General features: G+C 44.0%; 1 protein-coding gene across 2 annotated transcripts; it reads left to right on the top strand.

Moving 5' to 3' along the window:
• Positions 1–794: 794 nt before the first annotated feature.
• SCML4 (Scm polycomb group protein like 4) lies at positions 795–42,209 on the top strand. 2 transcript variants are annotated; one of them, XM_088053486.1, is made up of 7 exons: positions 795–995; positions 8,513–8,642; positions 11,160–11,360; positions 14,506–14,700; positions 29,324–29,593; positions 37,627–37,772; positions 42,084–42,209. In XM_088053486.1, exons 1-7 carry the CDS (start codon positions 795–797, stop codon positions 42,207–42,209), a joined length of 1,269 nt encoding a protein of 422 aa, XP_087909612.1. The 2 variants fall into 2 exon arrangements, with proteins under 2 accessions (XP_087909612.1, XP_005518309.2); XM_005518252.2 differs by having other exon boundaries at positions 29,327–29,593.
• The last annotated feature ends 28,631 nt before the right edge of the window (positions 42,210–70,840 follow it).

Raw genomic sequence — 70,840 nt, forward strand, 5'->3', positions numbered from 1 at the left:
CTGTATATTCCCTTGGCATTGTGTGTATGGTTGTATATTTGTTTTCTTTATTAAAATCTGGGCAGAGGAAAATGGACCAGATTCCACTCCATTCCCCCTGCTCAATTTCAGCAGCTGCATGGAGTTGTGGTGAAGTAACTGCATTAATGGAGTACATCCAGAAGTCCACTGCTAACATGCCTAGTAACAGATGTTATAAAACTGCAGAGAGGAAATGTTTGGCAATTACTCTATGGCTACCTTGTGCTGGCAGCCTCCCCACTCAGGAGTGCTGCAGATGAAGAGGGGGGAAGTCCATTTCAGTACTGGTAGTACTTCTGAGGTGAGGCAGGATTTGCAGAACCATGGAATTCGTGAAAAAAAAATCAAGTTGGTAGGGATTTTAGGAGATCTCCTCCAAAGCCCATCTGAAAGCAGGCACTGACTGATGGCTGCAAGCTCGAGCTTTCATCACACTTACCTGCAGGACACAGAGTCGAGGTAGTTGTGGGATTCACCTATTGGATATCTGCAATAGAAGCCTCCCCAGCCAAGCAAGTCCCTCTCCAGCACTCATGATCAGGAGAGGGAAATGGGAAAGGTAAGGGTTATGTCCAGCTTTGGAGACCAGCTGTGGTCAGGTGAATCCCAGCCAGGGTGAAAGACACCCACTCAGGTGTGTTTCTTGCGGCTTTGTGATCAGTGGTAACGGGGAAAACGACAGCACTGAGCAATCTGCCTTTGGACTAAAAAGATCTAAAATGAAAATTTAATAAAGAGTTGGTTTGCTTTGTTATTTTCTCTCCCTCGGGCAGATGAGCCACCCACCGTGCCTGGACCCCAGCCTGGCTGCTGGGGAGATGCAGTCCCCCAGGATGGCAGGGAAGAAGCGAGGGCGGCCCCCGCTCCAGCCAGCGCCCATCAAAATGGCTGTTCACAACCTCTTCTCGGCCCCAGCCGGTGCTCTGCCAGCCATGAAGATCCCAAAGAAGAGAGGCAGAAAACCTGGGCACAAGGTAGATGCATGACTTTCACATTCCTTGTCCGCCTCCTGTTGGTCTTCATACATTTTCTTCTAGAAATTCAGCTAACATGCAGGAATAGAGGAAAAGTTTTGCGGGTCTGGGGCAGAGCAAAGCAAAGAAAAAAAAAAAAAAGAGAGAAGATGGTTTCTCTTCTACCTGAGCTGGTGAAAAAAATCACAGAATCATAGAGTATTCTAAGTTGAAGGGGACCCATCAGGATCATTGACTCCATCTCCTAGTCCTGTGCAGGGAACCCCAAGAACCACACCATATATATTTTCTCAAAGGTTAAAGTTATTTTAATTTGGTCTGTTTGAAGATGTTTTCCACTGTGTTGTGTGGGATGGCTTCACACCTCTGGGGAAGTGTTTCTCATTTGTCATTTTTTTCCCTCTCACAAACAGTGATTAGAAATTGAACAAAAACAGAGAAGGAAAGGAATACAAGAGAGCGGAAATAAAGAGAGGGGGGAAAAAAGCTACTGTCCAAAGGAAAAAAGAAAAAAGGGACATCTGAGAAAAATAACTGGATTTCACTTTATTTGTCTGCTCACTGCCCAGCTCTCTGTTCAACCCTGGGGCAAAGGCAGAACTAAAGAAAGACAGGAACCCTTAGTGCCTTAAGCCCTTCCGATGCTGCTGCTGGGCTGGGTCTCTCCCACCACACCGCTTTGCAGTGGGCTCAGCACCAGCGGGAGCAGTGCCACTGTGATGCCTCACACCAGGCAAAAATGGGACTGTGATGCTGGGGGAAGGAGAATCTGTTCTGGGGAGTGAAACTGGGCCACAGTAAGGGATCTTGTGTTCAGTGGATTCTCTGTTCATCTCTCAGCCTCTGTCTCTGGCCAGCTTGGGGCACTGTACGTGTTTGCCACGCCTGTTCCTTGTTTTGGACGAGCTCTGGTGCAGACAATGCAGACTGTTACACAAGGAGGGCAAGTTGTTGACTGATAGAAAATCAGAGCTGCTTGAGTTTGTGGTGTCAAGACAGAAAAGTGAATAAAAAAATTCACTGAAGCTGACACAGCCTTCCCTGGAGAAGGGCTTGTCTAGGGTGTTGCCTATCCTGGGGGATATGTTCTGTTCTATCCTAAATGCACCCATCCACTTGGAAAAAAATCTTTCACCAACCACCACATATATATATAAATGGGAGAAGTGGTAGACTTAAATTCCTGGAAATGCTGCAGTAACACTGTGCTTTGGACCTACGTGGCCGAGCATTTGATTGCTGTGTCCCCCTCTTCTTCCAAAGGGACACTTTATCCCTGGCTGGGTACCACAAACTCCTCCGCTTTGTCCCCAGGCACTTAGTGAGGAGGCAACAGCGTCCCTCCTTTGGCAATGGATCTGAGATGAGGTTCTTTCTTGGCGAGTGTGGCACATAGAAAGGCATCATCCTTTTATAACCAGTGGCTTAGGTGGATGGAGCTGACACTTGTGAGCTGCAGCACCTGTGGCATGTGGCCTGGGGCTGCTGGTTTGTGCTGTAGGATTCATACACCAAAGCAATGTTTCCGCGAGGTGCCTTCGTACGCTGCGTGGTCAGCTGAAGTGAACCCCTCTCCATCCATCCAAAGCACTTCCCCAGCGTGAGTCAAAGATTACATTTTTTGATGGGGAACTCTAGCTTGATTTAATTAGCTCGATAATTGTATGACTTTCAGTTACCACAAGACTTTAAATGCATTTAAAAAAATTACTCCCTGCCCGAATGGCAGACGACCAAATTCTTTATAGCAACCAGAGAGCTGAATTATTACAGAACAGATGGAAAAATACTTCTGAATTTTTAAGAAACTAGGAATTTACAGCCTAGATTTAAATTTATTTTGACTGAGATGTGAATAACAGACATTTTCAATCACATGCTCTTTATAGACAGGTGACCCATTGCCTGTTTTCATTGATATTGAAGCAAATATCTGTGTCTTCCTGAAATGACATTTCATCACACTTCATCACCAAGAAAAGTCTTTTCCTTGCTACCCTGTTTATTTTTTCACAGCTTTGGCTATAAAATTTCATCAGCTGTTTTTCCAAAAACTGTTTTGTACCTTATGTGGAGCTATTTGCCATAAAATGTTACATTTCCCCAAAATACAATATTCTTTCTGATTCTCTAAATCTCTGGGAAAAAGACTATTCTGGCAGCTGGGGGGGAGGTTAGTAGATGGGTGGGTTTTATTTCTCTGGCTGTGAGTGAGAGCAGCCCTGAAGAGCTGCCTAGAAAGCCTGTGCAAGGGAAGGTTTGTTAGCATCCTGCAGGGATTCGCCGTGTTAGAGGACAGCAGAGGGACAAGCGCATGGGGCAGCACTGCAGCACAGACCATCCTCCCAGAGGGCAACAAGGCCATGGCCCCCTTTGAGCAGCTCAAGGGACAGTTTGTCCCTCTGTGCAAGCAAAACAGCTCCCACATGGGGAGGTGGCCCCAGCCCAGATCAGCCAGAACCTTGCAAGCTCCTGCCAGGTGGGGTGGGCAGCGAGTCACACGTGTGGAGTGACAGTTTCCATTACGGGGCATCGGTTCCCCTGCTGCCCTAGAAGTCAATACTAATGATGACAAATAAGCAGTCAGGATTTGGACACATTGGGAATGAGATTGCACAGACAGCCTTAAAAGTGTCCTGTTTATTCACCTGTCCTATGATACAGGCTTGGATTTCAAGGTTGTATACACTCCTGTCAAGGTTACCTGCCTCATTCGCTGTGAAACACTGATGGGATGTAGGAGGCTGTGTGCAGACTTGCTTGCATCATTTGCTGTGCAGAAGAAAGTTATTGCATGACACAAGAAGAAAAGGTGGAAAAGACCTTGGACTGTATTTCCCTTTGCCAGCTGACCTCCCCTCTCACCCTCAGTGACTGGGCTTGTGTGATGCTGAGTCTCCTCACACAAGGAGTGCAGAGCCACGGACCCCAAAATGTGCCCAGAAGCTCTGTGCTTCCCTGGTGTAGGTTTAATGGCAACCTTCTGTCCAGCTATCAGAAGTCCACATGGCAGGACCAGGCTGGCTTGGACCCTCATCTTAATGCACATTTTTGGGGGGCTGGAGATGGTTCTATCTCCAGCAGCAAAAGCTCTCATTGCCAGGAGGTGCCTCTGCCCTCCTGTCTGGAAGGACAAAGGCCCATGGGGATGGGGTGAATCCCAGCCTTTTCTAGGAATTGTATTTCAGGACAAGGGAAAACTGGTACAGGGGAACAGGGAGCCATAAAAATGAGAACCTGCATCTAAGTGGCTTAAGAAAACTGCAGGAAGAGATTGTATTGTGGTTCATCATGTTTCTTTCCCTTGTATTTTATTATACAAGCTGGCAGAGATCTTCTTCAAAAATTAAAAAAAAAAAAAGTTACCTGGAAAATATTCTTCACCTTCTTTCATTTTTTTTTGTGGGTGATGACATAAATACCAGTAAGATGAATCCTGGTTTCTCTGAAGGGGTGTGCAGACTGCAGGAGTCAGCAGAGTCCTCCCCATCCCCAGGCACTGCATACTCAAACTTGTAGCCAGCATCAATGGCACAAAGGCCCACTCTCTCTGCATCTAATGCATGGTGACTTTGATAAAGTAGACACATTTGTTTCCTACCTGAAATCCCTGATCTGTTTTCTCTGATCTCATTTCCATGGTAGAAAGTCCATAAGAGTTGGGGGGGTTGGTTGTAGATCTTGTTTTAAAGCAATCACTTTTATATCTCATGCTGTGCATATTAAAACTTACCACATTTGATAGTCAAAAGCTGATTCAAATGCCTTACCACAAAGATTTCCCAATGAGCTCTGACAGATTTCCTCTGTCTCCTTTCCTCTTTCTCTCCACTGCTTTTTTTGACACTCATGCATATGTGCTTTCTACTGGCAAGCTCTCAGTCAGTCAGCTGGTTAGTTGGTTGGCTTTTCAATAGAGAAGACTCAATCCAAGAAAAGACATCTTTAAGTGGAATACTTTGAGGTTTATGCTTCATTATATTCAGGGACTACTCAGGGTTTCAGTGGCCAGGAAGTAGCTAAGCTATTGTTTGCTTAGTGTACTATTTCTTGCACTAATCAGGCATTGCTTTACCTTAATCTAAAAAAGGCCAATTCTCTACTACCCCTAATAAAATGACATTTATTTGTACCTAGAGGCTGTACAGCACATTTTGTTGCAATTAATTTTGCAGTAAATTGTTCACTAGAAGAGGAAACTGCCAAGAAGGGGCTTCCACACAACACATTTTACACAAGCCTTGCCTTCTGTTTATTTCCTCTTGAATATGAGTCTGCCAGGGCCTCCAAGATCTAGGAGGTGAAAAAGGTCTGATGGTGCTCGTGAGGCAGTGCACCGTGTTGGTGGGGCAGCACACACTCAGGAAGGCTCGGGGGCTGGAGAGGGGACTTCTGTGCCTCTGTTTGGGCCCACAGGACTGTGAACCAGGCAGGATATTAAGGAGCCAACACGCAAGTGAAGCAGAATTTGTTAGGTGTACTGTCTCAAAAATAGTATCTATATAGAGAAATGTAAGTGTGAGAGCATACATGAGTTGCTAGAACTTGTCCAGAGAAGGACAACAGAACCAGTGAAGGGTCTGGAGTATCAATCTTATGAGGAGCAGCTGAGGCAGCTGGGGGTGTTTAGCCTGGAGAAAAGGAGGCTCGGAAAGACCTTATTGCTCTCTACAAACACCAGACGGGAAGGTGTAGCCTGGCAGGGTCAGTCTCTTCTGCCAGACAACCAGCAACAGGGAAAAGGGAAATGGCCTCAAGTTGTGCTAGGGGAGGTTTAGATAGAAGGTTTGGAAAATCTTCTTTGCAGAAGGGTGTTCGAGCATTGGAACAAGGGAAGTGGTGGAATCCCCATCCCTGGAAGCGTTCAAAAGTGTAGGTGTTTAGGGACATGGTGTAGTAGTGGTCCTGGCAATGTTAGGGAATGACTGGACTCAATGATCTTAGAGGTCTTTTCCAACCTGAATGATTTTGTGATTCTATACATACAAGTATATATGCACATCTCTTTATAAATACATATATTTCATATAAATATAGAGTGTGTACAAATGCACACAATGTATTCTTTGTATATGTATATATATATGTGTGTGATCAAAAACAAGCCCAGAAGCCTAACATAGGGACTACCCAAAGTTTCACTTTGCCAGTCCACTTTGCCCTAGAAAAGTGAATAATTGACAGATTGCTATAGAATGTAGTAAATCATGCTGCTTCTCATCTTGCATGGAATAAATCCCAAACTGGATGGAGACCTTGATTTTTGAAACCCTGTTCTCTTCCCATTCAGTAAAGCTTTCAGTACTGTCTCTCACCATATCCTTTTGGACAAAAGGTCAGGCACACAGCTGGATAAACACATCATGCCATGGGTGAGCCACCACTCAGGCACAAAAGGTTATAGGGAATGGGTGACATTGGACTGGTGACCTGTCACCAGTGGAGTTCCACAGGGCTCCATCTTCAGCCCTGTGCTCTTCAACATCTTCATGAGTGACTTGGATGCAGGACTGGGATACTGAGCAAGGTCACAGATAATACAGAACTGGGAGGAGCTGTTGACTCCCTCAAAGGCAGGGAGGCCCAGCAGAGACCTTGACAAATCAGAGGACTGAGCAGTCACCAACCATATGAAGTTCAATGAGGGAAAGTGCTGGATTCTGCATCTGGGATGGGGCAACCCTGGATGCACGGACAGACTGAGGAATGAGAGGCTGGAAAGCAGCGCTGTGGAAAGAGAGCTGGGGGTTGATGGCAAGTGGAACATGAGCCAGCAGTGCCCTGGCAGCCGGGAGGGCCAACCCTGCCCTGGAGGACATCGGGCACAGCATGGCCAGCTGGGCAAGGGAGGGGATTGTTCCGCTCTGCTCTGAGCTGGGGTGGCCTCACCTCCAGTGCTGGGGGCAGTTTTGGGTGCCACAATATAATAAAGGCATTAAACTACTAGAGAGTATCCAAATGAGGGCAACAAAGATGGTGAAGTGTCCTGAGGGGAAGCTGTATGAGAAGCAGTTGAGGTCACTTGGTCTGTTTGGCCTAGAGGAGACAGAGAGGAGACCTCACTGCAGTCTTCAACATCCTTGTAAGGGGAAGAGGAGGGGCAGACACAGATCTCTTCTCTCTGGTGAGCAGCAATAGGACCTGAGGGAATGGTCTGAAGCTGTGTCAGGGAAGATTTAGGTTGGATATTAGAAAAAGGTTCTTCCCCCAGAGGGTGGTTGGGCACTGGCAAAGGTTTCCCAGGGAAGTTGTCACAGCACCAGTCTGACGGAGTTCAAAAGGACTTGGACAATGCTCTCAGGCACATGGTGTGACTTTGTGGATGGTCCTGGGCAGGGCCTTGGTGATCCTTGTGGGTCCCTTCCAACTCAGCATAGTCAGTGATTTAGCCTGTCCCAGGGGAGTTTGTGGTAAAAACTCACTCAGATGTGCCTAAGTCCTACACACTTCCCTCTCCTTTCCCCAGCTTTCTGGTTTTGCCATTATACTGAAACAGCAACCATTATTTTAGACATTTGTAATAGTCACAGGCAACAAAAATCTTCATCCAAAACTTTTATTGAAAGATTTGTCCAAAACTTTATCCAAAACTTCTACTCTCCACCAGGGATTGCTCAAGGTTTGGTTTGCAAGCAGTGCTCTGACTTAATTTCTACTTAAAATAGACTTTGTACATTGTCCATTGAAAAACAACAAAGGGAAAGAAATACCTGTCAGAAGAACACTTTGGTGTAGGACATGAAAATATATAAACCAGCAAGCTGTGTTCTTGGCTCTCTGCTTTCCCCCTACTTCCCTTCTTAGCAAGAGGAAAGGCAAGAGTGGTACCTTCAGGTCACATCCATCACATCAGTCCTTTTTAAATATGAGGACCTGATCATCGTTTGACTGGTGAGATGTTGCCAGGGACTGACAGCATAAAGACATAATGATATTGCACCGTAAATTCAAACCATGTTTCTCTTCTCCAAGCTGGACTGCAGGTCACAAAGATCACTGGGTGCAGCGGTGCAGCAGTTTGTATTTACCTGCTGGTAATAACACAATCTGTACCAGTGTGAGCTTATTTACATGGGTGTCAGCCCAGAGTAGCCTCTTGGTGCCACTGGATTTATACAAGATTTACACCCCTGCATCCAAGAGCAGAATTTGGCCCTAAATTATGGTGCAGTTAAAGACTTCATGTTTCTGAGCTTTGGAGCATTGTTTACACCCACATGAAACAGGTCGTAAAATGCCATTGCACTGATTTGTTGGAGTGTTAGGCTCAATTTGCTCAGGTGTAAATAACTACCCGGTGGGTGGCATAATATTTGCATCCTGTAGCTTAAGGCGTTGCTGTCTGCTGCAAATCAGTCAGGCTTCAGGCTCCAGTATCCTCCTGGGAGCAGGATGGATCTTCTGGCCTGGAGAAAGTGATGCAATAGCAGATTGCTAATGAGTGGGAGTTCATGGGGCGTGACAAACATAGAATAAAATTGGAATACCTTGTGTATACTTTCATTCTTTTTTTGCAGCTGAAATCTCGTGTCCTGATGACTCCTTTAGCAATCTCTCCACCGAGAAGCACGCCGGAGCCGGATATTAGTTCAATCCCCCAGGATGCAGCTACGGTACCCAACTCGGACACCCCACAGGCTCTCACAGGTACTCAGCCTCAAGTGCTCCTTGACCAAGGGGTGAGCAGGAGCCACGGGCTGACAGCCAGATGCTGGGGTTTCCAAAACAGGGGGAGCTCATGAAAATGGGGTATTTGCAGATTAGTCTAACTACCAGTGGCAAAGAGCAGAGTTATCCTGTAAGATTGTATTTTGACTGCTGTGTGTCGAGTTTAGTGGAGATGTCAGTTCTATTCCTCTTGAAATGTGAACATCAAAAATCCATGAATGCTCTATTTTATACCTAACATTTTCACTCCATCTAATATGTTGCGATGACCAACCTAAATCCCTGTGTGAGCATGAAGCATCTGTTACAGTTTGGGGAGAACGGAGGAGCCATGGTCTGACCATAGGCAGGGCTACCAGCACAAAAACCCCAATGCCTTATCACAGCAGCAGGCGTGGTCATTTCTGAATGTAGTCACAAAACACAGCCTTACTCTTTCTTTTTGTTTATATTACCACAAGCAACATAGGTCAAGGCTTTTAAACTGATGTAAATGAGAAGAAAATCAACAAGACAGCTGATTTACCCTGAGATTTCAGCAGAGAAATGGATTAGATAACACTAGAATCTAAGCACAACATATAAATCCCATTATTTCTTAGCTGGGATGCACAGAGGAGAAGTTTTCCATCTGCTCTGGTGGCAGAATGACACTAAACTGACAATGGCAATAATATATTTTATTCTCGTTTATCCCTTCACACACAAAGTCTGCAAAGCACTTGGCAAACACCAGGTGAGAGGATGGAAGTGCCCTGAGAGGTGTCCCCAGGGCTGCTTTTGGAGCAGGACAGGGAGGCACAGTCCACCAGCCCTGCCAGATCACAAGGGTGGCTGCAAAGGCAGGGGCTCCATGGTCATTTCAGGCTCAGTGGATGCAGCGCCCCGCACCTCTGTCTGCCCATCCTCATGCCACTGGCACCTTTCCTCCCAGCATCCTACCAACAGTGCCTGCAGGTTCCCACCAGAGCAGGGCTGGCAGGAGATGAAGGGAAGCTCAAGTCAGCTTTTACCTCCCTCTCAGTTTCAAAAGGACTGTAGGGACCCTGGCTCTGCAGTGGGGGGCTCAGCACATTGCCTGCAAGCTGCAGAGTGCCTCCCCCAGCTGAGCCCTGACAAAACCAGTGGATTGTCACGCAGAAGCCACATTCTGAAGATTTGTCAAGGTATGGCACTCTGGGAAGTCTGAACTCTGACATTCCCCTGCAAATCCTGCATGCTGCTGCTGTATTTTCAGTGCACTGTCCCTTTGTTTATTTGGCACTTGGAAGGTGTGAAGTGGTATTATGATAAATATGATTTCTCCCTCCTGTTTACCCAGGATGTAGTGCTTGAGCCCCTTCTGCTGGTCCCTGAGAGATGGGGGAGCAGAGTGCACTCTGACAGTTGCGCTAGATTTTCATTATGGTGATGCAAACAGTAAATTATTTCCATCTTTACACAGCTGTCATCATGTCCTCCACTCTGCTTGATGGGGGTTTTTTGTCACATATCTGATTTCTGTCAGAAGATAATGTTATATTGTTTGAGAGATGACAGCTCAAGCACACTCAGCCAGCTATTATAATATGTCTCACTTTAGCCTGGCTCTGGGCTGTGTCTTAGTCGCCCTTAGTTACGGCAGCGCTATCCCCGCTCCCCCCGAGATGCAGTTAGCCTCAGCCAAGCTTAAAATAAGTTCATGGTAGTGAGGAGAACACTCATTTTTTTGGCTATTGCTGGCAGGCCTGATGGCATGTAGAAAAACTGACTTTGCACCTTATGAGAGGAGGCATGCTGTGCCTGGCTTGGCTGTGGAGAGGCTGGGGCAGACTCCCTCACAGCCCCTCTGTGGCACAGTCATGTTGTTGCAGTCCCAAAATGTGCACTGCACACCATGTACAGTTTCCCTCAACTTGATGCAGTTTGTAGAATGTTAGTTTGGACACAGAGGGTTAGTAAGCTCCCAAAGACCAGATTCTCTGCCATGGCACTGTGCAGCATAACCCTCCAGAAATTACGGCTGCATTAGAGTCAGAAGATGCAAGGATCCAAAGCCTTTCCAAAAGTCACCCCAGAGCAGTGCTTCTCACAGTGGCTCTCAATGAACCAGTCTAAAAACAGAGGAAAAAAAAGCCAACAACCTGAAAACACAGCTCAGGCTGGCATTCCCTTCTTGCTCTGAAGTCACCACTGGTAGTCCCAGCACATGTTTCTGGTCACAAGTTGCATGGAGAAGATAGACTCAAGAAAGCAGACCCCAGGCACAAGGAGGAACTTTTTCAGATATGTGTAGCTTATCCTATTCCGAGACACTGAGCTAGACATAAAATCCACTTGTTTTGCTCTGGCAATGGGTCATTAGCACAGGGAAGTCTGGCTCTGCCATCACAAATGGCAACAGTTCACCAGTGAAGGAAGAACTTGGGGAATGAATAGAAATGTAGAATGTCAGCATTTCCTAGGATGTTCTCAGGACTGTTTTGTAATAACCTTGTTGGGATTTTATGTCTGCAGTCTGCATTTATGTCAACAAACAAGCAAACCTGGGGCCATACCTTGACAGAAAGAAGGTGCAGCAGCTGCCAGAGCACTTTGGCCCGGAGCGGCCGTCGGCGGCTCTGCAGCAAGCAGTGCAAGCCTGCATCGACTGTGCACTCCAGCAAAAGGTGGTCTTCTCCCTCATCAGGCAGGGCTATGGAGGCGAGACGGTGTCAGGTAAAGCATCTTTGTAAGGGGTTTGTGGCCATTAGGAGGCGCTTGAAGCGTTAAGTGTCCCCCAGTCCTCACTGCCCTGGACGTCCTGGATGTCCCATCAGTGGGATGGCAACCAGCTTCGAATATCCCTTATGCTTTTGTAAAATGAGCTGCTGCAGGAATCACCTTGGTGTCAGATGAAAGAATGTTGGTAAAGGGGTATTGCAGTGGTGATTCAGGTGAGGAACATGCACTCCAGAGTCTGCCTCTCACCACTCTTTGGAGCAGTGCTGAGGCCAGAGCTGAGAGATGTTTTCATGCAGCTGTTCAAGAATCGGCAGCAGTGCCAGCCCACTTCATGACACACATTGCCACCACAAGTACACATGCATGCCTCTTGTAATGAGGGTGGAAAAACTCTGGAACAGGTTGCCCAGAGAGGTGGTAGATGCCCCAAACTCAGATATACCCAAGGTCAGGCTGGATGGGCCTTGGAGCAATCTGAGCTAGCTGAAGACGTCCCTAGTCATTGCAGGAGGGTTGGACTAAGTAACCTGTAATGGTCCCTTCCAGCCAAAATCTCTCTATAACTCTATGATTCTGTGTTTCTCAAAAGGACAACTTTCATGGAGTTTAGCTGTTGGTGTGTCCCCTGCCTGCAGCTCATGAGCCAAACCTGCTCTCCACTGCAGGAATTGCAAAAGTCCCATGGCAATTCCTCATGCAGCAGGACTGCTCACAGTCTACACAAATATATCAGAGAGAATCAAAGACCAAGGGGAACTTCCCAGCAGCTCCTCACCTTCCCACAGTGGCACTTCTTGCTGTGTCCTGATGAACCTCCCATGTCCCACGATGAATCCCCTGGCCTGGTTCTCAGCGTGAATGTGAACTGTTCTTTTATCACAGCAAGAGTTTTGTGTCACAACATTCTTGTGGCATATGGGGATGTGGTGGGAATGAAACAATGGTGGGAATATGGGAACAGCACTCTCCAATGAGCTGCTGCAGATGAGTCAGGCATGAACACAAAGCTGAGGATTTCAAGTCAAATCAGTTTTGCAGGGACTGCAGATGCTCAGCTGTGCCACTGGGACCTTCTTGTGTGGGAGCCCAAACTCTGGCCCTCTCTGCAGCAATAAATCCTGCTTCTTCCCTCTCCTCATGCTCTCTGTAATCACAGGTGTGCCTTCCCTAAGGGACACCAGAAATACTCTGAGAATGATCCAGACTTGTTCACAGAAACACAAGACTGAAGCAATTCAGTGCAAAACCTCACTTTTGCCTAGTTCTGTGCTGCATATATGATTTTCATTACAATCAGGAGAGTCATATTATGCACCAAGCCTGCCAAACTCCTTGGTCTCAGTTCCTCTGAGCTGGCTCAGCTTCAGCTTCACCTGAACTAAAAGCACCTGGTCAACATTTCTCCCAATTTCATGCTTCTTCTAGTCATCAAAGAGGGGTGAATGGCCTCCTAGTTGTGGTGTGGCTCTGCAATTGCATCTCACCCCCAGCAGTGCAGAGGTTTGTCAGGGGCTTTCCTATCCTCCCGTGGCTCGGCTCAGATGTTCAACCAGCTGTGGAGCATGATCCCTCACAGCAACTTACGCCAACAGGAAATCTCTGAAGTTATCCCCAAAATTATAAGTCTAATGTTGCATTTTTTTCTTGTTAGTAGTGATGGGAGACTGTAGGATTGGGAAAGAACCTTCCAGGTGGAACACATCACATTGTCCTCCCTGCAAACCTGTTGAAATTGAATGTGTCCTGCTACAACTGATCCTGGTGGGTCTGTTTTGACACCTCTACCCCTTCCATGGCTGGGACCTTATGCCCTTTTTGTTTCCTGGCTAAATATGTCCCCTGGCAAGTTTACCAGGAATTTTATTTGCTCTGTTCTTACCCTTAAATGTATTTCGAAGAGAGCCACCCTCATCCTTCTAGGCTGAAATACACAGTTCCTTTCAGGTAAGGAAGATCACCGAATCAGTGAAAGGAGTGCAGGTCTTGCCACAGTCCCACACAGCAGGATGGTGGTGGCTGCAGTGCCACAGGGAAAATTTCTGTTCCCCAAACATCAATGCAGTCTGCCTGTGAACTTGTGCAAGTGTGAATTCACCCTTCTTCAGCCTGTATGACCAGAATGATGCCCGTCAATCCATCTCAGGTTTCTCCAGAACTTTGAATAATGGCTTTAACACTCCATTTTCTCTCCTGGAAATGTTTTGTTCCACACCTTCTGGAAATACATCTGAGTTTTTCATGACTGTGTCACCTTGCTGTTTTATGCAGGTTATTTTGAGCCTCATCAAAGAGTTATGGATTTCTGCTTATTTTCCAGGTTTTTTTTCCACTCATTTTTACTATTACAGAAAACAAAATCAGTTGATCCTTCCTGTGAAATCTCCCTGTGAAATCTCCCAGTCATCTTCTCCATTGATGATGTCTGCCAGCCTACAGCATTCACAAAAATCTTCTTGTGCCAGCACAGACTGCTGCTGGCTTCTCTCTGGGACTTGGGGTCTCCTGCCAGCAGACCCTGTTGTCATTTCTTGACCCACCTCTTGTATGCAATCATTTCCAATTTAATGAAAGATTTATCATACTTTACTGAATTCTGGATAGACCACAACTGCCAACATTCCCTTGCCTATAAATGCAGTTAACACAGTAAATAAAGATCAGTGATGAAGCTGTTACCTCTCTCTTCAGTACAGTCCTGGTACCTTTTATTCATTCACAACCATTCCTTTAATTCTTATCTCTCCATTATCTTTTAAAACCTTGGGTACTGCTGAAGTCAGCCTAACAGCCCGTCACTATTGGTGATCACTGCAGATCACTTTCTTTCCCCTTCCTTAGACCAGGGTATTATAATTGCCTCCTTCTAATCACACAATACAATTTTCAGATGGATGCATATATTAGAAAACCTTGCACTGCTGGCCATGCCAGTCAGCATCTTTCAGCTCTCCAGGGGGAAGGTGATCTGGGTCTCACAAACTCAGCTCCTTAAGCTTCTCCAGTTGTGTGCCTCAGGCAGCGTAATTTTGCAAAATATTCTAAGACATGCAAATACCCGAGTAAAATTTCTTCCCCTGCTCTCCTTCTCTCTTCTGCCATGCATCCACAGGTATTGAATTGCTCCTGTTTTGCTTTCCAGTTTCAGCTTCTTTTGAGGGCAAGCAGCATCTCCAGAACCTGCTGGTAGTGAACAGCATTGGGTATGTCCTGCGCTTCCTGAAGAAGCTGTGTCGCAGCCTCCTGTGCGACAATCTCTTCAGCAACCAGCCTTTCCAGCCGTACAGCGCCGTGACGGACAGCCCGGAGGGGTATGAGAACACACGGATGGAGGCAGGTAGGCTGCGTGATCACCTTGAGCTCAAGGTTTAATAGAGCTGGAGAAATGACTGTCTTTTTCTTGGTGCTGTGCTCTGTGTGATAGGGAGCCATACAGGCTCCTCTGTGGGGCCCTTCCAGAGGAAGGCAGTGAGCTTACTGGAGGTGTTTTCCCAGTGGCTCTAGAGGAGGTGTTTGGGTTAGAACCACTGTGTTGAAGTGCCCCAGCAAAGAACTTTTGGGCCAGCATATTATTATGCTGGTATATATTATTAGCTGTGGCATAGGCAGCCTGGATCCCGATCTGCCGCCTCCATCTGTGAGCATAAACCTAAATGAGCTGTGACTGCTAAGTGGTTTGCTTTGCCACTTGCAGAGATGTTTCTCCTTGATTAAAACCCTCTGGGACCAGCAAGGTCCTTGTCTTAGTGCTTGGCCATGTGGGGCAAAGCCTGGAGGAGCTCTGGCATGAGGCAGATACATCCAAGGATGGTGGTGGTCCTGAGGGGTGCCGGCCCTGAGCAGCACTGGGCTCCCAGATGGATGGGCACTCCTGAGCTTCCTTCCTGTTCATGTTCTGGGACTGGGTGCTGGCCACACACAGCCTCCAGGGAGCTGGGACTCCTGCAGCCTCATCTGCAACCAGAGGCTGGAAAGCCGCCATGGGGCCTCACTATGGCATTGCAAAAACTGGTTTAGAAATAAAGAAAGATGTAAATTATGGACATGAGCCTTCATTTCACCTGCAGGCTTCCTCCTGACTTAAATTATTTTTCCTTTTCTTTTATTAACAACACAGTGGGTGTTTGGGGAGGACACTGACTCTCATGCATTCAGTTTAATGGCAGATACATGCTGGCAGATGAGTGAAAGGTGTTTTAGTGTCCACAATCATGATTTTTGAATCAGTTGTTCACCAAGAATACCCTCAGTGTGCGCATTGCTCACCAAAGCTGGGAGAGGGCTGTGCACATGGTGCACAGAAATCATCTTTTTGTACAAAGAAATCCAGCTGCCACTCTTACACATAGGGAAAGAAAGGCAGGAGCCCAGACTGGAAAGCAGTATTTTTCTTTCCTCTCCACTAGGACATTTGCAGCAAGCTGAATTCTTCTGAGAGGTCAAGGGATTTCTGTAGCACTGAGTGAGTGCAGCCCAAGAGGCCTGGCATTTGTGTTTGCATTTGCATTTTAATTTGCATGTACATTTGCATTTACTTTCTCAAGGCAGGGCTGTGTGTGAGAGCAGGCAATTCCACAACCAGATATTTTACAGTTGCTGTTACACTCTGAGCATCCCTCCCCACAAAATTCCAGTGCAGCTGTCCCTGACACCATCCTCACTGTATCTCCCCAGACACTGAGGATGGGCAAAACATTATTCTTCCCTCAGACTAGACAAGAGATGTGGATGTAGGCAAGGCTTCTTTCCTGGGTCTCCCACTGTGGGATGGGGGGGGGTGTGTGTGTATGTGTGCAATCAATATCCCCCCAGAAGCAGCATGGACTGGGCAGCCTGGGCTAGTCAGGTAGGTTTCATTAGATATGAGGAAGGAATTCTTTACTGTGAGGGTGGTGAGGGACTGAAATAGGTTGCCCAGAGAAGCTGTGGGTGCTCCATCCCTGGAAGTGCTCAAGGCCAGGTTGGATTGAGGTGCTGAGTCGATGTTTAATGCTGCATTGCCTAAATCTCCTTCCATCTCCCCGGGAGCCAGCATTTCTCTGCAGCAAGGTCAGCACGGGGGTCCCTCTGCTATGCAGAGCAGAGACAGGGTTTCCCCACGGTGCAGTGACAAGGAGGACTGTAGGAGCTCTGCTGCAGGCAGGTTTGTGAGAGCACCTGTTGGGATAAAGCTAGCACAGAAGGAGCAGGGCCATAAAAAAGCACCACAGGAAGCCATGCAAAGCAACCACATTTTTCACTGTTTCTGTTCCCCATCTTGTAATCGAGGTGTCCTTTCTTTTAAAATCATTTGCTTTTCAGCCCCTTTGCACCAATGAATCTAATCCATGTATTGACTTTGGTGCAGTTGCTCTTGATTTACACCGTCAGAAGGGAGAGGAGAAGCCGGCATCGTGTCCAGTCATATTAATCCACTTACCCCATACAGGAATCACCTTTTAACCTTGCCCCAAAGCACATGCCCCTAAGCCATAATTCACCTGTGCTCACAGCAAGCTGCCAGATGCTAATGGCTGTGTACAGGCCAGGTGGGATTTGTTGACATATGCATATATCACTTACAACTGTGTTTTACATGCCTAGGAAGTGCACACTCATCAGCTTGTGCCTAGGGCTGGCCTCTGCATTGAGCCTTGCTGGCTGTGCATTACCTTCCCTGCACTTGAGCCCACGCTCTGCCTGCCTTGCCAAGGCCCCTCACCTGTCTCATGTCTCACATGGGACATTCCCCAGGGCTCTCTCTCTCAGCTGTGAAGGGTCTTTCTGGCTGTTATAGATACATATTATATTGTTGGCTTTTTGCAAATAATAAAATGAATGTTAGATGTATAAGGTTAGAAAACTTTGTTATATTAATATAGTTCCTCCTATTTCTGTTATTGATGAAACTTAGAAATAGTAGTATAATATACATATGTGTTGAGCTATGGCATATTATTAAAACTAAAGCTACTTTTGTTTGTATAACCCAAAGACTGAAAAAGATAGTTAGAGATGCCCCTCCATTCTTAGATTATCTTGTCCAGATGAGGACAGCAGTGACCAGAGCTCTGGGGGAGGAATTTATTGCATTTCTGTTATCAGAGAATGTAAAACTCAGTGGAGCCAAGAAGATTGATTTATTGAGAAGGGGGGGAGTCAAAAACTAAACAAAGAAACATCTAAAACTTAAGAAGAATGTTTGAATCATGTATCAGAATTTATGAATATGTGGTAGGACTCTGTTTTTAAGGAACAATCCTTTGTTAGTAAGGGGTGCTCTCTTGGCTGAACGCAGAGACACCCGGCCGTATCTGTATACTTTATTTTTATCTCCTAATTGTCTTTCTATTAAACTTTTAAATGCTATAAAATATATGTGAACTTTGTTCTTCACATGGCTCAGGAGAGTGATTTGTGGGCAGCAGTTGTCTCTGGTTGAGAGATAACTCTCGGGCCTTCCTCTTGGAAATGCCCAGCTTCTGGTCTGCATTACAGCAAATCCCGAGATGTCACCTGTCACCACAGCACCTGGGTTCAAAGCACCTCTGGACCTGCACCCCAAAATTTTCCAGGGGAGCAGTAGAGCAGTTTGAGGTAAAATGATGGCAAGAGCTGGGTGACCTGTGCAGAAAACTCTGTGAAGTGGGGCAGGGGCTGAGTGATGGGAAACCAACAGAGATGCTGTCAAGTGCCTCCACTCTGTGTTCAGATTTCATCATTTGTCACATGCTCAGCTAACAGGGGCTTGGATGGGAGCATGTGAAAGGTACATTTCTAGGACACCTACATACTGCTGACATGCACCTATGAGATACTAGATTATTCTTCAGAGGAAACCGTGTTTGCTAAAAAAACTTATGGCTAACCTGATGGTGGGCACAGAAATAGAAGAAGTTTCTCTTATGTGGGAAGCATGAAGTTTCCCTTTCAGTCAATCCTTTCCTTGCACTTTCTGTCCCAAACCTTGGGTTTTGGCTATTTTGTGCTGTTAGACAATTGATGTCTCCACATAGAGCATGGCTCCACTTGGCTGCATCAAAACTTCATGCAAGAGCTTTGGTGGCCACCCTGTATTATTCTTACTACGGAAGAAGATGGGAAGGTCTGAGAATAATGTCCCCAGCCTTACAGCTCTCCCCATGGCCAAGTCAAATTTGGAAACATAGATACCTTATGGAGTTCCCTACCACGGTCCATGGGAGAACAGCTTCTCTTTTTGTGGCACTGGCTGGAAGTAGGGATCTCTATGGAGCAGAAGCACAGCAGGACACTAGTGCCTCTGTCTGTAGGAAGGTGGGCTCTTCCTATCCACAAGCCCTTGAAAAGCTGGTATGACAAGCCAAACAGCAATGCACAATAGGAGTGTGACTAAGTAGGCAAGCCACTGGCCTGGGAACTGGATTTTTATAAGACTTTCCCATTGACTATGTGGGCAAGCCACTTTTCCCTGCTGTGCCTTTATTTGAGTATGTGTCAAAGGAGGGCAATAATTTATACCAACATGTACAAAGCCCTCCTAAAACAGCTAGGGAAAAAAGAACAATATGATAGAAAACCACATATTATTACAATCAATATTTTTTGTTGCAAGCACCAAATAAACGGCAGCACAGAAGTTTCAAGCCCTGAGAGGGTAAGAAAAATGTTGTCTTTCTCCTTTCTAGTACCCTGGCTTGTTTAATCTTGTCTTGTTGCATGCTATGAAAAGCAGTGCTCCTGGCTTCTCAGCACACTCAGAATAAATGGCTTTTATGGCTATCAATAGCTTCAGTGCTCCTCAGCATTTAATTACCTGCAAAGGCCATTTATTGCCTCATATATTCCTCTACCATGATCATTATCCTTTAAACAATAAATAAAACATTAAGGTCACTCTTAAAGAGGGAGCAGAGCCATCCAGCCACAACAAAGTATAATATTAAAAGTTTATATGGTCTTTGGGGCTTTTGGATTGATGGCAGAGCCTGCAGTACAGCTGAGAAGGGCTGGGATGGACTTCCTTCCTTCCTCCCTCCCTTCCTCCCTCCCCTCCCCCCCCCCCCCCCCGACTTGCCTGTCCTCCCAACCATCCTGGCTTCCTGAAGTGAAGTGTTCCAGGTGGTAACTCTGTGGAAGAGCTGAAGGAGAGGCAACTGGGACAGGAACAGTTTAGGACGGTCCAAAGGATAGGAAGTAAATGCAGAGGGTTGAAAGAAAAGAGTCAGTCAGTGCTCCTGTGGAGGGGTTTCATGAGGGTGCTAGCAGAGGCTTTAGCATTCAGACCCTTTAAGGCTAGATCAGAGGAAACTAATAAAATGTACACTATGAAGCAAATCCTGGTAGGAAGAAAAATAAGAGATGGATGGAAGAGAGAAAATTCAGCTGTGATGTATTTTGCCTGGACTTTATAGAATTGGCAGAATTGGATAAATTGAACTTTCTGACCTTTAAATTGTGAGATTACTGTTTGCTAACTCACAAATGAAGACTCTCCTTCTCTTCCTTTAAGTTTATGAAATTGTATGTCTTTGTGGATGCTAAGCAATGGAGCTGTAAGCAGAGACATCCCTTCAGCAGCCAGCCCAAGGGAAATTCTCCTTCCCATATTCTGCTGGGCTGTTTTACCTTCACTGACTTGAGGGGGTGCAAGAAAGTTCATCCCTTTTGAAAAGTTACCCCTGGGGAGGAGGGTAGGCTTTCTGCTCTCAGCAGTGAATAAGGAAAAGCCCAAAGGTGCTTTTTGCCTTCCGCCCAAGGTGTGCTCAGTGCCATGGCACAGACACTGACAGCGCTGGGCATTGCCTGGGCTGCAGCCATGGAGGGTAGAAAAGAGAGCCAAGCTATGAAATAGAATTTAAGGCTGCTTTATTTCTCCATATCAAAGGGTATGCATAAGGAAAGTGGATGAAATGATGGGCATAAATGCATGAAGCATGATGGATGAGATCATATCCACTACAGAAAAGCATACCCCTGGGTATATGCATTTAATTCAAGCTTTACAAGCAGAGTCATGTGGAGGAAGCACAGACGCTTTCAGAGCCCTAGTCAGGTAAATCATGTGATTGTTACTCTGTTTTAGCACCAGATTTAGCTTTAACTTTGTTTTAGCTGGTTAATACATTTCCCTAGAGCTATATGATTCCTTTAGGAGATATCTGAAGCGAATAGTCCAGGCATTTTTTAAAAATAGCTGAAACTAAAGCTGAAACAGGAATTTCCATTCCTAAACTTTTAAAATATTGATCCAAATACCTGTGATCCAATATACCAGTATTTCAAGCAGTCAGATGAGCAGGCCACAATCCAGAAAAATGATGATGGGAGACCTATCCAAGTGCTGCAAGCATAAGCCAATATGACTCACCTGGTTTTTCAAAGTTACAAGTGGGGAAAAAACGGTGAACCTCAAGATCCAGTACTTATTAAGTAAAAGATAAAACAAGAAAGGTTTTGGAAGAAAAGAGAACTTTTGCTTGTGAATCTGGATGAGAGGGCACTTGCTTCTTGGACTGCCTGGTATGTGGTTCCAGGGGCAAGGCCTGGACTTGCACCTCCATGGCAGGAAGCAGAGACAATTGAGAGTGGGGAAATGGATTATGGCATTTAGGCCGTTTCAATATGGCAGGTTTCAAACAAGATTCAGAATTTTTTTCACGGAACATTTCTGATTTTTGCTTGGATGTTCTTCAGTTTTTCAGCTCAGTTTCACCCTCCTCATGTTGCTCTCTTTTTTAGACTTTTATCGTCATCCCTCCCTCATCTGTCTTTATCTACCTTCTGTTTCTTTATATCCTTCCCCAGTTCACTACAAAACAAATGGAAACTCACACCCAGTGGCATTTCCATTTCCATGGAAATAAAACATCCACTGTTTTTACTTAAAAAAGTCTTGGCCACTGTTTAATCAACAGCACTCCCCAGTTCCTTAGGATTTATTTGTTTGCAGTAATTATACAGAATGCATCAAAATGCCTTTCGGAAAGTAGTAACACACAGCATCTGCCTGAAGAACATTAATCTGTTGGCAAAACGAGTGCAAAGCAGGGGATTAAAGCAATTAAGAGAAGCAAATTGTTGGTGGTGATGTGCAGCTTGGTGTTTCTGCTGTCCATGGGCAGTGAGCAAGGTAAGGGTGCAAGGCAAGGAGTTGCACCACCAGCAGCTGGACAAGAGAAGTACATCCTCTGGCTCAAAAAAAGCTGCGAATTGTGGCGTGGGGAATCAGGGAATTTATGGTGGGTTTGTTCATGGAAGACAAAAGGTTACAGAAGTGACATAAACAGAAAAGGTAGCAGTGGCTTGATGGTTTTAATCAGAGAAGCTGGATGGAAGGAAAATGAAGTGAGGCTGGGGATGAGTCCTAGGATGGGGTCCCAGGCAAGCCCAGCTCCCCTGCAGCATGGCACAGTGATGTGGAGGGATCTGTAGGGTCATGGAAAGAGGAGGGGATAAAAAGGCTCAGCAAAGGGGAATTGGTGAGTTCCTAGCTGCTGGGATTGAGGTCAGCCAGGGATGTCAGAAGCAGAACCAGAGAAGACAGAAAAAGAGGTTTTTTGAAGAGGAAATAAGACTTCAGGGCTCATATATGTTGCACTTATATGGCAGAAGAAAAATCAGAAAGTTCAGCAGAGCAGCAGCACTGGGAGAAATGAAACAACGACTTTATATAAGATCTTATATCTGCATACAAACACATGCACAGGCTCATGCTTTATAGGTACTATTCTACCTAATTTCTGGATGGTATTATTATATTTATTAATGAGTAAACACAGCTTATTTTGAAGTCACTGCATTTTCTGTAGACATCTCACTTCTTGTACCTCAAATTATTTGTTTTTCCAACAGTAAAAAAATACAGTTAAATATTTTAAGCCAGTACTAAGTGATATGGTTCAGGGACATTCGCCATGGTGGTAGCAAAACAGAAATGCACTGAGTACTTCATCTGCACAGAGTCCCAGTATAATACCTTGAAATTTTCAAATAGCGCCGTCATTTTCATCTAATCTGTTCTGTATACAGCTTTTTGTGACTTCTATCAATGCTGATTTATAGGGATATGGAGTGTATTATAAACTACCTTGACAGAAAAACCCCTCTAGCTACTGCTAGAAGCTGGAAACTGAGATCAATCACAGCCTCTCCCATCTCCCTCTGCCATTGCAGAACCATTGCTGTGCTGAGACACAAAACTATACAACCCTGATAAATCTTCTTTTCATGATGTACACTTTGGTATAACATAAAGGCAAGTGAGAAGGGAAGAGGAAGGAGGAGCAGGTTTGAAATCAGGTGGAAGAGACCAAAGGAAGACTTTTTCTACAGCCTAGGTCCCTGTGTCAGTGAAATCCCTTTGCCTTCACTCGTGCATGTGCCTAAACAATTTGCCTGTGCTGTAACATAGGAGTAAAACCTCTCTGTTGTAACAAAATACATTTACTCATTCCTCCACAAGCACTTTAAAAATGGAAAATATTCTTCAATGGGTTATTTATTCACACGAGCACCTTTTATTATTAAATCTAATATATTTGTCAGCAGCTAGCTTTTGAATTTACTCTACCTTTTTATTCAGTTTGGACAATAAAACCATGTTGATCTGTTCCCAGCTGGTTTCATTCCCTGGTTCTACTGCATTAAACACAATGTGGCTGTTGTCTGGCTGCAAACACTCAAGGGAAATCGTTTAAATAATGAAAAAAAAATTGCTTATGTTGAAGACCTAATCAGGACAACACTGGATTTTGGAAAAATTTTCTAAAAAAATTTAGATTCTTGATGTTAACTGACTGGCAGCTTCTCCTTGGGGGACTCAGCATTTCAGTTACTGCAAAATATTTTCTAGCAGCTAGGACACAGCTAGGTGATACATGGTGCAGTAAAGCCTCAGACTAAACCCTGGAGAATTCATTGCAGGTTTTATCTCAACAGTGTGACCACAGTTTCAGTGTTCATAATATTTGCATTCACCAGTGAATGAGGCATATTTACATTTTCCTGTTCTGACTGACTACTAAGCCCCCCTTTTTTTCCCCTGTGGATGCAACTGCGTGTTCCTACAACCCATAGACTAAAAACCACAGGCGTGACAGCCCTGGCCTGCTGCTGGCGGATGCCCTGGGCTGCCTGCTCTCTTGCTGCCTCTCTGCAGCAGCCTCAGGGATGCTGTGACTCCTTGGGGAGGTGTCTCCATGCCACTCTGCCTTGGCAGGCAGTGAGCAGCTCGGCTCTGCTGCCACAAACCAGATGTCTCTCCCTGTAATGTTTTCCTTGTCCAGCCAAACCGTGGCAGCCAAGGGGTGGTATGGAAAAGGCCTGGTCCTTGCCCAGCTGCACAGGGGGCAGATGCACGCAGCAGAGAGCGGTGTTGACGTGGTAAAGAAACATCTGCTAAGGGGTGACATCATATTCTCATTGTGCTGCACGTCTGGACGGGCAGTGGAGCTAAAAGGAGTGGGCTGGTGCTGTAATCCCAGAGTAAATCACAGCAGCCAGAGCTGGAAAGTCTTAATCTATCACAGGAGACTCTTATCTTTAGATACATGTATGCGGGCTCAAACTGCAGGGAAGATAAGGGCCGTGGTACATTCCTGACTGGACAGAAATGTGTGAGGCTGTTTGGAAGGCATGGAGAAATTTCTTTTAAAATCTTTTGAGAGCTGATGTTTAAAACAGAAGATAGAAGTTTGGAGCCAAGGCATATCTTTCACAATCTTAAATACTGTTTATACCTTTCTGCTCTCTCCCTCTCTGGTTTATGCTAGATTGAATTGATGGTTAAACTTATCTGAAGGATTTCATCCTGTATTTCAGCATTTGCTTTCTGTTTTCCCCCGCTTCTATTTTTCCTTTCACGAAGGCTGAGGTGCAGAGTTTCTAAGCTGCTGCTTTAAACTGTCCCCTCCCTTTCCCTCCCACCCACCCCTCCCCAGCAGGGCAAGTGCCATCCTTGTGCAGGGAGCAGGAGCCAGGCTCAGGAGCTATAAATACAGACAAAGATAAAGCTATACAAAGGAGGAGCCTCTTGATAGGATTTTGACACTGTGGCTGGCTCCTCTCAAAATGACTGGGAGATGAAAAAAGGCTGTCCCTGGCTGGGAGAAAGGAGAGGTCTGAGGAAGCTATGATATCATGCTGCTTAAAATATGGAGTTCACATCTGGTCAACCCATTATAGACAATATATGGTAGCACTTTAAAAGGTACAGGGAAGGGTCAGAGGGCAAAGCCCATCACTAAATGATATGAGGAATAGGAGACGACACAAAAAAAGGAATAGTGGGGGCAGAGAAAAGAAAGACAGAAATAAATCTGTATTGACTGTGAGGAAAAGAAGTTAATGGGGAATTTAATTAAAGCAAATACAAATGATTGAGCATTGCAGGTGGTAAAGTAAAAGGTTATGAAATGACATTAAAATATTGTCCTAGAAGGGAGGGCAGCTGTCCTGGGAAGCTACTGATGTGTAAAAGAGAAACTCCTTGGCTTGGGGATAAGTGTTCAGCATGTTCAGAGCAGAGGGTGTCCAGCAATGCCCCATGCAGCCTTTACCCAGATGGAGTCACTTCATGGCTGTGCAGGAAATGGCCTGTTAACTGGGAAAAGGGATTCTGGTCCCAGTTCACTACCCTGACCTCAGGCTCTGCTGTCCAAGCAGCAATCGGGGGATGAACCCAGAAAAATGCATGGGTTGGATCAATGAAAGTGTGAGATGGGTGGAAGGGAAGCAGGCTGGGGAGAAAATGGTTATGAAAATCATAGGGTGGGAGGAGAGAAAATAGAAAAGAGAGATAGGGAAATAACTGGCAAAATGGAAAAAGGGTGATATAGGTGCAGGAAAGTGGAGTTAGAACAAGGTCGAGATACTGGTAATAGACAGAAGAGAAGTAGGAAGAGGTGACAGGGAAGAACAGAGGGAGAAGCATGTGAGGGGTATAAGGGAATGGAGCCTGAGAGAGGGAAAGAAAGATGTAACATGAGCAGTGTTGTGGGAGCAACAGCAGGTGAGGAAAGTGGCACAAGACTTGTTTGGCCTGGGAGAAGAGAAGGCAGAATAGAGTGTCTCTGGAGTGTACAAGGAGATTTTGCCTTTAGAAGAGATTCTAACAAAGTTTGGGCTTTTTTTTAAGATGTAGAAGAAAAAGTAAGTGATTAGATCTGCTCAGGAAAAGGTCAGCTAGGGATCATCTTTCCTGTGTATATACTATTCTTCATTTCCTGCTTGACTTGAAATTGATTTTCATTTGCTTTTCTAATGTACAATGAGAGCCAATTCTTTTGTCTTTCTGGAGTCTCTATTCCCAGATGCCACCAAAGGCCCTGTGTTTTTGTTCTGCATTCACATGTGCAGTATGCATCCACAGCGGCAAATGGGTACTGCTGGGGCAAAGAACTCGATGTATTGCAGGAGTGAGAGGCAAAACAAAGTGTTTTCCTTCATCCTAATCGAGAACTGAGGTCCAGAGATGACAGATAACCTGACCAAGATCGCACCAGAGGTTTGCAGCACAGCTGGGATGTAACCTGCAGATTCTCAGGCTCTTTTAACTCCCAACTGACCTATCTTCAGGAATTTGGCTAGGAATCTTAAAGACTTACTTTCAAGAAGCTCAGCTAAAGAAATGCGGATGTTTAAATTGTGAAGGCAATTGTGGCTTTTTTCTCTCCTTCTTTGTCTCATTTTAAGGTGTGCTGGATTCAACAGCCTTGGGCTTTTCAATCCAGTTGCCTGTGGACCATTCATGTAAAGGAAAACTATGCCAAAATGGCTTAAGCATTTAAGCAGGGTGGTGAGCAGTTGTAACAGAGACTACTGTGCTCAGAGCAAAAGCTTGAAGAACCTTTCTCATAAATCCTGCTTTAAAGCAGTGTGTACTTCTTTCTCACTAATATGTGGAACTGACTCCCTACAAAACAAAATATGAAAGCAAGTCAGAATACAGAAGGGCTAAGCTAGAGATTGATGAAGTGTTGCATTTTCAACCCCAATAGAGACTTCCATTTTCTTCTATTGTCTTAGAAAATATGTGTTTTTTTCCTAACTGGCCAAAGTGGGATTAGAAGCTGTGGTGGCCATACACTTTACAACGCCTTCTGGGAGCTTACAAAATGCAGATATTTTCATGCACATCATCACTAGAACCTCAATTCATGCAGCTTCTCTGCGCTACAAACTAAAAAAAAACTGGAAAAATAGGAACACAAAGAGCTTCCACAGGGTTTTTTAGTTTTTGGACAGTGGGCCACTTGAGATGATCCTTGCTCCCCCTGGTCTAATGAAGACATTAATACGACTTTTCAAATTCCCACAGCACATTTGACTGGGGAATGTTTCATACAGTAACGAATGGAGGCTCCAGCTTGTTCCATGGCAATAGACATCATTACTCCCATTTTAGAGCCCAAAGCAGAGATGTAGAATAAATTGATCTAGATCAAGAAAAGAGTCCTAGGCAAAGTTAGGAAGATTGACTCCTTCTTGTAGTCTTGTACATAGTTCATGGGTGTCCTTCCACAGGGAGATTATATCTATACATGCCTTATTTCACACAGACTGTTGAGACAGTCTGACATCCATCAAAAAATCCCTGGTGTCTGCTCAAAAATTTTGGAGTAATTTACATCCATGGCAATAAAAGCTGTATGCTGTTTATTTAGCAAGGCTCTTTTAATGTGCTGTTTGTTGTTTTGATAGTCTATGTCTTCTTCATATTGTAATCATATTAAAAGAGCATTCTTTTCCTGGAATAAAGAGGTAATGATTCACAAGAGGCATAATTATTCCATGCAGTGCAGGCAGGATGCTGCAGGAAGAGCCATCTTCTTTATGCATAAGAGGCTTTTATTGCAAGTGTTCTACACAGTAATTAAATTCCTTTGAATGAGGAGGCTTGATTGGATTTTCTTTGGTTTATTTGGGAGGAGTTTGAAAAGCAAGGTATTTAGCTCAATTGCTTTATAATTTTGGCATCTGTTAGAGGTTATGGAGAAAGGTTCAGTGTCTGATTCCCATTTCTCTTATGTGTTACGTTATCTGAACTCCCTTGAATTCAATTGAATTACACCCTATCTGTATTTGTATGAGAATCAAGCTCAGAAATTCCTGGCAGAAAGCAGCAGGACACCTGAATGCATGCTGTAAGAATCCAAATCATCTAAAGGAAAAAAAACCTTTCTAAAGAAAAGTTACTTGTAGCAGCAAAGGCAAATTCCCAAAAGTGAGGAATTTTCACATTTGCAGCTTTCCTTCAAATCTGATGTTTGCCTTATGGTGAGTCCAGCCTTGGCCCAGAATGGGACAAAATTTTAAAAGACAGAAGCAATAAAACAGAACAAGGTAACAAAAATCTGTGCTGTGGCCTGACACACAAGCCAAGATGATGGCATGGCACAACTCCTGAGTATTTGAGTTGTCGAAATAAATCATGTACATTTAACATCAACTACTGTACACAGCTGTCAAGTAATGTTTGCTTTTTTTTTTTAAGGAAAGGAGTGAAAATGTAAATTGAAAGGAATAGTCTGTTATATAGAGCCTCAAAATATATTAGCAATGGAATTTGTGTCTTATGGCATAGATTACAACATAAATTTTTCTTGTTACTCAATGAGGCTGCATAATACATCAGGAGGAGAGTGTTGCTTTGGCCAGGAAGTTGATGTGTGACACTATGGGGGAAATCTCACCCTGCTCAGATGTCTCTGGGGGGAGAGTACACATGATGAGGAAAGTGGCCTTTTCAACAGCACAGAAAAATATCATGGGGAAATGGAAGACACTTCCCCTAATCTAGAGGCTCCCTGCCTGCCAGGTGTTAACATCCAGTGAGAGTGGGAAGTTCAGAGTTGCCAGCAGGGTTCTGTGAAGGTTGGGATCTCATGGAGGTTTCCAAGGGCTCTGCTTGTATTCCAGTAGTGATACTGGGGCTGGGCGACAGGAGGGCTGCTTTTGCAGGGAGAATGGCAGTGGGAAAAAGGAGAAGGAAGACCTGTGGCCATCTTTGGCAAAAAAGACAAAAAGACAAAAAAAGGCAAATAAGAAGACTTGGATATGAGGAGACTGGAAGAGGAAGACAGTGACACGGGCATGGAAGTGTTAGTTCAGACAGCGACAAACCTAAGTCTGAGGGGAAATGGCAAAAAAAATCTGCATACTGCAAACCTGGAGCTAGTCCTCCCTCATGCCTGTGCACGAGACCCTCAAGCATAGGGGAGCATGGAGAGACCTCCAGAGTAGGTCTTGAAGTCAAAATTTGGTTTATTGCCAGGAATCTGAAAAGCAAAGTATTTAGCTCCTACATAGCATGATAATTGGAGGAATAAGTGGAGGAACCGTAGCAATGGTTTGCAGTTATCTGTGATGTTGGCACGCTTGAACCCGAGTCAGGTCCAAGTAACTCACACATAACACGGAACTGTCCATGATAAACCTTGGGTGTGCTCATCAGTCATCAAGCCTGTATCCTTGTGGGATACTGGGCCTGATGGATGTCTGCAGCTGAGGATGCTTCTGATTAATTTTGGTATTTGCAGCCAGAATGCTTTGGTTTATTACCTTCGTTCCTTCCTACTGGCTGCCAGGCATTTTGAACTTAACAAACTGCCTGTCCTGTTGTTCTCCTCTGCCTCCTTCCTTTCAATCCTCTAGCCTCAGTGTATTGGAGGGAGCACCATGAGGCAAATTGGGCCTGCCAGCCAGTGGCCCAGGACTTTACAGAGAATTATGTTGTAAGCTGACACCAATGACTCATACCAAGACAGTTTCCCTCTTGTGACTCTACTGGCTTTGAGTGGTTGTGTTTCCCTTCACCGTTTATTAGTTCTCAGCAAGGATCTCTCCTGGGCCAGCTGTCTGTACAGACAGTTGAAAACAGAGTTACACTTTGTGACAAAAAAAATAATGGGAACTTTGGAAAAAAAAATATTTTTTTTTCAAGGGTTGATTAAGAAAGCTTCTGTTTTACTGATGTTTATTTTGTGTTTGGGCTTCCTGAGCAGAGACAGTTGTACCTGAGGACTACCTGGCTGATGCTCCGAACAGGAAGCAGTACAGTGTGGATCCTACCGACGCTGCCTTGGGTTCCATGGGCTCCATGTACACCGTGCGTCAGAGTCCTGCAGATGGACACCTTGCCGGGGGCTCCTCTTCCTCCTGTAGCCATCGTCCTGCCCAGATGTCTGCAGGGGGGTCCTCATCTACTGGCCTGCGGCATCAGACCTCCAGCCCAACAAGGAATGGGGCCTATCTTGAAGGAAACAGAAGTGGTAATGTAACACCTTCCATTTTGCAATATGTGCTGCTATGCTGGTGCTGTGCAGGAGTCCTAACTCATTCCCAAATTCCCAAGAAAATTAGGTGGTTCTGTGATGGAATCCATCCAGACCACTCCTGCTTCCATTTAGAGGGGGAAATAATAACCTGTGTAAACAAAAAATCAGTCTGCTCACCATTAAGTAAAAAGGTGAATGTTTTCTAATGCTGTTGTTATGTAAACATATGTATTACCTATAATTGTGTGGCAATCACACCTGTTATTATCAGCTCAGACGTGTAGACATTAATATATGAGGCATTCCTCCCAAAGATTTATACTGCCTACAGGCAGGTACCTGGTATTTGTGTGACACCAGCTGTGTACAAGAAGTGATGCAGAGCAAACCCAAATATTAGTGCCTACCTTAAAGCATTTTAGCTGAAGGTTTTGCTTCCTAGCTGTGTGCCCATTCTGCCCCTTTAATTACATACCAAGCCAGATTTTGCTTGAAAAAGACTTTCCAACAAAACATAGTTTTTTTTAAAATCATTCAGCTCACTGCTCAAGGCTCTTTTATTCTTCAGGAAGCAAAGTCACAAGAAGTTTATCTGCAAATTCAAGAAATGCCATGGGAATCACTGCATTCAATGATTCTTCTTCCCTTTCTTTGTGTTTTTGTTCAGTTACCACTTGCTGGGGCAGTTGCTCTACTCTTCCACTACAGTTCCTATTGGCCATGATTTTTTTCCTTCTAGAAATTACCCAAGTTCATCAGACGAGTTAGCTGTTTCACTGAACTTCAGTTAACTTCGTTTGTATGTTCCAAATTCTCAGTCAACAGGTCTTTATCAGTAGTGATGCCAACAGCGTCTTCACCCCTTACTAATTATTCAAACTTCATGTCTGCATATTTCATTCTGACGATAGATCTAACAAAGGAGTTGAATGTCTCAGCCATTTTAAAGTCATTAATTTTTTTTTCCTTCCTCATTTATTAATGGAATCTACTGCCACTCTAGTACTAATTTTTTTTTAAATCTTGATATATTTGCGGAAGATTACTGGTTTCCCTAGCCCCTTTGTCTACCATTAGCTCATTACACTGTCTTTTTGCCCTTGCATTTCCCTTGGAAACTTCAACTGATTCTGCATATTCTTGCTTGGAAGCCATTCCAGAGCCTCTTTCCAGTATCCTTTGCTTAATCTTTGTTTAATTCCTTCACATTCCTCACCTCCCCAACACTTGTATTATTTCTTGTTTCTGAACTTTCACTATTCAATATTTTAGACCATTATTCTTCCAAAATATGTATTACAAGTATTTATCCCTGTACCTTGTTCATTTTATATATTTAGTGGTGTATCCCCACTACGCTCTCTGCCTTCCAAAATTCGTGGCTCAAAGCCAGAATCTACAGAGGTTGTAGATTCATACTTAGTAACCCTCCACAGATTTTTCTTCTCTGAATCACTTGTCTTACTGAGTTGTCTTACTTGGCTTACTGAATACTTTGTGCCTTTTCAGAATATGCAAAACTTCTGTACATAAGAACGTGAGGTGTGGAGAAAACCCTTGGTATCAGGGGACAGAAATTATGTTCAAGGGACTGAAGCTTAAAATTAGAGCTTCTTAAGATTGTTCAGCTGCATTGTTTTGCCTCTTTGTTTTTGACTTTGAATGTCACTGTTTCCCAGTCTTGACCAATGTTTTGTGAAACCTCCAAGTAGGAAGCTAAGCTTCAGGAGACATCTCCATCTCTCTTTTCATGACTTCCCACAAAATCTGCAGTCTTTACAAAATGAAAGGCTGAAATATGGCTCATGTTTTTTTCCAGAACTGAATCAACAAAAAAAGTCATGGAGTGGTCATGCAACAGGCTTTACAGATTCCTGTACTTCTTTGGCTTAAAAGCATTAAAATCACTTTCAGGAGCAAAGAGGGAGATATTGCTTTTGAACCAGGCATCCATGGCATGAGTACCTCTGAAGCAGTCACAAGTTACTTTAAACTGCTACATATAATACCTGGAGTTAACAGAACTCATCCCAAAACAGCTTGGTAATTTTCATGTGACAATCTTTTTACACTTGCATAGCCTAGTTCCTCTGAGGTCTCTGGGTCATTTGGCCAGCTCAACAGTAAAAGCTTCCTAAAACAGAAATGTGTGCAGTGACCATCATTAAAATGGTTATAGATTCATTGATATTGTTGGTGTTTTCCTAATTTTCCAGGCATTTATTAGCCATCAGTATCACCCATTGTAGATCAGGGTCTACCACAGAGCACACACAAACCTATACAGGGTTTGCTGACAAGGTCCCTAACAATCCCCTGTAGCAATCCCCTGTACTCCACCGGGAGCCAATGTCTGTGCCATCACCATCCATCACACTTCCCCTAATCCTCTCAGCTGCTTTCTGGAGACTCCAGCTATCTCCTACAGACCATAGCACAAGCTGGCTCCTTTGAGGCCAGGCAGTTTTCTGTGGCTGTGGTGGGCAATACAGTGACATCCATGAAGTCAAGGTGCCCACACATTCACTACGATATCACTTCAAGCATTAAGACACTGTGATGTTTCCAGTCACAGCCTGGTTTCATCTCGTTCACTATTTCCCATAGTGTACCTCTGTAACACTGGAATTCTCACCAGAGTCCTACAAAGCATTACCCATTCCTCCTTAAAATTAGAGATTGTATTAGTCCACAGAAGGAAATCATAATTTCACCCACCATGTTGCTTCCACTTCTACTGGCAATCCCACACTTTTAAAACACACATTTCTGCAATTTCCCTAGTGCAGCCACACTGGAGGTTTAATACTGTCTTCACAAATTCTCTCCAGCAAAGAAAGGTCTTTGGAATCTGTGCATGTGTTTTCCTTCTTTCTAGGCATAATTTATATGTTGCTGAATCATAAGTAAGCAAAGATGAGTAAGTGGTGCATGTCAGTCTCTGTTCTTATCCTCTTCGGTTTGTATACTTATGAGGCAGAGATGGGCTCATTAAAAAGAGGAAGAATTTATCTCTGAAACCTCAAACCAATCCTGCTTATTTATGGATAGTTTTGAAAAATAGCTTGCCTTATTTATCATGGTGGGAAAATATCATGGAAAAAGCCATAATCATAAAACATATCTCAGTGCATAGCAGAACATGTCTTTCAAGCGGAATGGATGAGATTAAACCTCAAAGCTCTCATTAATGCGATCGGAAGCTTGATGCCTAATTCTCCTTGATTATGCTAAAAAATTCTGAAAAAAAAAGATGTTAAAAAAAAATCTCATTTCAGAAAGCCAGTTGGGGCTGCAAACAGATAAACATGCACTTTCCTGTCATCATTTGCCAAACTGAAGCTTTTAAATTAGTGAAGGAATAGTCAAGGACATCATAAACCTTTCCAAGCCTGCTTACATAACAGACAAAGCCTTTATCCCAAGTATGAAGGATTGTGTGCTCAACCACAATATAATAACCTTAACCTTGCCCTGTAGCTTGTTATTTTTATGGAGATTTTATTATCCAGTATTAGCAGTTAATTATTATCGCCTGAGGGTCTTTGTTAAAGAGGCAGTCCTGCTTATTAGTACATATATTTTCTGAAAACATTTGGGGGCATGGAGCTGAAATTCTCTTTTTCCAGAATAGTGCTGCAAGCATCTCATGGGGGGCAGATCCAGCACCTCCCCGAGGCAAAGGAGCTGCTGATGGCATTGTGAGCCTCAGCACTGTATTCAGCAAATACAGCCTGCCTGCTAATTTTTGAGGACATTTCAGTCTGAAAGTTTCAGTGCTTCCAGTGAGCTGCCTTTTTGTTTCCCCTACAAAGGAGAGGCAAAGCAAGAAAAGCCCAGATAAATATTTAATGTCTGTGGCCACGTCTCATGCAGCTGGATGCTGGGCTGCTCCTGCAGCGGCCGGAGGAGCACCTGCAATGTTGCATCCCCGCACAGTGCGTGCCATGCTGTCAGCGGGAGCAGCTGCCACACTGCTGGGACAGGGACTCTTCTGTGACACCTTGCAAGGTGGAGAACACCAGCCAGGTGCTGCCCGAGCTGTCCTGCCAGCGCAGGCCAGATGTGCTGAGCCTGATCTTCTTTGCAGAGTTCTCTGCTGATCATGACTTGTCAACACCCTGCCCCACCCTAAATATCTTGTAATTGTGTTCCCCCACACGCCTGCTTGTCTGATGTATCTCTTCCTTTTCTGCTTGGTGTGCCCTAGATTTTTAGAAAAGTATCTTAAAGTCTTCCTCCTTTTCCTGTTTATAGTGGGGGTGGTTTGTTTTTTAAAATAATTCCCATTTCTCTGCACCTTTGAGGGTCTGCTACTTCTGCTTAGTTTCAGTAGATCTGCTGCTCCTTATTATCTGCTCTAGTGCAATCAGAGAGAACCTTTTAAAATTTCATTCCCACCCCCTTCCCCTGAGGCAAAGAAATCATTTAGGCCTGCAGCAATATTAAAGTTCATCTGTCACTCCCTTTCCACTCTTATCTATCAATGACTGTACTCCCTCTGGGCTCTGTTTGTTTGCCAAGAACATATTTAGGGAGTCTGTTATTTGTCTTTCCTTCTTTTGCAGGTTTAACTCCATTTTAGCATTTTATTTCCTTGTCATGCCTCTGCAGCCATTTGGCTGTTGGCTCTGTCTCCATTCTTCTTCTCAGGAAGGTCCAGAGGTTAGAGATGAGTGACAGAGAGAAGTGTGGGAGTGAAAACTCAGACTGAGACAGGCCACCTCTTTCCCTCAGCTTCACTCAGCTTTTGTCACTGACCTGATAATTCCAGCTTTTTCTGTGTGGGCAATTGTCTTGACTGGGATGCCTGCCTGGAGACATTGCCCTGCAGAGGAACTTCTTTACTGTCCTTCCCCAATATCATTTGAGGCAAGAGGGGAAAGTGCTTCCCTCTGATTACCTAAATTTCCATATCCCATTCCATTAATTTGACAAATTTTTGCCACCTGTCAAAAACAGGAAATTGGATTTGACCTAGATTATGATCTCTAAAAATAATTATTGGTCGCAAGCACTCCCATCTCTTTGTAATCTGAGTATTCATTATCATCTTGATTAATTCTGATGACAGGATGGCATAGGATACCCAGGAGACATGAGACTTCCTCATTTATCTAATTCCTAGGTTAAGTGTGAATACCTTCAGATATGAAAAAAATGTATAGTACTTGCCCTGCTGCCATCAAACACTTTTGTGCTTAATATAATCTTTCACCAAAGTGATGCTATTGAAAGAAACCCCATGCCTTTGTGTAGACATGAAATGATCTACTTTCTTCTGTAAATTGAGAAATTACACTCAGATGGGTAAACTACAACGTAAAAAAGCCAAATTAATTAATAAAAAAAATTATAAAATATATGGAAAACCAGATTGTTTCCAGATTCATCAGCTAAAACCTGATATTTTGCTGTAAACTGGGAGTATCTCAGTTTTCTTAATAATATTTAAAGGTAGCTCCTTTCACACAAGTAAATTAACAGACCTTAATTCATTAAAAAGCAGCAGAGAATCCAAAACTTGATACTAGGTAGGTAAATAAAGACAATAAAAAAGCTATTTTAAGAATTAGTATTGACATATAATTCTTGTTTATATATTATGATATTATACTATTCCTTTGGCATGGATTTGAAAGGGTTATCTTCACCTGCTAGGGTCTGTAAGAGTTCTAGCCATGCAGTCTCTTTAGAAAGGTCATTTATATATTTGTCTTTCAGAAATCACATTTATGCTATTGATTGCTAGGTAGCAAAGGAGTGAATAGATTCTTCCTGTCATTTCAACCTTTTCTTCTCATCCCCCTTCCTTTTATTACAGATACTTCCAATACCTGTGAAGGCTCCCAGCTGCACTTGGGGCTCTCTTCTCCCCTTTGCCCTTTCCTGGGCATGTTGCAGGCAGGAGTCAGTGGGCTGCAGGCTGCCCTTTCTGTTCCCAGTGTAAATCCCAGGCTAAATCCTCTGGGCTTTCCTTACATTTATACAAATTTAAGGGGAAAAAAAATGTGCTCCTCAGTAGTGGCACATCTCCCTGACCATGTTACAGCAGTAGCAGAGAAACTTCTGCAGTCTTTTGGTCACAGCCAAACCTTTCTCTCCTTGCTCTATTTTCTGACTAGTTTGCAAAAGCCTGATCTTTTTCCTGACCTTTGGTTTAAGATGGTGTAGTGCCCAATACCTCCACACACCAGCACTCATCCAAACCATTGACAGATCATGAAGAAGAAATGGGAGAAATGCCCCTCTGTCTCCAAGACATGTCTCAGTTCTCCCACTTATCCCTGACAGAGTTCCTCAATGTTATTGATGATCCAGGGGTTGGCCAAGATTACCCTGTTTGTTTTGCACTCTCTGTCTTCGTTGTTTCATGCCAAAGGCTCCAGATGGTGTCTGTACTGTTGTGTATTGCATTTATTCTGTGAGTGGAGCCCAGGGTCACCTGAGTCCATACAAACACCGGTCTTCGCTGTCTAATTAAAAGGACCTGCAGCTCTTCCTTGTCCTTTGTATCCAGAACAGTGATGTAGCAAATGAGAGTGCAATTATCATGATATTTACATCTCATCTCATTATGAAAACCATCAACTAGATTTGCACATTCATAGCACTGCTGCTTTCTGGAGTCCATTCGGAGTAACTGCAAACACACCTCATTACATTATACTGTAAGATGAGCATGGTGGCAAGGAAAAAAGGACAAATATGCACATAAACCCATTATTGGGTGTCTATGGGCAGAGTCTCAGTCAATATAAATCACCAGAGCTCTATTGAAGTCAATGGAATGACAACCTACATAAGCCCCAAACCCACCCAGCACATTTATTCATGTGCACTAGGATCGTATTTTGAGTCATGTGTGGGGATTCTCACACATCTCATCTGCCTTTATAAGCTCACTATTTCTCTGGAGAACTAATCCCTTCTCAGCAGTTCTGATTGCTGTTTGGCTGCTTGGGGCATTTTTAGGCTCTAGTTTTGGTGTCTTGATCTCCCTCTACATGCACTCTTCTGTTTGATTTCTGGCTTTCTGTAGTGTATACTTGCTTTCCATTAGCACTTCTCTCATTAAAAACTGGGCCTTGACAGAAATAGATGAGCAGATGTGAGCAAGTCACATTTAATGTATCTGTGTGCTGCTGCCTGCTAACACATAGTCTGCTTGGTGTGGATATAAACAAATGGAAACAGCTTTCCTGTATCCTAGCATAATATAGATCTTGTCATAAAGAAGCAGCATAAGTGGAGGTACAAATTATTTTCAGGTGGAGATTGAGATTTATAATTCTACAGAGACTAAGAATAAAAACATAAAGGCACTTTTCGTTCCAATGTTATTGACTTGATTTAAAGCCACAGCAAGCTGAAGTCACCTCAAATCATCGAGGGGTTATACCATTAAAAAGTCACATGTGCAATGTTCATCTTCCCATGTTTTAGTAACTTTCCAAATTGGCATTCATTGGGGACCATCAGCTTTGTGAGAGACTAAGATTAGGAAGATGCAGACTGAAAACCTTCTGCTGATCTCTAAAACAAGTATGAATATCTGAATGCAAATTAAAAACCCTATTTGCTAAATCCTGATTTTATCCTCTAGCCTTCACATTCAATGGCAAACTCTTTTTTTTAGCGCCAAAGAACTTTCTCTCCAGGTGTGAGGGTAGTGTCTTCTTGATCCAAGATCCCTGCTGCTGCAGATCAGACAGCAGGGGCAGCTTGGTTTAAGAGCCTGGCAGCTGGCACATCTTTCCTTCTCCAGCAGGGACCTAAGGGTTTCATGTTTTTTAACACAATTCACCAGACGGGATCATGTCTTCCAATAAGCAGTCAGATTGGAAACTTCTGCGAGTCCCCCTTTTTTCCTTATGCTGCCATCTCAGGCCAGTACTTGCATGCACAGATCCAATGTCCAGTGCTGCAGTGAGGCTGCCAAAGCCCTGCACACTCATAATCACAAACTGAAGAAAACCTCTTTGTGCCATTGTAATGCACTGTTGTGGGCTTTTTTGTACTGACAGCCTCAAGTCCTTCACCTGAACGACAAGATGCTGGTCGGCCATCAAGCAAGAATCCTTTGACCTGGACAGTGGATGATGTGGTTTGGTTTGTGAAGGATGCAGACCCTCAGGCTTTAGGCCCTCATGTGGAACTCTTCAGAAAACACGTATGTAGAAGTCTACCCTTACCACCTCTAGGTAATTTAAGTCACAAGAGACAGCCAGCACATGTCACACACAGACCCTCAGATGCCATGGGCTTCCTCAACCAGGTTGAATGCAGGACCTGGCAAGGAATTCAGCACCTCTGGAGGGCTTGGGCTAGAGAAATTTTACATATCTCTTGAGATGGTAGTTAAACACCAGGATGGGCTTTGTGAAAAGGTGAACAATGCCCCAAGCTTGTCAGTGTTAAAGAGGCTTTTGGAAAGTGCCCCTAATAATACAGTGTAATTTGGTCAGCCCTGAATTCCTCTGGCAGTTGGACTAGATTATTGTAGGTCCCTTCCAACTGAAACAGTTCTATTCTATTCTATTCTATTCTATTCTATTCTATTCTATTCTATTCTATTCTATTCTATTCTATTCTATTCTATTCTATTCTATTCTGTTCCATTCTTCTTTGTACTATGTTATGTTACTCTATTAATTTATACTTCAATAGGGAAACCATAACAGTGTCTTTAGAAAATATTCACTGTTTGTTCCCAGCTACTCCAGCATAAATTGTTCCTATGCCAAGCCTAAGAGAAAGCACTGAGGATCTGGTGCTCATTTTTCATTGTCAGATTGGCACAAAAAAGCCTCGTTTCAATGACAATTTTTTTCACAGGATATACATGATTCTTCTCTGAAGAGCATTTTTTATTTGTCTCTAGATATTTAGCAGGAGAAACCCAAAAGAGCCAACATTTTAATCTTTTCCCCCTCAGTATTATGTAACTACATAACCAAATTTAACAGACCTGCTGACTCTCTAGAGGATATGATTGTTGATTTTATGAGGATAACCTCCAGTGATGGAAATTATATTATCTTTAATTAGTAAATGGGAAGAGAATAAACTTTTCTGATCTGGAGTTTCTTGTTCTGCTGCTATATATGGTGTCTATTAGAATTTTTTGCCTTCTCCATGTCTCCTTAATCAATCAAGTCTGGCTATGAAAAATGTATTTTACCCTAAAAGTGACTTGTTTGTGTTCAGCTGGAGGTCATAAGTTTTTGTGTAAGTGTCTGGACCTAGGTCTAAATGAGAATTTCTCCCCTGTCCTGAGTCCTGACCACCACCCCCAGTGTTGCAGAGACAACAAGAGGGCTTGATCACTCCTTGCCCCTATGCCAGCAGAGACAAGTGGGGCTGTGGAGCTGCAGATGAGAGCTGGGGTTGGTAGATGGACTTCCAGCTACACACTGCTTCCAGGGTTTCTAAATACAGGAGAAGAAGTGACTGAGGAGCAGCTGAAAATGAACACAGGCCTTGGTGTCTGCTCACTGTAGGAAGGTTTTGGGGCCATCTGCCATTCTGTAGACAGCTCTGTGGGATGAGAACAGCAGCAGGCACAGTGGTGTAGGGCCAAATCTGCAAGTACAGGTGAGGTGCTGGCCTGCTTTTCCTGCCTTCTGCCTTACAAGCTGATAATCAAAGTATGGCCAATATTGGTCATGTGGGCAACCAGGCAGATAAACAAGCCACCTTTAGGTCTGAAGGGACTTGCTACAGAATGAGTTTCTGACAATAGCAGAAGGGTCTGTGCATCAAGAGAAAATCTTCATGCGAGTGAGAATTGACATGGTCTAAGGCATACAGGTATATCCCAAAGGAAAAAAACACAACTTCTAAAGTTTGTCTTGTAAATATGGAGAGTGCAAAAGCACAATTTTGTCTAGCTTCCATTTGTAGCAAAGTATGCTTTTATGTAGCAGCAGGGCCTGGGAACACTCCAGGCAGTCATGGGCCAGCTGCGCTGGAGAATGCCATGATACTGCAGCTGCTCTGCAGCCAAAGAGATCAAGCTAAATAGCCACTAAAGACTGTCCCTGTCATCCTTTGTTGCACACCCAGCACCCATGGGCTCTACTTATCATTGGTTTCCTTGTAAAACATGCCATAGGTGTGAGAACCTGGGTATGATTGCCACACAACTCAATTCAATTACACCTTTGAGTTATATATATCCCTGCAATTTTTCAGCCTTCAAACCTCATCTGGATTAGCACAAAGACCCCAGGGGTGAGAGACAAGTGATTAGTCCATTAACCTCAGCCATATCTTCCTGTATGTTCAATCTTTCTGTGAAGCAGGTGCATAATTTACTTAGAAGCACTTACTGTCATTGACAAGGCCCAGCTATCGCCAGAAATAGTTGCTTTGGCAATCAGCTCATCTGAGCTGGGAGAGAGAGGCTGTTGTTTCAGGAAGAAAACAGCTGGAGGATGTATCCTGAACATGGGCAGTGTGCTTTCCTACTGCTCTAGCAGGCCATTTGGGTGCTGACCTCAGTCCTCAGAGACAGCTCTTCAAGCCTGCAGCCCACATCCTTCACTGCCCCAAAGGGCGCTGTAGGATGCTCTGGCTCTCCCTGCTCTTCCCACCTGGAGCAGAAGCTTTGCTTCTTGCCAATATATCCAGGGAGCTCTGTCATAGGTAGCTCCTGAGAGTGTCCACCCAAGACTGAGAAACTGCCAACCAGCTCCCCTGGGCTGTTCCCTGCTCCCACAGCTCCCTCTGTGTGCCAAGGACAGCTGAGCTCATCACTGACAGAGCTTTTGGTCTCACGGAATGGAGCCACTGCCCTGGCCAGAGACCTTGTAGCAGCACTGTGTGAGATCCCATGGAGACTCCATCAGCAGGAAAGACTTGGTAGAAAGATAGTGGGAAGGGAAACAGTGGAGGGGAAAGGTGGCCCCGATGGTACTGGATGTTACCAGTTCCAGACCTGCTCCAAGACCTTCTGCTGGGGCTAATGTATGTGTGGGAAGCACGTTATCAAAGTCTTCTTTTCAAAGATTATTTTTAAAAAGGCTGACACAGTAATACTGTAAAGAAGTCAAGCCAAGAATCTGCACAGGGAAATGGCTACTACGGGATATTTAATTGGATATGAATGCTCCCTCTGGCATACTATTGTCATGGAGTTTAATCTTGACCCCTACACAGTAATAATAATGGAAATAATAAAATGCTGAACTCAACATTTAGAAACAGCTTCCTCCACACCTGACCCTTGACAGTGTTTTTATCCTATGGCACCACAGTTAAAGGAGCTCTTACTTTATTTCTTATGCAAATAGTAATTATATGTTACACTTATTCTTACTTTACATTAGCTTCCTTAAAATAATGGCAAAGAGAGGGGGGAGGTGGAGACAGTTTCTATTATGGATAGAGAGGGGGCTGCAAAATGAGGAGCATTAATTGATTGAGTTAATCAGAAAGTGACCTTAACTGCTCATCAGATAAATCACCTAGTGAATGGAATAATAATGATCAGGGCAAATTAGGATCCATAGTGTTGCTTAATAAGTAGGCAATGGATCACAGTGGAAAGCTCTGACCATCAAAACCGTAGAACAAAATGTAGACAGCATTAGTGTGTGTGTAAATGTGCTGGAAGCTCTGGGGACAGGTGGTATTTTTTGGCTAATACAGTTGGGAAAAACCAGACAAGCTTTGGGTCCAAGGAAGGACAGTACAGCTGAAAGCTTCTGTGTTCTACAGCCCAAAATAAAGGAGAGTCTTTCTCTGTGGGCTCAGGCTACTTTTGCAGTAGTACTTCATCATTTCAAAAGGTTTTCAAGCCAACAGTTCTGGGATAAACAGCTGAGCTTGGTGGTAATTTCCTCCACGTGCATGAGGGTTGAATTAAAGTTTAGCAAATTTAATAATAAATGTAATTAAAAAAGCAAGTTACTACTGTCTTCAATTTGAGAAGAAAACATATATATATATATGTATATGTGTATATATATATATACACACACACACACGTATACCATATACTTGCATCACTGGGTATAAGTGTACTGGAGATATGTGAAACACACAGATAGCTGGGGACAAAGCTGAAACTGAGATCTGGAGGTGTTCTATTAGCAGTTTAATGTGGCTACATCCTTCGCTGTCTCCATCACTCATACTTTTCTCTCAAGGCTGACTGGTTTTTCTCAGAATTGCACTTAGAGCAACTCTGATTTTTAAAAAATTCTACTTTTAATTGCAAAATAAATTGAAAACCTCAACTAATCTTATAGATCCTTCAAGAATAAAAAGTAGTATTTAATTAAACCTTCCTTTACAGCTTTCTTCTATCACACCTCAGATTTCAATTTTTTTAATGAAATTTCAAAATGCATGACATTTCAGGTAGCTCTACCCTAAATGACATGCTGTTTCTAATTCACCTTGTTTAATGTGTCAGGACACAGCACTTAAAGGGGGGTTAGCACATTTTGATTCTCTTCCTCTCTTTTGAAACCAGGAAATTGATGGCAATGCTTTGTTACTGCTGAAAAGTGATATGATCATGAAATACCTGGGGCTGAAATTGGGACCGGCACTGAAACTGTGTTACCACATTGATAAACTCAAGCAAGCCAAGTTCTAATAATTTCTTGAACAACAGAATCTGAGCTAAATCTAGATGGAAGACTAAAGGTAACATGTTGCCTTACAGAAATGCATTCATTTGCAGATTGCTTTTCCTTCTTTTTTATCAAAGACTTTGTCTTTTTTAACATTTGTGCATTGTCACCTTTTTTTAATCCAATGGGATCTTTTGGGCTGCTTTGTGTTAATAATTTGCCAAAAAGTATATAATTACAGTAATTATTTTGTATCATTAATATTATTATGATTATAGTAAGTCCTATTTTTGTAACCAGAAATGGCAAATCAAAACCAAACACAGCTACAGCATATGTGTAGGACTGCTAGAAGACAAACCAAGAGTCCCTCACTTGCCTCTGAGGAGAAATCACTGACTTGCATTGCCTGGGCACCAGCTCCACTCTCCATGCTCAGCAGCTGGAAAAGTGCAGCATTTGGTCACCTTTTGTCTGATAGAAACTGCCCTGTGTCTTGCACTATCTGGAAAACTTGAATTATTCACTTAAAGAAATAAAACAAAGAGAAAGGAGAAAGGAGAAAAGAGAAAAGAGAAAAAGGAAGAGAAGAAAAGAGAAGAGAAGAGAAGAGAAGAGAAGAGAAGAGAAGAGAAGAGAAGAGAAGAGAAGAGAAGAGAAGAGAAGAGAAGAGAAGAGAAGAGAAGAGAAGAGAAGAGAAGAGAAGAGAAGAGAAGAGAAGAGAAGAATTAAAAAAAAAATAAGAAGAAATAATTAAAAAAAAAAAAAACAAAAAAAAGAAAGAAAATAAAAAAGTACTTTTTCCCCAGCCAAAGTACTTTTTCTCGCTAGAGGGAGCAGCCCTAGCAGACTTGTGGCTGGAGCCCTGATGCTACGGTGCTTTCCGTCTGACGAGCTTTGACCGTCACGACTCTCCTATCGAACACCTCCATAAATACCGCCAAGGAATCACAGGCTCCCAGCAGGATGCGCCATTCACCGTTTACAGATAATTAATTCAAGAAAAGCCCAAATGCAGAGTGTTTCTGACAGGATGTTTCCCGTCACACCAAAGAGGGGGTGGATGGCTCCCACGGTGTCTGGCGCGCACAGCTGTCAGCTCCATTCCCTGAGCCGCCTCAGTCTGGCGAACACTTTGTGGCACTCCAAGAAAAAACTGCATTTCTGGGTTTGTTTTTGTTTGCATCTTTAAAAAACGAGGAAGCCGGGTGGGATCGTTCCTCACAAGGACCTGGGCATATCTCTGCACTTTGCACAGGCCCAGGACAAAAGCTGTAGGGCTGGTTCCTGATTGCGCTGTGGCTTTCAGTACACAGACAGATGTGTTCGACTTTCTGTCTCAAGTGAATTAAAAATTCACTTCTTCCTCTTACACAAATCTAAAAGGTGCTTATTGACACTCCATGTAACTGAGGGGGACGAAACAGGTCTCAGGATGAGGAAGTAATCTGTGGAATGAGTATGTCCTTGTTTTCATCCACAAAGGATGAAGGGACACATCCATACAGTTGAAACCCCTAGTGCGTGACAGGGAGAGGTAGCAAGTGTTTGTAAGTCATGCAGGTGATTTTAGAGCTAGTTAGCTCAACTGAGCTCAACTGAATTGGGAAATGGGGTCCTGATAATATGCAAGATTGTTTGACCCTGTTTATGTAGAAAAAAAAGTTACAAAAAATACATCATGAAATAAAACTCAACTTGATGCATGTTGCTAGACTAGAATGCCTACAAAAAGATACCCATTCAAGGGCCTACTCCTGGAAATCCTTAAAAATAGAAGAAACCATATCCTACAAGACTCACTGAAGTCCTGGGGACTACTCTCCTAATTTAAAAAACTTGTCATAAATTTGCAGAATTGGATCTTTACAGATTCGGCCAGCTTTCAGCAAATCCTGTCTGCATGCTGAAACACCCTAAATAGGAATAGCTGAACAACTGTATTAAATAAAAAGTCATATATGTCATTGAGTGACGTAATATAGGGAATCCTAAATGTACCAATGCTGGTAACACAACACCCATACACATCACTTTGTGCCTGTGGTATAAAGAATGGAAATCTCTTTGGTCAGCTGTCTGGTTGACCATCAACAGCAAACCTGTACAGTTCATTTTTCACTCTTACATTCTAAAACATGTAAAAATCTTGCTGTATTACTAATATCTCCTTCAGAGAGTCCTCAAACAATCTTTTTTCCATCATAATTACAGTAAAACTTAGTTAACCTCTCTTCCTTTTTCAAAATGGGATTTTAATTCCTTCACTTAAAACCCCACCTTGCTGTAATATATCAGTAATCAGAGTTGGTTAGACTTTATCAGATGGCTTCAATGCTGGAAAATTCCACTTTGTCAAAATCAAAACTCTTCATAAAAGCATGTCACTTTCTAACATTAAATTCTATTTAACTGAAACTACAGCTTTCAGTAGTGTCAAAACATCATTTTGACATTTTGGAAGTGGAACATTTTTGTTCCAAGAATATTTTTGCATTTTATTGTATTTTCCTGGAGGATCTGTAGCTTCACATTTTGTTCTGAGAGTGGGGGAAAAAAACACAACCCAGAACTAGATTTTCCTAAGCAAGAAGCCTTCTGATTCTGTTCTGTGTCTCCCCCCTGTTCTGTGTCTCACCCCTTCCTTCCACTCCCTGCCCCTACCCCAGATGTTACAGCCAAGGGGGCTGGTCATAGCAAGACAGCGTGAAGAGACTCCACGGTGGAAATTATGTTCATACACATGATTTAACATCCTGAAATAGTTTTCATGTATGCATCTGATGCACACGGCCAGTGGTGCCATCTCATTTGATATCACACTTGTAGGTACATCAGGACCATCCAGGCCATGATATTTAATGTTCTTGTTTTCACAGGGGAAGCAGTCAGTGCAGTCCTTTTACATGTAAGCAATCCTTATGACAAAATATTCCTCATTGCATGATGTTGTTCTGTTTTATTTCACTTGAGAGGCAATTAGGAGACAAGCATTATTGCGATCACTGTAATATAGAAATTGTACCTCATTTTTATCTTTAAAGTCTCGTCAGAGAAGGTAGTTAGGCAACTCTGCTCTGCTGAGGGTGTCAGGCCATTTCCTCAGAACAGGCACTAAAGAACCAGAGTATGCATGTCAACTGCTTCTCCATTGGCTGCTGCTTTAAGTGTCACCTGTAGAAATTACTTCACTTGTTATTCCTTTCACAGCTCTCCCTTCAGACTGTAGCCAACCCAGTTGTATTTTTTAACTGTTCCCAACAGGTGGGTGGATGTGTGATACCTTTAAAAGTAACACATGTGCCTCTTTTCTTCTTCTAAGCGCTCGTAGTTGGATCAAAAGGCACTTTGGTTGCCCCAGGCAGTTTCAATTCTTTGTGAGCTTTCACTTTTTTTTTTTTCTTTTTTAATAAAGCAAGCAGTCGAAGTCCAAGGACTTGGGAACCATTCCTCCCTTGCTTGAGTGGTGGTTATGGGGTATTGGGAGCACGGAGCCAGTGCTCCCTGGCAGACCATCTCCTTGGATCTCGTGTGGCTGACCAGCTCAGCCTCGCTGCCTTCCCATCCACCTGCCATTGCAGCCTCTTCTCTCACACCAGCAAATGCCTCCTTCCCCAGCCAGACCTAATTGCGTTTCAAGAAATGCCTCTGGGAATGCCCCCACCTCTCTGAGCCCATCACTGTCTTGCTTGGCAGGCTGAGGAGTGCAGCAATCTTTGCAGTGTTAGCAGCTTTGCTCAGTGTGATTAATGCAGGCAGGCACCCTTGGGACTGGCATGTAAAGCACCACTCTGGGCTGTTACTGGCCTTAAACTGATGGCTGAATTTCTATAGGTTGTCAGCAGTCTTCATGAGTTACACTTCCTTCCTTTGTAAAGAAGGGATGGCTGTGAGAGATTAAATGGAACATTATTAGCAAAACCAGCAATAATTAATGAAACAACAAGAAAATGGCTGATAAAATTTTGTGTGGAAAGAACGCCACTTTTGGATCAGCAGCAGGAGCACACACCATCCTCCAAAGCCTGGTCCTGACTGCAGCAGCTCTGGGTGGTCATTCCTCCCCCTGGCGCAGCCACCCCATGGATCATTCCTGCTCATGGAATGCAGCATGCCCCCGTCACTGGCTGCACTGTTTGGGAGCTGCGTAATCTCAGGGAGGAATCTGTCAGCTCTTAGTGCCCCAAAACATACCCAAACCTCTCAGTTAATTAGATAGTGCCTTCTTTATTTGCCTGCCTACTCTCTCTTTTAATTTGAGTAGCTTCTGTTTGAAAGAAAGATGTTATGATGGAGATCCCCCAGGTCCTTCAAGCAGCCTGTGAATGACCCCTCAGCTCACCCCACAGAGGAGCATCTCCAGGGTCAGACATCTGCCTGGATACAGCAGATCCTCCCTCAGGACCAGAAAGGCAGGCAAGAATTAAACGCCCCCTTTTCATTAATTAAAATTATATGCTTTTCAGTCCCTTTCCCTTTCCAAACTACAGCTTCCCTCCACAGGGCCAGTTGCTAACTTCTTTCCAAAGCAACAAGGAGAGAAGCAGAGGAGCTGCCCAAAAGGACTGCCTGCTGCTGGCTGATCAGCAAGGCAGCAGGTATGGAAGGATCACAACCAGCTGCTTCCCTGGTTTGAAACTGGTTTGGCTGGAGAGAGGTATCATAGCCAGGCATTTGGTCTGGGGGATTCTCCTGCCAGGCACATGCAGGTTGCACTCCAATGTTTCAGTCTGCACCTTCAGTGATTTGCACGTTCAGTCTGTTATGGTGTGGATTTTGTCTCCAAATCCACCTTCTTGAGCTTGTGTTATGCTTCCACATCAGAAGGCTTGGGGTTGCTAGGGAAGTAAGACATAACAAGCCCATTGAGGGTAAAAATTCAGGGAAACAGCAGGTCAGCAAGATCCTCCTTCCCTTCACACACCTAAACTCACACACCTTTACCAGAGAAGGCAAGAATGTAGCTGCACACATGGACTTTGATGCCTTGAAGTAGTTGCATGCTGTTCCCCAATTCATTCATGGACAATTGGAATTTGATTCCCTTGGAAATCTAAAATTTTGCTTGAAAAAGAATCACTTTAATTCACTGCCACGAGTTAAATATTATGGAAACATGACTGCTAACAATTTGCTTCATGTAATTTGTACTAATGCTAATAAGCAACAGCTGCCACACTTCCTGTTGTAAATTCTTTTGTGGTTGTAGCAGAATTATCACACCTGTACTTCACAAATCTGATAAACTCGAGCACAAGCTCACTCATTCTGGCCCCAGCTCCAGAAAATCCCTGTGCCTCAGAAGTACAGCTGTAGAAAGATGTATTTACAGTCTCTGTCTTCCTTTGTTCCCAAAGCCTCTGCTCCCCACCAGGTACCTGGAGCAAGAGGGGTTGGGGCTGGGGGGGATGTGGCAGCCTGGGGGTCAGCCAGTGCATGCAGGGTGTGGTTGGAGCAGATCGCTTTCAGCAAAGATATCATTGACCAGACAGGTTTACTGCAGTTCAAGAAGACAGGTTTTGGTCAGAGGCTAAGTACAGGAGAAAAGTGATTTATTAAAGAAAAAGAAAGAAATATGAGTGTGCAATACACTGCCACCATAAGACTTAAGCTGAAACCCAAGAATCCTTCAACTGTAATCTAAAGAAAAATGTTTCCCTCACTCAAGACTCTAAATAAAGCATGTTAGGCCAAACCCAGATCCCACTGAGGTCTGCATAAGTTTTCCTATTGAATTCATAAGACTGGGGCTTGGCTCATAAACCAGGTCAAGCTTCAGCCATGTCCCATAGCAAACAGAGCCTAACAAGCTATTCCACCCTCTCTTACAAAGAGCAGAGACAGCCGCTGCTGGCCAGCTCCCTCTCCCCTGCTCCCAGGAGAGCTGATAGCTTACTGGAAAAGAGTTCTTCCAGCTGCACCTCTGTCTGACCCAAACACCTCCCCCTGTTAGCTTTGATTTTAGCTATGAGTTCCATGGAAGGTGGTTTGGGTTTTCCACTTTGGAGCAAACCAAAGCCCATGCCCTGAGGATTTCAGCTGTGCCACCAGGCAGAAATTTGCACTGATTTAAACATGACTGTGCTGGGAGATTTCCATGTGTTCCTGAGGTGAAGGTTGAGGTGGAATTAATAATATTAAACTTTTCAAAATGGGTCTCAGTGACCCACAACTTTTGGCTCCTTCATCATCCACCACACTTCATCACACTTCAAATGGTCAAGTCTCTTGGTAGTGCCATAATTGGACAGGAATAGCTCACAGAACTTCAGAAGAGGCTCCATCTCTGACTACAGACTTGCTCCTCTTGGCCTATGGGCAGCTGCCAAAAAGCAACATTTGGGAAGAATGTGTGAGTGTCTGTATGCTGCTCAGAGAGGCTGGCCTGGCTGCACAGACAGGCTGTGAACTGAGTGAAGTAATAGAAGGACAGAGCAACTAGGAAGGAGGGGCTTTAAAAATGGGAAATCCCCCAGCTTCAGTGGGGTTCCTATGGAGTTTGTGCCCTGTCTCCAGATCTGTACGTGCCCTGCACAGCACAGTATGTCTTTATTACCCAAAGTCTTCCCTTAGTGTTATATAAAACTGGGATCATGCTGCCCTTTGTGAACATGAAATACGTGCAACCAACTCCATTTTGTCAGACATCGCTAAAGAAGTGGGGAGTAGCCAACAACTGAAGTCCAAGTAGTAGAGGAATGAGGACATTTCAGAGTGGAGGAGTTTCACCAGTTTCAGTGTCTTCCAGCTGAAACATGGAAGGAGAGAGAAAGAACTTCTGAATTGAAGTGAATGCAATCCAGTGAAAGACCAGTGATAATATTATCCCTCACTTTGATGGTTTCCTGATCTGTAATGTGTTTTATGGCCCTGAGCATTTGCTGTAGTGGCAGTGCAGTGAATTGATCTGCATGTCCAGGTTCCACTCAAACCAAATGACTGTCTCTAAAAACTATCTGTCTTCTTCATGCCTTTTCTAATATGCTGTAGCATCCAGAAAGCTTCTGATCAGCTTGGTAAGAGCCAGTACTTAAAGAAAAGCATCTCTTTTTACCTTTTTTTTTTAATCTTGTAGAACAAAACTTCAGAAAGTAGCTATAGCCCCAGCTGTGTAGCAGGTCAACATACCCAGCTTTTCATTTCATGCCTCTCAGAAACCTAGTAGTAAAAAATATTTTGCTTACCTGGTCTATGAACATACAAGAAGCCAACCTTGATTCCAGTCTTCCACTGACCCTGTAAATGGGAGTGTTAAATATAATAGAGTTATTGACACTGTAAATTAATAGAGCTGTTGCACATTTTTATCAGTGTAAACAAAATCCATGTCATTTGATAGACCTGTCCTCTGATGATACTGAAATTTAAAGTCAATGGTGTGAATTTCCTACAGTGACATGAGTGGAAAATAGCAGAACATCAAGAAAAATGAAGCAAAACTTCCATGGAGGTGAACAACATTGCCTCCTTCCCTACACTTTTAAGCCTGGCCTTTGGTGAAACCAGGTATCTGAACCCAAGCCTCCTGGTTGAATCTAGTGCCTTACCCACAAGACCCTCTATTCTCACTGTATTCTGACTTTTCTCCCAGTGCTGTCCACATCTTGTGTCCTCACACAGCCCTTAACTACATCCTTATGAGCCTGAAAAATAGCACCCAAATGGGCCTTTAGAGGTCAGTTAGTCCTTCGCCCTGCACTCATTCTTCTTCACCTCAGTCTTCCTCTGTTATCTAGTTTTTTCCCCTGGAGCTTCCCGCTCCTTTCCATTCCTATCCTCCCACTGTAGTTAGTTCCATTTTCTTCTCCCTAGTTCCATTCCTGCAGCATTGTTTCTTTTCCTTCCTTTCCTTCTTTCAGTAACCATGTACATGTCTCCTTCACCCTTGCCACAACTCCTTCTCTACCTTTTGGCTCTTCCCTGTTCTAACCTTTCCCCTCTTTCTTTGTCTAGTTTTCTGCAACCCTTTCTTTCCTTTCAGTCAAGTTCCCTTTGCAGGATAATCTTGTACCAGTTCTTCTGTGACAGAGACTACCATGCACTGACATCTTTGAATTAGCTTGTCTGTACATTTTTTGACACATTCTATCCCATACAAAAACTCTTCCACCGCTTTCATCCACCAGCATGAAAGGCACTTCTTGAGAATGGTCTCTAACTAGTTGGCTGACAACTATTTGTAGTAAATATCTCATTAAAGGCTCAGCACTTTTATGAAAGATAAGGGCAGTTTCCCCCCTCTAGTTTCCATCTTTTCCTGTGCTGCCTATTGATATTCAAGCTGCTAAAATTCTCCTTTGTTCTGAAGAGTTTGCTCACTGGGATGAATCCTTGGCTCCCACCCTGTTGCTGATGGCCACATGAACCAGGCTTGGACCTGTAAATGTCACACCATTAGGCAGGTGTGAGCACTGATGTGTACAGAGCCACCAGCATTGCTTCCCCAGGCTTGGAGAAGGTCCAGCTTGCTTTCAGCCAGCATCAGAAAGTTGGTTGGAAAGAAGAGGTGCCCATTGCCAATGATAAAGGCAACAGAAGGTAGGAAAGAGCTATCCAGTTGGAGGAAGAAGAGACACTGGCCAGCTGGAAGGTGGTGGTGGGGTAGACAAAATCAGAAGTAAGGGAAGACCATGCTTGTAAGCTTATATTAAGAATGGGGGAAAAAAAATCTCTGTGGAAACTGGCATTTCAATATTTACAGCATCATCCTTCATACTGAAATACGTGCAATAATGCAGGGCAGAGCACACATGGGTGCACACAAGTGTGAGTTTAGAGTAATGACTGTAGCTTCTGTGGGGCTACTGCATACTTCTACCAGTAGGAATGAGATCAGAACTTGGCTCTGGGTCTCTGTTTCCAAACAGCGCGAAGGATGAGAGCAGAACAGTCTCTATCCAGCTGGAAAGTAGCAGCCTTAAATCAGGCCACAAAACAGAGCAACTCCTGCTCCCACTTTTTAATTTTTTTTCTTTAAATGCTGCTCTGAGCTCTCTCCCAACTCCTCAGCATTAGCTTCCAGGGCTAGTGAAGCATGTACAGGGCTTTTTTGATGTATGTACAGCTATCAGCTTTCGTATTGCTAATTGGGCTCAAAGTGTGTTAGCTTTGATTTGTAATGTTCTGTGATTTGCTAGATAAACCTCCATTTCTGCAGCAGCTGTATAGCTAGGACATCTTCCATTACAACTTGCAGATATTTCATAACGTTGGATTTTTTTATATATCTACTAACCTTAAAAGGTGAATGACAGCTCTTTCCAGGTGCTGTACAAACTTAGGAGTAGATCTTTTGTAATAGGCATCAGATATCAAGGAATGATACAGTTATTTTAATTTTTTCAAGCATATATAGTATCTACTAGACAGAGTAAAACCTGACTAGACAAGCAATTAGGTTACAATCAAGAGTTCAAACTCACAGTCTTACATTCTGACCCTCCCAAATTTATTACAGCCTATGCCACTTACTGTTGATAGACACAACATCTCCACATCTCACATCATTAGAAAAACGTGTCTGTGACTGCTCTCATCCAAATCCCATAGGAGACAAGAGGAGCTTCTCCAGCACACAGCACAGGCTTCTCATCAGTGACTGCTCTCAAAACAGAGAAATCAGTTTGCATACAGTAGCTCACCAGGATTCCTTCACCTGCCAGACTGTATATTAAAAATAGAATGTAAATAGATTTCCTATTTATTAAAAATGTGTTGTCATGATAAGATTATGGGCCTGAATGATGCTGGCAACTCAGTCAAACTATTCTGTGATTCTGTTCTCTGATTCTTCTAAGACACGATGTGAGGTGTGTATAAGGCTGAGGAGTTTTGAAAGTCCTTGGGTCCCTCCTTTTATTGTCCTGTGGGGTTTTATTTGGCACTACCACCATGGTGTCACCAGGCTCCTACTCTATTCCTGCTGGCAAAAGGCAGCAGGATTTATTTATTTATTTGTGTATTTATTTATGTATTTATGTATTTATTTATACTGGCAGTGCAGCGTTGCCAACAGCAGCCCCACTGGTCGTGACAGGAGTGATGCTGCCTGAGTGCCCCCTTGGAAAGAAAAGACAATGTTGACTCCTCTCAGCACTCTCCCATCCCTATTCCCAATTCATAGCACCACAAAGCTTTACAGGGTGTTTGAGCATGTCCTGCTGGGTAAATCTTCCTCTCTCCTTCTTTCCTGATGCTGGTGTTAACCCAGGTCGTCCCCACCAGCATCAGTGTGAGGCTACCCATGGCACACTCACTGAAGAGAGAACAGTCAGGGTTTCTGTATTCATCTTTTACACATCTTTGCCTTAGTGCTGTTTTGTTTTGCTTTCTTTCAATGAGGAAGAAGAAAGCATCTTAGCTTGTGAGCAGCTTCAAGGTGCCCACGCTGCCAGGCAGTTCTCTGCCAGTCAATGCCAAGCTTGAACGTTTGTATCATTGCCATAAGTCTTGAGCTTTGTCTCAAGCTGAATGCTCAACATGCTGAATATAGGTAACTACTGATTCTGGAAAGCCTAATGTTCACTCTGCTGTCCACTTATTTTACTTAACACCATATTTTAACATTATTTTTCTCTTATTGTCAGGAGATAATAAACAATTTGGGTTGCTTAGATGCCTATATAGATTTAGATGCCTACAACTCTTCTTAATACCAGCCTTCTCCATTTTTGGACCAAAAAGTCTTACTAAAGGTGACATACAGGATATATTGTTAATTATATCCAGTTAATTATACCCAGTTATATCCAGTTAATGCCAGGATTACCATATGATGCTAACAATCATCAGGGAAAAGACACCTGCCCCTTAGTTCCACTTATTGGAAAAACAGTGCAAACCCTTTCATACTTCGCTGTTTCTCAGCTATCAAATCTTCCCTCAGTAAATGATCTCTAACAGTGAACATCGCATTATATTGAACAGTTTTGTGTTCACTTTGCCAATATGCAAATACGGGAGAGCTGAGGTAAAATGAATGTGGAACTTACAAGTGGGGATAACATGCGAATAAAATGCCTGGAGTGCCAGGAGCGGCTCAATTATGACAAACAGTGTATTAGTATTGCTCTCACCCTGCCTCAAAGGGTTTTATTGAAGTGATTTGTCTTCAGCTGTGGAGGTGTGTGCCTTTCTACGTGTATGTACGCACTGGTCTGATGTATGTACACAGATATGCACCTGCCCATCATATGTACACCTCATACATATTCATGCATCTGAGCCAAATAATAACTCTATTTAGCATGTTCTGTATGGGTGGGTCCAATATATTAATTCTTCATATGTTCATTGTTTTAATACATGTGCAGCCATTTACCAAATATAGTGTCAAACTGTGATTCTTTTCTGTTTCTTCAGACATTGTTCTTTATTAACTGCAACTTATTCCTTCCAGTGGATTCTCTGTCACTATTTAGAGGCATGTTTTAATGTATAGCTGTATATTGCCTGTTCCGTGTGCTATATGATACTGCTTGCATCTTGAATAAGCTGAATATTACTGGTCTAAATGTTCTTAATTTTGTACAGCAGACTTTTGCTTGGGTTTCACAATTTGATGGAGTATGTTTAAGAATGTAGTATGGAAGGGGACCGGCTGTGATAAAGTGAAAAGGTCCTGAAACTTCAGATTTATGTTTCATAGAAAAAAACAGTACTTTCTTTTACTATTGCAAAATTATTTCTGTATTTTTTAATAAAGAATTGGATTTACTTGGTTTAATGTATGTTTTCTCTAATAAACCTTATTTTTAAAATAAGGATCTGGGCTCAGTCTTTATGCATCTGCAGTGTGCATTGTGTTCAACACACAAAGCACTTTTACCTACCACACTCCCTGAGGCTGAGCCTGCAGCTCTCCTAATGCCAGAATTACCTCCTATCCTGCCCAGTGCAGAACTGATCTCATGTATTTATTCACCTTTCTCTGCTATGCAAATAAGAGATGGATACCGAGGTGCCAGCCTCTTGATAAATCCCCGCTGCGATATATTAGCATCAATGCTCATTTGCAGGGCAAGCAGTTTCTTTGCTTCTCCACTGAATTAAGGCTGGGGTGTCAATTTGAGGCAAGGGTACAACACACAGGCAGACGCCTAATCCCTCAGGCTGCCTCTGCATGGGCAGGCCCTGCTCTCATTTGTGTTGATGTAAATCTGAGGTGGCTCAGCTGAAGTCATTACTGTTATTCTGGATTTACACTGGGGAAAAAACAAGACCAAGAGTTATCCCAAGACCATAATATTTCAAGGTTGATCTTCCCCCTTTATACTCTGGCAGCTAGTGGAATACTCTAGCAATGTCTCAATAAAAAGCCTGAAAAACGGCCAAAAAAATCTCAGCTCAAACACTATAAAAAACTTCCCTCAGAAAATAAGAAATGCTTTCCCTGTTATGTAGAGTCAGATGTAGCTATCCAAGAAATACATTGCATTGGATGCACTGCTCTTTAATTACACTTTCCTCCATGATGCTATCAGCTCTACAGCAGGATGAAGTTTCCCTTGAAGTCAATTTGCCATCCACGTCATTGAAAGCTAGTACAGACCCTGGATAATAGTCTTTGGATCCTATCTTCTTATTGCTCTCCCTAATCAGACAGAAATCAGGAGCAAAAACTGATGTTACAGAAAAAGTAGATGAATCAGGACACCCCTTGATTTCATTGATTCTGGACTCTCTTTATGAATTCAGAATTTAAGACAGACTTAAAAATGTTTTAAAGCTGTTTCTTCTTATGCTATGCCTTTGCATGCTAAGACAAAAAATGAAGGCTTGTGAGACATACTGCAGCTGCCGTTCATCCCCAACTGGGCTTGTTGATGTGCTTCTATTCCTGGGACAGGAGAAAGAGCAGGAAAGTACATATCCCAGTTCCGAGAGGCCAAAGGCCTTGGCAGAGTTCACAGGAGGCCCTGTGCCAACTCTTGCTGGTGGCCAGTGGTTCCTCTGCCTGGTATGGATGCTCATATTCTGTGTGAGTCACAGAATTAAGTCCCAGTTCATACAAGTCTGACTTAAGCCATATATTTCCCTTGTGCCCTTAAACAATCAAGTGCAGCATTTTGGCTCTTCTGATGAGGAGAAATTTGCCTTTTTTTTCACCAGACATCTTTTATCTCCGGGCTTTAAAGCCAGAAGAAAGTTTTCCTTCAGACTGAATATATTTAGAAGCTGTCTGAAGTCATTTAGAGCCTAGTTGCCGAGGTGAAGCAATTCAACTTCATCGCTGGTTTATGTGTCCGCAAAGGGGTCTGTGGCCTCAGTTTGAAGCTCAGACACTGTCTGTAATAAACAGTGGGGGGAGGGAGAAAGCTCCTTCCTTTGATTATAAGAAGTGTGTAGAGTAGACTGGACTTCAGGAAGCCAGCATTGATCTTGAAGATCACTGAATAACATGGGCCATGAGGGACTTTAATTTACTATTCTGTCTAAAGATCCCAGCTGGGCCTCACATCCCAGTTCCACAAGGAACCACACAATGAAATAAGACATCAAAATTCCTGCCTTGCACAGCAAACAGACCAGGATTTAGATTTTGGGCAATGGATGAATATATAAGTGTGTGTATATATACATATAGAGATGTGTTTATAAAAATGCATGCACTATATGGAGAGAGCAAAACACCATTTGACAAAACTGGTAGTGCAAAGCAAGCAAAAGATATAAATGTCTTCTATAACTATTATGTAAATTTTTATTTTGTTTTTCTTACCCTGCTTACCTGGTGTGATGGCAACAGGGTCTTGGCTCTCCTTGCACACATAAGAATTCTCCCCATAGAAGACCATATGAGTCGCTTGCTCATGCAGCTGCCTGCCTCTTGCACATCTGTCAGGAACCTGTGGTCCAAGAGCTGGGATATGGAAAGTGATGATGTTTTACACAGCCCTCTGCACAGGCTGTTTATCTGGTATTACCAGGCAAAAGGGGAATGTAATATGCTAGGGTGGTTCCAGATTTTTCAGATCTCTGGAAGGAAAGCCTGCCCACCTTTGCCATGGTAATCTACACTGAGCATATCTGGGAAGGATTTTCATATGCTGCTCTTTTGAGGAAAACTTTTGGTTAAAAATTATGTCCAGACAAGATGAGTTATTAAGCTGGAAAAAACTGTTGGGAGATGGGAGTTGCTTCCCATGCCCTTGCCTCACTGCACATCCAGGAGAAGGAACAGAGAGCTCCAGTTCAGCAGAGATTTACTCTGGAAGCAATGTTGTGCACTTTTGCAACACTGTAAATAATTCCAAGATCTGTCTGTATGAGAGCTCTGGGAGTCAAAAACAACCTCTGTTCATGCCCCAGCAACGAGACTCATTCCAATGAACACGTCTATCTGCCAATGCCTTCGTGATTGCACCCGAGCCCCCGACGGCTGAGCAGGACTTCCCTTCCCTGCTGCGTGTAGGCCACTTTGAAATCTGGCACAGAACAAAGAGCAGGAGCATACACGTCCTTTGAAGACTTGCTCAGTGCCCTGTCAGTGCCTAGAGAGGATGAAGGAGAAAGATGTATCCTGAGCAGGGTTGCAGAGCTGGGTCTGAGGGAGAGGCTAGTAGCAGAATGGACAAAAGCCTGGACATAAATGAGAGACTGGGAACTGGTGGTATTGCTTGAGACTGAAAGAAAATAGGAAAGACAGGAATTGTAAGCAAAATGGGAATATGCTGAAACAAGCATGCAAACAAAAAAAAACCCCAGTGGGACAAATTGGTGATGGAGCTATGGACAAAGAGAGAAGAGACTGTGGTGGTTTGTAAAAAGACAAGACAGTGCTGGTTTCCAGGTTTCTCTGAATGTGGAAATCACTGAAGGGACCTGCAGCACTTACGAAGAACTGCAAGCAGCAGCGACTGAATCTGTGCAAGGTTCCCCCAGAAGCATTTCAGGAGTAGCTGCAGCAGGGATTGAAGCCTTGCCAGCCCACAACTGCACGCTCCCTGTGACACTATTCCAGCCACTGACAAGTATAGGACATTCAGGTGCACCTTCATCCCCCACCCAGTAACCCTGGCACCCCTCTCCTGGTCCCACTCATATCCCTGGCTTTTCCTCCCACGTGCTGATTTTTCCATTCCTCTCTTGCATTCGTTTTTATCCCTCTGTCTTTTTAAACGGATGGGAGCTCTTTGTTCAAGAATAAGCCCTCTTTTGAAATAGTGTTACTTCTCTCCTTGAACTTTTCCCTGTGAATGACTTGACATTAAGCTGATAGTTGCTCTTAACCAATTGTTAACCTATTAGTGGAGACCATAAAAATTACTGAAAGGCCAAGGCTAAAGCTGTTTAAATGAGAAATATTTCTACAGAACTCCCTCGAGATGAAATAAAAAAGCTCCTGACGACAGAGCGGCTGCCAGTTTGAGACTAACGGGTTTGAAGATGATGTTTTGCTAACAGCAGTTAATCAGTAAATTCCCATTACTAATAAGGCCATCACTCTTGGCTGAAGCTGCAAATTACATGTTATGTTTCTCAGTGCCGAAGATAAAGTGTTCTTTAAATTTTGCATCTGCAAATGTAATGTTTAGCACAAAACACCATCAGGAAAAACAAGAGGAAAATTGAAAAAATGTCACACACATTCTGCATCAATTTGCTTCACTGTCACTAAAATTACATATCTTTTTTGTTTTGGTGTTTATTGCCACCTTGAAATTTATATTTAGGAGGGGAATGGAAACCATGGATGCTTAGTTTTGATCTCAGACATGATGCTGCTACATGAGAGGCATCCTAAAGTCAGACATAGCTTAATCTAAGTGAAATCAGAACTGGCTCCTGTCATAAGACAAAATTAAAAAGAAAACAACCTGAAAAGTTTAATTATAATGCTGCATCTTGATTGTCATCCAGATCTTTTGCTTGCTTACAGCATTGCAAGTCTGGCTTCCTTCCACTGATGTGATCATCATTCTAGATTTCAACTCTCTCACTAGAGAGTAGGATTTTTGCCATCACTGTCCAAAGAAGAGTACAAAAATGTGTTTTATTATGGTTAGAGAGCTGGAGGCACTCGTTGATTACCAGTCCCTTTTGTACTGCTTTCCTTGTCCCAGACACAGCCAAGTTCAGAATCTGTCCAGTTGCTTGGAAATGGAAGATGAAGAGTGCCAATAGCTAACTTGACAGCAGGGCTCTTTTCCAGTATGAAATGTTCTTAATCTACATTTCCAGAGACAGTCATGCAAAAGTCAGCTGCTTTAGGCAAAACTCCTCCCTCCAGTGCCAAATGAGGTTTGCAGGGACACAGCAGCCTCACTACTGCTGGCCACTTACTTCATAAGAAAGTGTCTACATGCCTGACACTCCTCCATGACTTCCAGCAGCAACTTACTGGGCTGTTGGTAAGAGTGGGATTTTGCCCTGCACTCCTATTTCTGTATAGGACCAGGTGCACACCTACAGGCAGACACATACCAACCCTGCAGCAGCGACCATGGTCCCACTCAGGGTAGGTGGAAGTTGGATGGCCTGCAGAGCACATTGTTCAGCCTCTGTGCTTGGATGGGTGCAGGCAGGAGGCCCTCTCTGTTCGTGCTGTTTCCCTATTCTCCTCTCTTTCCCCATTAGCTTTGTGATTGGAACCAAACCCCCGCTTTTTTTCCAGTGCTGCTGGGCAGCCACCTTCTGGAGCATGCAAAAAAGCCATGATCCCCTGGGGAAGTAGGGGTGGTGTAATGGTGTACAGGCAGCAGACAGGAAATATTGTGCTTTGATTCAAGGGAAGTTTTTTCCCCCATAGAGAAAAAGCTGAAAGACAACAGTTGTTTTGAAGAAGAAGCATATGTGGCCCAGGAAAATACAAAATATGTTGTGCATTCCGTGATATCCTCACTGGAGCAAGCAGTGCCTGTCAGAAGTCAAGAAGGGCTCAAGACCAGAGGGTCAGAGCCTGATACCAAAGTGCCTTTTGAATCCCTGGCACTGTGTTTTCTTGGCACTGAGAAACTTGCCTGTGAATTTCTCAGTCAAGATGATGCCGGCTGGTGATGTCTGGTGTTTTCTTCTTCACTTTCATTTCTGTTAACACATCTTCTGCTTTCTCTTAGAGCTATGTACAGCTTCCTTTTGGGTGGAATTCTGTAATTTTTGGCTGTGCTCTACTTTCTGCATTTTCTGCACATATTTTCCCACTTTTGCTTGCACTTCTGTATCTTTCCTTCACTTAGCAGCTAACCTTGTACCAACCATTGCTTCCCTGCCCCTTGCTCTCCTCACTTAGAATAGCTTGGTTCTTCTCTTACACCTTTGTATTTTCTACCAGAAAATCCACTTCCAGGTGGATCCCTCCTTCAAGATCACTGTCTAGGAAACAAAATGTCAGCTAGGAATTTTCTGCCTTGAACCAGGAAATGCTGACAGCCATGAAATTCAAGTTCCAGGGAGCAGGTCTAGAAAGCTGGGAACTCATTTTTTGTTGCAGCTGTACAATATGAAGACAGTAAGTGGCCTCAGAGCAGGCCAGGGACTTCCACTGCAATTCTCAGTTTTTCTCTTCCTATTGCCAAGGATGCTCAATGTTAAGTTATTGTCAAGTTACCTCAGCTTTTCCTCAGTGCACCTACCTGAACACAGCACTTAATAACAATTCTTCTCTGAAAGAATATTTTTAGACAGTATTTCTCAGGTGCTGGCATCCACCTGAAGTTTTAGCTGCCACAAGCTTAAAATTAGGCACAGTGAAGTAGGATAAGTTGTCTTATACAGAGACACATATACATATATTTATGCACACACATGAATGCAGGGATCACCATGTACAGCAAACTGCACATCCCAGAGACAGGAGATGAACCTGGTTTCTATTTGAAGTCTCTCACAAGAACCCTGACTGACAGTGTTCAGCTTTCCCAAACTGCTGCCTCCATGTGTTGCACTGAAAGAGCTTCAGCTGGACCCATGCCAGTGAAATTTTTTCCAGCTTATCTTCCTGAATATTTCCCTGTCTATTACCTTTTGACCTTCTACCTGCTAGCCCTTTGACCAGTTTGCACAGCTCAGCCAGAAGGTAGAGGCTCAGGGATGCTGAGATCCTTCAAGTTTTACCCATGAAGTCCCTGCACTCACTCAAAACCCTTTCTCTGTGAAGCAACCAGCCTCACTGTTGCTATGACTGGTGTGTCCACTGCCATGAGGAGCTACTTCTGCTTCAGGGACAAACATCCCAACTGTGATTGTCAGGGCTGTTTTTTAATGTCACTTCCACCAAAAGGTCCCTAAGGACCACATCCCTCACCAGGGAAGTGTCCTGGAGACCCTAACAACTTGATTTTGAGCATGGGCAGTGTTTTCTAAGCCTGCACTAAAATAAGAATCTTCACCTTACTCATACTTTCAAAGTACACAAAATAAACATCCTTCTGCCTTGTGTCACCTGGCGGGGGTTTTTAAGACTTTCTCCTGGGAGATGCAGATTCTAATCACCTCACTGGTTAGCATGCAAAATAGAAATCGTTACACCCCTCACTGGGGCAGTAAATTTATGATGGCATATTCCACACCACAATAAGCCTTCTAGCCAACAAGCTGCCAAATAAAAGACCTGCCACCATGTCACAAGGTTGTCTTTTGGGAGGACTTGTCTCTTCTGAATTTTTGAACAAAAATACTTCGGCCTCTAGTTCCAGGAGGTTTAAGGCTCTGAATCCTAATTGAAATAAAGTACCTCCTTCAGCAAATAGAGCCCATCCACTCTGGGATGAGGGCATAAAATTGAAAATGAGTTCTTGCCTGTAATGCTTCTTCTCAGCAAGCTTCATGAAGATCTCAGCCCTCACACATTCACAAATGAAGGGCCATCCTGTGCAGAGACAGGAACATAAAAGTCAGATTACAGAGTTTTGAGTACTGCTATGAAATGGATGGTTTACAAATCTCTTCCTGCATATATAACAGAGTCAGCTAGCCCAGCTGAGTTGTAAGAAAACCTTCATCTGAAAACAACAAGCTCAGAGTTGACTGCAGGGGAGGCAGGAAGGGGGTAGTTTTTCTCTAAATTTCCAGGTCTTAATTTTCCATTTCCACACATTAAGCTGTCTCCTGTGCTTTATTTATCCAGTTTGAAGTATTTCGACTTGGTCTTGATTTTATTGACTTGGGTATTTTTGCTGGCTCTACCATCCCTCACCAGCAGGGACTGAGAATGGGTCCTTCACAGCCAAACCCATGTCCTACTACTGCCTGTGAACAGGAGGCATCAACAGTAGCCATGGGCAGCAGTGGTCTTCTGCCTTCTCCAGAGAAAAACTATCAAAAAGAATTTGCAAACCTCCAAGGCAATCTGTTATATTAGAAGAAAAAGACCCTCCATTAGAACAAATGGAGCACTCTGGGTTTCCTTTGGTGGTTAATGAGGCGACTGGCTTCTTCTTTTGCAGACATCTGTGAACTAGGGGTTTTCAAATGTGAACTGGTTCATTTTAAGCCAACTGTATAGTTCCACACACCAGCTGCAAGGACTTAGAACTGCAACCCTGGTTTAGGTCAGAACCAATTTCAAATGAACCATAGGAGTAAAAGACTCTCCAGTTTAGGGAGTAAACTGAATTAGAAAGCATGATTAATTGCCACAGTTTACTTGGCTTCAGATTTCTCTGCTTTGCATGCTTACCAGAGAAATCCCAGCACCTACATTTTCTGCAAATAAAAACACTATTTGTGTTAATTGATTTTTATATTGTAAATTTATTACCTAGAGTTCCATGTCATGTGGCCATGTGGTTTAACAGTCTGCAGCCCACCTCTGGCTCAGAATGGATGCTTGCATTAAAGCTTCACATGGAGAATTCTGCAAGTTCAAGAACCACCAGAACACCAAGCCCAGCACAACAGAGGTTTCCCAAATTCACCAGACCTATCCTCAGGCAATGAGCAAATGCGCACTGAGGGAAGAGCCCTGCTGGTCACAGGAACCATCCAGGAGCTGGCTCCTCTCTGGGTTTGAGAGGAGCTTCAAGTCACAGAGTCTGGAACTGTGTCAAGCCAGGAACTGTGCACAGAGAGAAGAGGGAGCTGGAGGCTGAGCAGCACAAGACAGGCAGCACTGCTTAAAGATGCCTTGATCTAAAAGGAAAGAATGCAGAAAAAAGGAAAGTAAAAATTAGTTATGTCTCCCAATGTTAAAAAAAATACTTGGAGATTCATCCAAAATTCAAAGTGTCAGTAATTTCTGAGTGCACAATAGCACTGTTTGCTTTTATGAAATGTTGTTCTCTTAAATTATGACCTCTGCCTGGATGTTGCCATTTCACAAAGAGCAGAACCATTTTTTCCCTTTCTTTTTATTTTTTTCCAACTTTCCACAAAACCCTTCACCTCCAGCTAGAGAGGAGGCCTGGAAAATTTCAACTTTCTAGGTGAAACTTTTGGATAGTTGCAAGAAAGTGAAAACAGGGAGATATAACATAATGGAAACACTTTGGCAGCCTTAGTTATAGCTGTCACCAACGTTCCAGCCTTAATGAAAACTTTCCTGAAGTGAGGCTAGGGTAGATGAATTAACTCAAAAGAGCCTTTCCTGACCTCGCTGTGGTTTGCAGGCAGGCTGAGCCCCCAGAGACAGAGGGAGCTGCTCAAGCTGCCATGTTCCCTATTGGAAGGGGCTTGCAGCTGTAAATCAGAATGTCAGTTCTGCCCAGGATTTACTTCCCTTCACCTTGGGGTGAGAGGCCGCAATGACTTGCCCAGGACAAGAGCTTTCTGCATTCCTGGTTTGCAAAAAATCCTGTCTGGTAATCCTGAGCACCAGCAGTGCAGTTCTGGCCAGCTTCCCTGGACCTGCCATCCCACCACCCGCCAAGTTTCCATGGAAAGGACACTCAGCCTCGCCCGACAGGAGACAGAGATGTGTGCTAAACTGCTGGACTCCCAGCAGACTCAGACAAACAGACCTTGGCTCCTGGCTCACCTTCCCTCACAGGGCACCCCTGACCCTGCAAGGTCAAGAGAGTGAGCCTCAGTGCAGTGCCCCAGCCAAGCAGGAAAGGGTGCACCAAGACTTCTCCCACCATAGCTCTGTCCACAGCAGTCCCAGACAAGAAAACAGAGCTCCACCATGCCCAGCCAATGCTGTTCAGGGAGTAGGCACGCTTGGCCCCAAAAAGCTCCACATTTGCTCTAGATGACCAACTGGCATTTCTGAGAAAGGTTCATGGGGTGTTCTACCTCATTGGCTGGTTTGCAACATGTAGAAGTAAAAGGTGCTCTAAGCTACAGAGTCATAGAATATCCTGAGTTAGAAGATTTGATGACCCACATGGATTATCAAAATCCAATTTATATTATATCCCACTGGCAATCCACTTGAACTGTATGGTCTTGAAACTCCACAGCACTATCCCAGTGGCTTCCAGGGAGAGGAAAACCCAACCAGAACTTTACTCATCATCATTTGTTACTCTGTTACCTGAGAATAACATTCAGATAAAACCAAGATATTAATTTAGTATTTGTCACTTAAAATAATTAATTTTTGGCCCAGACTTTTACAGTACTGTTCAAGTTCAAAAATTCAAATAAAAGAGTTTTCCTCATTACTTTGCAAGGTCCTGCACCTAGGCTGGGAAAACTCCCAGTGTCAATACAGGCTGGGGGAGGAAAGCACTGAGAGCAGCCCTGTGGTGAAAGACCTGGGGGTTCTGAGAAGCTGTACATGAGCCAACAGTGTGCACTCACAGCCCAGAAACCCAGGTGTGTTCTGAGCTGCATCAAAAGGGTTGTGACCAGGAGGCTGGGGGAGGGGATTCTGCCCCTTTACTCTGTTTTTGTGAAACCCCACCTGGAGTGCTGCATCCAGGTCTTCAAAGGAAGGACATAGAATTGTTGGAGCAAGTTCAGAGGAGGGCCACAAAAATTATCAGAGTGCTGGACCACCTTCTCTGTGAAGACTGGGAGGGCTGAGATAGTTGGGGTTGCACAGCCAGAGAAGAGAAGGCTCCAGGGAGACCTTAGAGCACATTCCAGTACCTAAAGGGCCTATAAGAAAGATATAGGGACAAACTTTGTTATCAGGTTTAGCAGGGCCTGTAGCAATAAGACAAGGAGTAATGGCTTTTAACTAAAAGGGGATAGATTTAGATGAGATATAAGGAAAAAATGTTTCACAATGAGACTGGTGAAATATTGGAACAGGTTGCCCAGAGAGGTAGCGAATGCCCCATCCCTGCAAACATACAAAGGCCAGGTTGGGTGGTGACAGGTGAGCATTGGTTTATATTGATATACACAGATTTTTTTGAGTCTATCAATCAGGACTAAGTCAGACTTGTGGTGACAGCTGCCAGTTTTGCTCTGTAAATGCAATTGATCATGGATCTGGAAGAATATACTAAAAAATGATGACTGTTTGCGTGTTGTTCCTCTTGTCTCCTTAAAAGAGGGAAGTTTTTGGCCCCACAGCTTGAGGATTGCCAGAAAAACATTTGATTTTTCATCCAACATAACTGAGGCATGGGAAAGAGAGGATCCTCTAACAGCAAATCTACTACAGGTGGAGAAAGTTTCTGTTGTGTCAGAAGTTGCTTGACAAAGGCTGCTGCCTCCCCTGCTTCACTGCTCAATTCTGCTTCCCCTCCTCCTCCTCCTCCACCTCCTCCAAATCCCTTCCTCCTCCAGGATGAACCAAACAGCAACAGTGATTTTTGCAGAGCTAATCCAAGTCAGGGCTAAAAGCTTCCAGGAGAGGTTTGGAACAAACAGCTGGGGCTGCTGGCAGAGGTTAGAGGAAAATGTAAAATATTAATAAAAAGCAGTTATCATTTGTAAAAGGCAGACTGACTACTGTTTAACAACCTAGCTGTGCCCAGGATGATACTAATATTAAAACCAGGGATATCAGTGATGCCAGGTGCTTGGAAAACATTACATTTAAGCACAAAGGCTCTTAGAGGATCAGTTCACATCTCGCTGACATACAGCTATCAGACCACTCAGAGTCTCTAAGATATATGAAGCAATTGAAAGGACACACACTGTAATTACAGGGATATACAGATATGTATGTTTCAACCTTAGCTTCAGAGCAATAAATCCTTGTGAGGCAGATAAATCTTTGGTTGGTAAGAGAGGACTCTTGCCGCTGGTTCCTGTAAAGTAAATGTGCTCTCACATTAATAAGCTTTTAAGTGAATAGTTTCATTGATTTTGGTGGAATTCCTTGCAGAAGTGAGGATTGTAATGTTTCTTCCAAAGAAATCTGACCGGGACACATTTTTTGCAATGTATTTCAGGCACATTTGCAGTAAAATGTAGTAACTTTTCCAAATGGAGGGGTCAGTGGGTTTCTTTTCCATTATTAAGCCATGTGATCTACAATAGACATAATTTTTCTACAGAGTAGTCCTTGGTATATTTCCTGTCAGCAGGTAAGATGTGGTTTCCCTACCACATACGGGAATAACCATGACAATATTATTCTATCTTGCACCATGCATTTACTGCACCAATGGGTGAGAAATAAGGGCACAAGGCTCACAAAATGCCAGCAACTGAGTGTGGGTAGCTTCAGGGTTTACCATTGTATCATCAAAGGATTGACTTGGTCTGGTTTTCACATGTGCAAGTGGTTGCCTTAGCCATGGCAGAATTGCCTAGAAGCTCCAAGTCCATTTCAGAGTCTAGCCTCTCTGACTGGCGCTCAATGCAAGCATCAGAAGAAGATACAAAAACCAGAGATATACCCAGGTGTTTTGTGAGTCCCTGTCAGCTAACAGCTGGCTTGTGCTCAGGAAAACCTCTTTGTGTTTCTGTAAACATGTTATCCTTTTAAAAGTTCCTCTGCCTCCAAAGTACTGTGGCAATGGTATCCTTAGATTAAGATGCAACGCTAAGAAATCTTCGTACTGACATTTCTTTCCATGCTGTGAAACAAAGTAGCACTATTTCACCTACCCCTCCTTTGCCATTATTTTGTGATTCTCTCCCTGCCAGGATAGATGTCTCCATCTACCTGTCCTTTGCATGTAAACCTTTTCCCACTTCATACCGTTTTTGCTACCCATCCTCAGCACTCATTTATTTCCCCTACAGTTATGTCCAGGTAAGCAGGTCCAGCTCAACCACAGCATGGACTATTTCACAGGATCCCTGTGCCAATCTATATGTAAGGGCTGACATTCATCTTATTCTGTACCAACAAGGTATTTGGATTGTTTTTTTCTAGATTTGGATTGTTTTTTGTCTTTTTTGGATTCCTATTTTCTAGGAAATTTTCAGTCTGTGACCCTGAGGGACTCAGCCACTGGCAGAGACAACTTAGACAACACAATTAACCTTTAACTAGCTGAAACCTCCAAGTCTAGCTGAACCCTTAAACAAGGCTTAAGTTAAGCTCAGTGAGGTTTGGGAAACTCAGCGACTTGCAGGATTGTCTTTTTTTCTCTGAAGTACTTTCCCAATTAAGCACTAGTTCAGAAGAAGCTGTGGAATTTGGATCGTTATAGGTGACAGTCCTTGGGAGCTCTGAGGAAAGGGCCGGAGGGAATAGTCCCCTCTTTCACTTGAGCAATGAGGTGACTGCCCTGGAAATCACTTCTTTTAGTGCCTTATTAGTATTCTGACACACTGCTCATCCTATTAAAAATTACCTTGTCACCAGTGCCTTTACTAACTGTCATAAGCATGGATGGGGCATTAACAGGCAATTCATTAGCTGTGCTCTGTTCCAGCACTCTGAAGCTATCCATAGCCGCTGAGGAAGGGTTTCTTCTACAGGGGATGGAGCCTGCCCTAGAAACAGCCATAAAGATGCACACGCCTTTAAGCAGGTGGCCTAGGGGTCACAGCATTATTTTCCCCAGTATTGCCTGCTGAACAAGATCAGGTCTGTTTCCCCTCCGAGTCAGAAAAAGTGGGGAAACACATAAAAACAAAGGGACTGTCACAGACATGGGCAGGACAGAGGCAGCAAAGTATTTCAAAGAAACAGTATCATTGCTCCTCACCGCAAATCTTTCTTGTACTTTTTCAAAAAGGATTCCTGGATGAAAAAAAAAAAAAAGGTACAGGAAATTGTTCCATTTGGCCTGGGAATCCCATATCATGAATTTTTTTTTCTTTTCTTTTAAAGCAGCTAAAGATGCTGAGAGTCTACAGAACTTTTTACAGATAAAATCCCAAAGGTGTAAGTGGGAACTACTGTTTAAAGATCTACACCCCTCTGTAATTCTATTAGAACTGTGGAAATAACTGTTTTTCTCTGTTCACATTTACAATAATAACTCTTTGGACATGAAAAAAATATTTATTTTTAGTTTCTTTTTAGCTTTCTACATCCAATTTAGGTTAATTCTGATCCTGAAGTGAAATTTCTTCTGTTGGTTTCTTTCTTTAAGGTCGTGGTGCCTTGCACACCCCACTTGACTCAGGGCATCCCACAAGAAGGTTTATTTATATGTATCTTCTTCGGTTTCGTTTTTGTTTCCATGGAATATAATCTGCAGGAAATCTGCTTATGCCTTTCTATTTAAGAAGAAGAAACTTCTTCAGTGAGGCATTCCCTGCACTTAAATACTTTAGAGAACAGAGTATAAAAGCAGTTTCATGGAAGCACAATCCAGAGTTATCCTCTGCCAAAAACACCATCTCAGCTCTCTAGCTGTAACAGACCATACATGGGGGAAGCAGCCTTCACCCTCTGCTCTACAAGCATAACTCAAAAGGAGAGCCATGGAGAGATCATACTGACATCATGTGGGATTAACAGAGCTAATCCAAGAAATCGTCATGTGTAAAGGATTCTTTGGACCAGATACATTCTCAGACTGGGATCATTTCCTTTTAAATGTGCTCTGCTTTCCCGTCCAGGGTTTGCCTTTCCAGGTGCAGACAAAGCATTTTCTGAGACATCATTTAACTGCTCACAGTCCTGCAAAGGGGTAGCTGTAAGTTTATGCACAATATAGGCAATGTCAGTCTCTAATGAACTCTAGAGTTCATAATGAAGAACAGGTGAGAAATCAGTTTCCTGCTCTTTACCTGGGGGACAAGAAACACTGTTTTGGGACCTGGCTTCTCAGTAGACATCATAAATAACTACAAACAAGGCAGAAAAAAAAAAAAAAGGCTTCTCTGTTTCCATGAGTTAAGCACATACTTTAGGACTAAGTTAATCACTGTTGTTTCCTGTCTCCTACCAATAAAAGGAGACTTATTTTAAGTATGATGCATACTGGTCTCCAACAGAGCACCTCAATTTTTACAAAGAACTGTTGGATCATGTTGGCAAAATCCACCAGCTCGCTGACTCCATGTTTATTGGAGCTGCCAGATCCTGTGTGATGGCTTCCCAGCAGGGAATCAGGCCTGGAGAAGCCTGCAGGACTGCCTACAGGAATGAGAGAGATCCCATGGCAGGGACCTTGGCAATGTCATTCTGTTGGAGACCAAGTGTGCCATTAGAGCAGCCCTGCGAGAGATGCCTCTGCCCGCAGCTGGTGTAAAACCCTGCAGCCTCACAAACCCTGGTGTGGTGACATTTCAGGGCCAGTGCACTTGCTTGCCAGTTCAAAACACGGCAATGCGGGTCCCAGAGATCTGCAGCAGCACTTTTGCCCCTGAACCACACACACTCTGACAACATTTTGGGTCCCTAATTCCTACTGAAGTGCTTAGCTTCCTCGAAATCTCTCAGAGATCTCAATGCCTTTGACTCAAGTAGGTTCTCACGCAGCTTCGATGGATCTCCCCTGAACACCGAGATTTTTACATCCGCAGGACTCGGCAGAGCCCTGGGCATCACCCACGGCCGACATCTGACGGCTCACGAGCCATCCTGAGAGCAGGGCCTGCGAGAGGCGTCGCTCGCCATCCATCACTCCACGGGGAGAAGCGGCGGAGGGGACGAAGGGCTCCGGCCCCTCCCCGGGTCCCGGCTGCTCCCCGCGGGGCCGGCAGCCAGCGGCGGGGCCCCTGCCCGGAGCGCGGCTGACACCTGGCGGCTGCGGCCTGCACGTCGGCCCCGGGCCCCGGGCGGCGCCAGGCGGCGGCCGCGGCCCCCCCCGGCCCGGGGCAGGGCGGTGGCAGGCGGCGCGGCGGGATCCCGGCCCTCCGCCGTGCCCCGGGGCAGCTCCCCGGGAGCCGCAGCGGCCCGGTGAGGCCGGCAGAGGGCGGCGGAGGGCGGCGGGAGGGGAGGGCGGCGCCGAGAGGCGCGGGCTTGGCCGCCGCTCCGTCGTTCTGTCGCTCCTCGGGGAGCGTCCCTCATCCCCGCCGCCCGGGCCCGTGTCCCCTCAGAGCCGGGCCGTGGGGAAAGGCCCCGTGTCCCCTCAGAGCCGGGCCGTGGGGAAAGGCCCCGTGTCCCCTCAGAGCCGGGCCGTGGGGAAAGGCCCCGTGTCCCCTCAGAGCCGGGCCGTGGGGAAAGGCCCGTTGCGGCAGCAGGACACGGGCTCGGGGTCTCTTTCTGCCTGGCAGAGGGTTCTCAACGCCGCTGCTGCTGTTCCGCTTCCTTCGCTTTCAATCACATCTTCCCGATGCTCCAGCGGCAATCTGCATCGCAAGGCGCCTCGGAGATTTCGGGAGCTAATACTAACCACAAAGATCACTTGTGTCTGTCTTGTCAGAAAGCACAAGAATGTGGCTTGGCTTTTTTATCAGCGAAACAACACGTGCTTTGCACAAAAGAGGCTGGTTGAACACGGGCTGTGCCATCCTCCATCTCTTTGGGGTCCTGCTGAGAGCTGCTGGTCTTTCTTTACCTCGGTAATTACCAGCAGCGTCTGTAACTAAAAAACAAACAAAAAAATCCCCGACACACATTTTTTTCTCGGAGGTGTAATGGTTCCATGTCTCCACTTTGCATTTGGAGTACAGGAGCAGTGCAGACCGTGGTAATGAGGCTGGCTGGCCATCCCCAGCCCCGCTGGGGTGCGTGGCAGAGCCTGTCAGAGCTGGCTGGCACGTTCTGGGGACATCATGAACTCAGGTGATTGCCAGACTCCGAGGGGCCTCATCTGACTTCACTCATGTGGCATTTCATTAAAGGACTTTGTGCCGATCAGAATGATGGAGCGTAGGCCAGCATGTTGGCTCTGCAGGCTAATCAGTCTCTCAGACCTTCTGCTCCTCTGGAAGTCCCAGCCCGGCTGGGCAGGATGAGGCTTTGTGTTGCTCGTGTCGAGTGGCCAGGTTCCACATCTGTGGTGCTGGTATTTCACTGGTCTGCGGGGCTCTCATTTGGCCTATAAACCACAAACATCTGCTGGGGTTATGGTCGGCTTGTTGGCTGATTTCAGCAGGGGTGGTGACCTGCTGTACTAGTCAATCAGTTCTGGAAGAGCAAACTGGATGCAATGCAGAGGAGTTTGAGAGAGCAGGAAAAGCACTCAGCCAGTCAAAACCAAAAACTAGGTTAAAAAAAGAGCTGTAAAAATGGTAAAATGCTGCAGCTTAATAGCCTGGGCAAAGCACATGCTTGTATCCAGGTGTCCTTGGTCTTTTCCACACATTCTTTCCCTCAACAGCTAGATAGTATTTTTTAACACATGTTGACAATAGAGCGTGCTAGTTTATCAACCCAATAAGATAAGCAAAAGTCTAGAGTCATTTGAGAGGGAGGAAATTATGAGAAAAAAATATGCCTCACACCCACATTGATAAAGTTCTCTTAATTTGATTTAATTAAGGAATAGTTTATTTTAAAGTGATAAAACAGCGA

The sequence above is a fragment of the Pseudopodoces humilis genome, chromosome 3 (assembly GCF_049639895.1).
Source record: "Pseudopodoces humilis isolate 2021_Gansu_Grassland_sample_001 chromosome 3, ASM4963989v1, whole genome shotgun sequence".
NCBI classification, from domain to species: Eukaryota; Metazoa; Chordata; class Aves; order Passeriformes; family Paridae; genus Pseudopodoces; species Pseudopodoces humilis.

What these genes read in the sequence shown, in the direction of transcription:
- SCML4 (XM_088053486.1), top strand. Translation starts at nt 795, where the DNA reads ATGAGCCACCCACCGTGCCTGGACCCCAGCCTGGCTGCTGGGGAGATG. An exon ending in TCTTGAAGGAAACAGAAGTG is followed by an intron (nt 29,594 to 37,626) that starts GTAATGTAACAC and finishes TTGTACTGACAG; the next exon opens with CCTCAAGTCCTTCACCTGAA. An exon ending in TGGAACTCTTCAGAAAACAC is followed by an intron (nt 37,773 to 42,083) that starts GTATGTAGAAGT and finishes TTTTGAAACCAG; the next exon opens with GAAATTGATGGCAATGCTTT.